This window comes from Oncorhynchus masou, chromosome 24 (assembly GCF_036934945.1).
Source record: "Oncorhynchus masou masou isolate Uvic2021 chromosome 24, UVic_Omas_1.1, whole genome shotgun sequence".
Lineage (NCBI taxonomy): Eukaryota > Metazoa > Chordata > Actinopteri > Salmoniformes > Salmonidae > Oncorhynchus > Oncorhynchus masou.
In genome coordinates this window covers 64,305,197-64,377,285 of record NC_088235.1, presented here as the reverse complement: position 1 = coordinate 64,377,285, position 72,089 = coordinate 64,305,197, and the positions used below count along the sequence as shown (strand labels likewise).

Sequence of the window (72,089 nt, the reverse complement as noted above, 5' to 3'; positions counted from 1 at the left end):
GCTTTATCGGTAAAGAGCCCACCCAATTTTACCTACTTCATCCCCATACTGTTTTTATTTATTTACTTTTCTGCTCTTTGGCACACCAATATCTCTACCTGTACAAGACCATCTGGTCATTTATCACTCCAGTGTTAATCTGCAAAATTTTAATTATTTGCCTACCTCCTCATGCCTTTTGCACACAATGTATATAGACTCTCTTTTTTTCTACTGTGTTATTGACTTGTTTATTGTTTACTCCATGTGTAACTCTGTGTTGTCTGTTCACACTGCTATGCTTTATCTTGGCCAGGTCACAGTTGCAAATGAGAACTTGTTCTCAACTAGCCTACCTGGTTAAATAAAGGTTAAATAAAAAAAATATAGGCCTACTGCAGCTCTGATTGTTTGTCACACCAGTCTGTGTATATGGGCTGAGTAGTGCATGGGAATGCAATAGAATCCTACGCCGATGCGTTCTGCCTACAACAAAATATCTTCCATAGTTTATTTTGTTTTGGTGGAATTCTGTTTTTGTTTTCGAGTATCTCTTGAGGCTTTTTGTGCTATTCCTAACCTTTTGGATTTCACATTTTTTGTATTGAAGGACTTCTCACGTTGTATAATGGCAGGAGAAAGGTGCAGGAATATAGTTTTTTATATTTCTCTACCCTGAAATAGAGTAAGTCATGAACATGATGGGGACGAAGCCCAAAACAAACACATATAAATATAACACAGGGCTGTAACCCAAACAAAGCATGAGGTGGAAACCTCTAATAAATACACGGGACGAGACCCGTAATAACAAGTGCATACTAACACAGTAAAACAAAAAAAACGATACAACAGAGCACAGGTACTCACAAGACCAACAGACATGGAACAATAATCAACAAGGACAATGGGGAACAGAGGGCACAAATATACAAATACTAATCAGGAGGAATGGGACCCAGGTGTGCGCAATGAGACAAGACAGTCAGGGGTTGGTGGTAATGATTCAGTTCGGTGACGCCTAGAGGGCAGGGGCCATAGACCTCAAGCGGCTGAACGGAATGAGCAGCAGTACCAGGGGAATCTGTGACAGGTATGTTGCATTGAAAGTAGATAATATTGCTTTGATTCATTCACAATTGCCACAGTAAAGAGTTTAAACATTAAAGTGGCTGTTCCACTGGATGTTAATTCAGGGAAAAATCTTAAATGTAATGATGTAAATGTAAAGAGAAACATTAAGAGTGTTAACAGGGAAAAATCGAGAACAGTGGTAAGCAACTTGCCTAGTTAAATAAAGGCTAAATTTAAATGTAAAGTTTTCTGAGTCAAGATCACTTTGAGCAGTGATCTACCGCTTTTTACATGACTTAAAAAAAGCCTATGCAACATTAACCAATTAAAAACACTACTGTTGCAATGAGGTTTGTGCAGTAAGCTATAGGCCCAATACATTATCACCACATATTGGATTTGCTTGAATTGCCCTGCCAATGCGTTGTTGTTCAGGCCATTTAAAAAAATATATATTTCAAAATTTGAGGTATGTCATGTCTACTCCCGCTCCCCCTCTCTGGCGCGAGTTTATTCATTATTATGCACACCTGCCACCATCATTACGTGCACCTGCGCTTCATGAGACTGACCTGGTCTCCATCACCATCCTGATTACCTCCCCTATATCTGTCACTCCCTTTGGTTCTTTCCCCAGGCGTTGACTCTGTTTCTGTGTTTCATGTCTGTACGCTACTCGTGTTTCTAGTTTTTTTCCGTGTTCTGTTTTTTATTAAATTCACTCCCTGTACTTGCTTCCCAATTCTTAGCATACAGGTAGGCTATATGATATACAAAATGAAGCCGGATTCAAAACTGAGTTATTTCCAATTGTATGCAACCAATAGAATGTTAATTATATGTGGATACCACCTTCCCAGCTCTGCAGATTTAGCTGCGAACAGACAATTATTAGATAATTTGTTATGGTACTATCCATATGTAGCTTGTTTTGGTCAGCTTGTTAATGACAGGTTTTTAGAAAATTGTCAGGTATGCGTAAATGACTGTAAGGGAGTCTGGTGTAGGAGAGCAGATATTGGGTAGCCAACGGAGCCTTTTATTTAGGCGAACCAAAAGCATACGGCAAAGTGAACACGAAATAACAATACGGGTTAACATAACCCAGAGCAACAGACTAACGTGTGCATAACATGAAACAGAATAAACAATACCACACAAAGACATGAGGCTAACAGAGGGTTAAATACACAACACATAATGAGGGAAAATGAGAACCAGGTGTGTGGGAAAACAAGACAAGACAAATGGAAAATGAAAAATGGATCGGCGATGGCTAGAAGACCGGCGACGTCGACCGCTGAGCACCACCCGAACAAGGAGAGCCATCGACTTCTGGTGACAGTACCCCCCCCCCCGACGGGCGGCTCCTGCTGCGCGTCGATTCCGGCCTCAGGGATGACCCGGAGGACGAGTAGCAGGGCGATCCGGACGGAGAAATCTCGCAGCAGGGAAGGATCCAACATGTCCTCCACCGGAACCCAGCATCTCTCCTCCGGACCGTACCCCTCCCAATCCACGAGGTACTGAAGGCCTCTCGCCCAACGTCTCGAATCCAGTATGGAACGAACGGAGTACGCTGGGGCCCCCTCGATTTCCAGAGGGGGTGGAGGAACCTCCCGCACCTTAGACTCCTGGAGCGGGCCAACCACCACCGGCCTGAGGAGAGACACATGGAACGAGGGGTTAATGTGGTAATTGGGGGGAAGCTGTAACCTGTAACAAACCTTGTTCACTCTCCTCAGGACTTTAAATGGCCCCACAAACCGCGGACCCAACTTCCGGCAGGGTAGGCAGAGGGGCAGGTTTCGGGTTGAGAGCCAGACCCGGTCCCCCGGTGCGAACACCGGGTCCTCACTATGGTGACAGTCTGCGCCAACTTTCTGGCGCAGCACGGCGCGCTGAAGGTGAACATGGGTGGTGTCCCATGTTTCCTTCGCACGCCGGAACCAGTCATCCACCGCAGGAGTTTCGGTCTGACTCTGATGCCAAGGAGCCAAACCGGCTGATAGCCCAATACACATTGAAAGGGGGAGAGGTTAGTGGAGGAGTGGCGGAGCGAGTTCTGGGCCATCTCTGCCCACATTTTGGTTCACTCTCTCCACCTGCCCGTTACTCTCGGTTTGAAAACCTGAGGTAAGACTGACCGAGACCCCCAGACGTTCCACGAATGCCTTCCAGACCCTTGAAGTGAACTGGGGACCTCGATCAGACACTATATCCTCAGGCACCCCGTAGTGCCGGAATACGTATGTAAACAAGGCCTCTGCAGTCTGTAGGGCCGTTGGGAGACCGGGCAGAGGGAGGAGATGCCAGGACTTAGAGAAACAATCCACAACGACCAGGATCGTGGTGTTTCACTGTGATGGGGTAAGATCAGTCAGGAAATCGATCGACAGGTGTGACCATGGCCGCTGTGGAACGGGTAAGGGGTGTAACTTACCTCTCAGCAGGTGCCTAGGACCCTTACACTAGGCACATACTGAACAGGAGAAAACATAAACCCTCACATCTTTAGCCAAAGTGGGCCACCAGTACTTCCCGCTCAGACAGCGCACCGTCCGACCGATGCCTGGATGACCAGAGGAGGGTGACGTGTGGGCCCAATAGATCAGCCGGTCACGGACAGCAGACGGAACGTACAGACGCCCTGCGGGACAGCGGGCTCTGTACGCAACGCCCACTCAATGTTCGCATCCAGCTCCCACACTACTGGCACCACCAGGCAGGAGGTCGGGAGTATGGGAGTGGGATCCATGGGCCGCTCCTCTGTCTCATACAGCCGGGACAGTGCGTCTGCCTTCACGTTCTGGGAACCTGGTCTGTAAGAAAGGGTGAAAACAAAACGGGTGAAAAACAAGGCCCACTTTGCTTGGCGAGGGTTCAGTCACCTCGCTGCACAGATGTACTCCAGTTTGCGGTGGTCAGTCCAGATGAGAAAAGGGTGTTTAGCCCCCTCAAGCCAATGTCTCCACGCCTTCAAAGCCTTGACGACAGCCAACAACTCCCGGTCCCCCACGTCATAGTTTCGCTCCGCCGGGCTGAGCTTCCTCGAGAAGAAAGCACAGGGGCGGAGCTTTGGTGGTGTACCCGAGCACTGAGAGATCACAGCTCCTATCTCAGCCTTGGACGCGTCCACCTCCACTATGAATGCCAAAGAAGGATCCGGATGAGCCAGCATGGGAGCCAATGTAAACAGAGCCCTCAGGTGACTAAAAGCCCTGTCCGCCTCAGCTGTCCACTGCAAGCGCACTAGGCCCCCCTTCAGCAGTGAGGTAATGGGAGCCGCTACCTGACCAAAACCTCAGATAAACCTCCGGTAGTAGCTGGCAAACCCTAAGAACCGCTGCACATCCTTTACCGTGGTGGGAGTTGGCCAATTACGCACGGCTGCAATGCAGTCACTCTCCATCTCCACCCCTGAGGTGGAAATGTGATACCCTAGGAAGGAGACAGACTGTTGAAAGAACAAGCATTTCTTGGCTTACAGGTCATGCTCCAACAGTCGACCAAGCACCCTGCGCACCATGGACACATGCTCGGCGCATGTAGTGGAGTATATCAGAATGTCATCAATATACACAACTACACCCTGCCCATGCAGGTCCCTGAAAATGTTGTCTACAAAGGCTTGGAAGACTGATGGAGCATTCATCAACCCATAGGGCATGACGACGTACCCATAGTGCCCAGAGGTGGTACTGAAAGCCATCTTCCACTCATCTCCCTCCCGGATACGTACCAGGTTATAAGCGCTCCTGAGATCTAGTTTTGTGAAGAAGCGCGCCCCGTGCATTGACTCTACCGCTGTGGCTTTGAGCGGTAGCGGGTAACTATACCTCTCAGTGATCTGATTCAGACCTAGATAGTCAATACACGGGTGCAGACCTCCCTCTTTCTTCTTCACAAAAATAAACTTGAGGAGGTGGGTGAAGTGGAGGACCAAATGTACCCCTGACGCAGGGATTCGGAGACATATGTTTCCATAGCCTCCGTCTCCGCCTGTGAGAGGGGATACACGTGTCTCCTGGGAAGTGCAGCACCTACCAGGAGATCAATCGCCCAGTCGATGAAGTGGTAGTTGAGTCGCCTTCTTTTTAGAGAATGCGAGAGACAAATCGGCATATTCAGGGGGAATGCGCATGGTGGTGACCTCGTCTGGACTCTCCACCGTAGTGGCACCAACGGAAACCCCTAAATACTTACCTGAGCCCTCTCGCAACCACCCTGTGAGAGCCCTCTGTAGCCAAGAAACAGTGGGGTTATGACAAGTTAACCAGGGTAGGACCAGCACCACGGGAAACACATGAGAGTCAATATTAAAGAGACTAATTCTCTCCGTATGACCCCCCCTACGTCACCATGCCCAAATGAGCGGTAACCTCCCTAATCAACCCTGACCCTAATGGTTGACTATCGAAGGCATGAACGGGGAAGGGTACATCCACGGGAATGATGGGGATCCCTTAACTATGGGCAAATGATCTGTCAATGAAATTCCCAGCCGCACCTGAATCAATGAGTGCCTTATGCTGGGAAATCGGGGAAAACTCAGGAAAAGTAACAAACAAAAACATGTGTGCAACAGAGGGCTCTGTTGAGAATGGTGCCTTCTCACCTGAGGTGACACCAGAGTGCCCTGCCTGCTGCCTCGAACCCGAGAGGAGCCAACATGGCACCGACCAGCAGTGTGACCTCTGCGGCCACAGATGGTACACGTGAAAGCCCCTCCTCCAGTCTCTCTGTGCTCAGCACCTCCCAGCTCCATAGGCACCAGAGCGGTGGTGCTGGGAAATGGAATCAACAGAGCCCTCTCTGGACGTCTGCGGATGACCAGCAGGTTATCCAGCCGAATGGACATGTCCACCAGCTGGTCAAAGGTAAGAGTGGCATCCCTGCAGGCCAACTCCCGACGGACATCCTCGTGCAGGCTGCAACGGTAGTGGTCGATGAAGGCCCTGTCGCTCCATCCCTCTCCGGCGGCCAAGGTCCGAAATACCAGTGCGAACTCCTGGGTGCTCCTCGTCTCCTGCCTCAGGTGGAACAGACGTTCACTCGCCTCTCTACCCTCGGATGGGTGGTTGAAGACTGCCCGGAAGCAGTGGGTGAATTCCGTGAAGTCATCCGCATCTCCTTCTCCCCACACGGCGTTGGCCCACTCCAGAGCTCTCCCTGAGAGGCACGACACGAGGGCGGACACCCTCTCCCTTCCCGAAGGAGCTGGATAAACGGTGCCCAGGTCGAGGTCCAGCTGTAGTAGAAAGCCTTGGCACCATGCCGCCGTCCCATCATACTCTTCGGGAAGGGCGAGACACATCCCACTGGAACCCGGTACAGGAGGGATGGGTAGTGAGGACCCCTGTTGTGCTGGAGGAGGTACTGGAGGACCTCTCTGTCTCTCCCAGCGATCCATTGTCTGACAGATGCAGTCCATGGCGGTGCCGAGATGGTGAATCAACGCCGTGTGCTCCTGGATGTGCTCCTCGACTCCGCTACCATAGGTACCTACTCCTGCTGACTCCATAATGGGTGTGGTATTCTGTCAGGTATCTGTAAATGACTGTAAGGGAGTCAGGTGCAGGAGAGCAGATATTGGGTAGCCAACGGAGCCTTTTATTTAGGCGAACCAAAAGCACACGGCAAAGTGAACACGAAATAACAATACGGGTTAACATAACCCAGCACAACAGACTAACGTGCGCATGACATGAAACAGAATAAACAATATCACACAATGACATGGGGGAAACAGAGGGTTAAATACACAACACATAATGAGGGAAATGATAACCAGGTGTGTGGAAAAACAATGAAAATGAAAAATGGATCGGCGATGGCTAGAAGACCGGCGACGTCGACGTTGACCGCCGAGCACCGCCCGAACAAGGAGAGGCATCGACTTCGGCAGAAGTCATGACAAAAATGTTGCACATTTATGAAAAAAAAACTGGAAATATCAGTTTACATAAGTATTCAGACCCTTCACTCAGTACTTTGTTGAAGCACCTTTGGCAGCGATTACAGCCTTGAGTCTTCTTGGGTATGATGGGAAGTGTTGCTGCACAGTGTTGTTGTCCTGTTGTTATTTGAACCTTCGCCCCAGTCTGAGGTCATGAGTGCTCTGGAGCAGATATTCATCAATGATTTCTCTGTACTTTGCTCCGTACATCTTTGCCTCGATCCTGACTAGTCTCACAGTCCCTTACGCTGACAAATATCCACACAGAATGATGCTGCCACCACCATCCTTCACCGCAGGGATGGTGCTAGGTTTCCTCCCGAAGTGACGTTTGGCATTCAGGTCAAAGAGTTCAATTTTGACTTAATCAGACCAGAGAATCTTGTTTCTCTTTAGGTGACTTCTGGCAAACTCCAAGAGGGCTGTCATGTGCTGTTTAATGAGGAGTGGCTTCCATCTGGTCACTCTACCATAAAGGCCTGATTGGTGGAATGCTGCAGCAATGGTTATCTTTCTGGAAGGTTCTCCAATCTCCACAGAGGAACTCTAGAGCTCTGTCAGAGGTTTCTTGGTCACCTCTCTGACCAAAGCCCTTCTCCCCTGATTGCTCAGTTTGGCTGGGCGGCCAGCTCTAGGAAGAGTCTTGGTGGTTCCAAACTTCAATGCTGCAGAAATGTTTTGCTACCCCTCCCCAGATCTCTGCCTCCACACAATCCTGTCTCGGTGCCATACGGACAATTCCTTCGACCACATGGCTTGGTTTTTGCTCTGACATGCACAGTCAACTGTGGGACCTTATATAGAGAGGTGTGTGCCTTTCCAAATCATGTCCAATCAATTGAATTTACTATAGGTGGACTCCAATCAAGTTGTAGAAACACCTCAAGGATGATCAGTGAAACAGGATGCACCTGAGCTCAATTTCGAGTCTCATTTACTTATGTAAATAAAGTTGTTTTTTTTCTCCCACATGTTATACATTTGAAAAAATTGCTAGAGACCTGTTTTCGCTTCATCATTATGAGGTATTGTTTGTAGATTACTGAGTTTCTAAAAACGTATTTAATCAATTTTAGAATAACACTAACATAACAATTTGTGGAAAAAGTGAAGCGGTCTGAATACTTTCCGAAGGCACTGTATATGTCCTCAAATGTTATGGAATATAAAAAAACTCATTATCTGGTAGAACTGGCAAATTGAAATTAAATATAGAGGTCTTACAACTTACTCCATTCTACAAGTACCTTTTTTTGGCTCATGTTTTTTTATAGACATATTGCCTAGGGGTTATGCATGTTTGGAGTTGTGTGGCTCTGTTATTCAGACACTTGCATTTTTCTTTACAATTGAGTTGCCCTGGTCATGTCATTAGTTAGTTTTAAAGTTACTGTATACTGACATGTTGCACCTCTAACTTGTTATCTTGCTACCTAGCAGATGAGCCAAGGAGGAGGACAGATGAGAACAACAAGCCAGTGGAGCACTTACAGCAGCAACAGCCAGGGGCAACTGATAGGGAAAATGATAATTTAGGTGACCCAGACACAGGCCCAAAACAATTTGAGCTACCCTATTATCCCCTTGACCATTTTGGATTGCAAAACTAAAGAGACACACCAGACAAGACACCGAGACAGCAACAGAAGAGTAGGATATGACGGGGAGAGTCACCGGACAAGACATAGAGACAGCTACAGAAGAGTAGGATTTGGAAGGAAAATGGAGACACTAAAATATGTCTGGACCAGTGTAGGCTCCGAGGAGGAGGAAGGGGAGAACCATCTTCCTCTGTGTATTTTATAAAAAATAAAGTTGTAAAACATTGAAAAAGTTATTCTTTTTGATAAAACTGTGCTAAATATATTCACGTCACCAAAAAATGTATCAAAACACACTGTTTTGCAATAAAGGTCTACAGTAGCCTCAACAGCACTCTGTAGGATAGCACCATGGTGTAGCCAGAGGATAGCTAGCCTCTGTCCTCCTCTTGGTTCATTGACTTCAATACAAAACCTAGGAGGCTCTTGGTTAGACTTAGACTTACACAGTAATCATGACAACTTCCGTAGGACATCCTCCAACCTATCAGAGCTCTTGCAGGATGAACTGACATGTTGTCCACCCAATCAAAGGATCAGATAATTAATTTAGTACTGAAAGAGTAAGCTACAGCTAGCTAGCACTGCAGTGCATAAAATGTGGTGAGTAGTTGATTCAAAGAGAGAGAAAGACAATAGTTGAACAGTTTTCAACAAATTAATTTATTCAAATATGAAGGAGAAGCAAGAGAGAGAGATTTCATTTTATTTAGCTTCCAGTTTCACTTAGTTTGTAAATGGGGAAAGAGGGATACCTAGTCAGTTGTACAACTGGATGCATTTAACTGAAACGCTCAAACCACTAGGCTACCTACCAGATGGCTAATTTAGTTACTCAAACACCCGGCTCAAACAGAGGGATGCTATGTTAGCTAGCTGGCTATGACTATCCAACACAACACTGGAACTCTTCCAAGTTAAGGTAAGCTTTTGGTTTTATTAATTTATTGCCACCGGGGACCGCTGGTGTAACTGCTTACTGACTATACACTGTAAAGTTACTGCACGATTGTAGTGGGTTTACTAACGCATTAGTTCTATTAGCTATTTTGACTAGGACGTTACTTTAGATAATATAGGGACAACTATGTAGGCTATGTGTAGCGGCTATGACAATGTTTTGCTTGGAAAGGTTTTTTCGCCTGGTCACATGAAGCTGATGTGTTGTTCATTGAAGTCCACACATGAAGGGAAAATGTGAGAGGGAATGCAACATTGCTGCTATGAAAGTGAACTGTGTTTATGCATGATCAAGGGTGTATTCATTCCACCGATTCTGTTAAAAACTTTTGTTAAACGGAAACAAACGAAACGGGGATAAAAGTACCTGAATTTGTCCAATATAAACTCTCGTTTGCAACTGTTGGACTAATGATTACACCCTAGGTAAGCTAGATGCAGGCAAGAGTGTGCAAGGTGGTATTGAATGAATGTGCAACTGTCTGTTATCTCATATTTTTCAGGTGACCTGTGTGCACCTACGTTGTAAACGTTCATTCATAGGCTAGGTTGTAGCAACCTCATGTGAAAAGTGAACATTTAAGTATCATGTAGCAGCCTAAACCTATTTATGTTACATTGAACTGGGTGAATGGAATATGAATGACAGTTATCCAACATGCACTGACCACCATTGGTCTGGACAGCACTTAATACACTGGGCTATTTATCTATTTATTCATGTGCATGTTCTTATGTGCATGACGTATAAAGATTCTTGTGACAAAAGTTTGTGAGCTAATTCGATATATTTCTGAGAGAGCTGCTGAGTAGTTATTAGTGTGCCATGTCTGCAATGGGGTCTCAAGTGAAAGGTAGATCTTATGCAGATCTTCAATACCCCTCCTAAGACGTGGATTTTTTTGCCCTCTTCAAGGAGCAGGAGTCTTTGGAGTCTTTGATACTGAGTACATGTTTTAGAGGAGTGTGCCCCCCTTCCCCACCCTCAATAAATAGCTTCAAATGTAAAGCATCCGGATCAGCTCTTGGAAGTGAAGAAAGCATTGCAAGAGCATGAGATCAGCCCAATTTTACTCTGACCCTGTATTGAAAGGAAATAACTTCCTCTCCAGCTCTTGCCCTCACGTACAATACCGATTGGCTACGACAAGGAACACCATTCGGATTAAGTAGTGGCCCTTTCACATGTGTGCAACAAGTGACAAAAGAGGAGATTGGGCGACTAACCTACTGTTTAGATAAATAAAGCTACTCTATCAGCTCACATAATTGCTAACCCCCTCTCCCCTTGCCCCATTGTCCACTGGCAAGTGCTGCTTGGCCCCCTCAGATCCTTCTAATTGCTGACAGATTTGATTTCTCAGTGACGGCAGGTGCTCTGTTCGTGGCCTTTACATCAAGTAATTGCTTTCTCCCCCTAACTTCACCTCCCCCCACCCCTTTCCTCATTCCTCAACATCGTCTTCTGCTCCTAAATCGGAATTTCCCTCACCCCGCTTTATTGGTTTCCTTCTATGTTAATACATCTTTACCATGTAAATCACATTTAGAGATGTTTTGAATAACTGATTCTAATTATCCGGTGCCCAGGCTCTGAGTGGTTGGTCTACAGGCAGAGCAGGCCAGCTCTGGCCAAAACTTTTGGGATCGAGCTTGGGGGAGACATGGGGGTGGGGTGTGTGAAAAACATGAGAAAAACTCTGCAGACCTTTGGCGGTATCCACCTCTGCTCATGGGAACTAATAATATAGTGGTAATCTAAATGGCAAATGTGCAAAGTACTTTTCAAACACGTGAATCATTTTAAGAAGGCTACAAGTGTCTATTTTTTATTTGTTTATGAATGGTCATATAATGACATCCAAATGACACTGACTCTAACAACAGATGATTTCCATTGATGATGGGTAGACTTTATAGAAAATGTATCTAAATACTATACAACTAGTAGTTACAATCAATGAGCATACCCTGAGTTTGTGTGAGCTCACATTATTCACTTTGGGAGCATGAACCATAGTCTGCACCTTCAAAACATTTTGATGAGAAAATCAGAATATAATTTATGAATTTGAATCAACACATTTTCTCAAAACAATACCTCCATAATATTGACTATAATGCTTAACGATGTCACCCCATGGGAGAGCTGAGGGCTCACTCCTAAAGCACTAGAGCCAAGTGCACCTTCACAATCACTCTTGCTACATTTAAAAATGCTCATTATCCCAAGAACAAAAGTGCACTTTATTTTCACTTAACACAATTAGTCGTAAACTGCATTTGAGTTCTAAATCTAACCGGGCTGCCATTCTCGGACAATTATTCATAGTGTCATAATCATATCATATTCAGAGTTTCAAAGCAAACATATCTCCAGTGCTGCTGTCTGTTTTAATCACCCCACCCACATGTCATGGATTAGACATTCCCATTGCATGCAATATGAACCCCAATGTAGCTCTGCCAACTGTGTTTATCATTCACAGTAATATTTATATTTCATACTTTGTCAGGTTTAGGTACAGTAATATTAAAAGAAAAATAACTAATCTATGTTGTCTAATCCACTCAACATGTGGGTGAAATAATTAAGCATTTCATAAATAATTAGCAAAATGCTAATTTTGTTGCATTGACTTTCTTTGAACTGCTCGAGGTATCATATCACAAGGGCAAATGATCAGCATCAAATGGGCCTTTCTAATGTATGACAAAGGGATTCTTTTGGGGTGACTTCTCAGTGTCAGGCTGGGATTTAAATATTTTATAATTGAAAACGTTTCTAGCACTGACTAAAATGTGTTCCAATAGAAAATATTGAATTATAATCCTATTTGAGTTATTTACAAGCATACTGACATCAAAGCTTAGAGTTCATAGCCCTATAGCTGGATCAAAGATGGAATTAAAAAACAATAGACTAAATTAAAGGAATAGTGGGTCGGTAAGCCATTGAATGCTGTGGGCTGGGCTTTTTATGTTACTGGGATGGTCTGCACAATAACTAAATATTGTAGACACATGTATGTCCACAACGTCATTGTTTTCGTCCAAGGGCATACCATTTTTCCTATGAAAAAACATCTGCAATAAATTATTGAGTCAATTCTTTGTTCTTCTTTAGTTCAGTCTGTTTGTAGTTTCAGCTTGACAACTGTTGTTTTAATAGCTGGTCATTTAAATTGATGAGACATGTAAATACAATATATAATTATCTCTCTGTGTGTGTGTGTGTGTGTGTGTGTGTGTGTGTGTGTGTGTGTGTGTGTGTGTGTGTGTGTGTGTGTGTGTGTGTGTGTGTGTGTGTGTGTGTGTGTGTGTGTGTGTGTGTGTGTGTGTGTGTGTGTGTGTGTGTGTGTGTCAAAGAGCATGTGCAACACGAAAGGTCATATGCCTCAAATTGTCCATCAGAGACATATGCCATGCATAATGTCATCTGGGTAACCTTTTGTGGTGGATAACATTTTTGAATCAGACAATACTCCATCATTTCCTCATAATCATGCTACTCTGATAGGGCATGCCCTTTGTACTGAAAGGATACAAGAAAACAACACTATTTTTTAGAATAATTTCGTTAGTAACTGCATTATATAAATGTTTTGTCATCTCTCAGCTGGCATGCAGTAGGAACTCCCCCCACCTTGTTATTGGTATCCAATATAATGGGACATAATGGGACATGCAAGTTGAGTTTGATAATAAAACCATTTAAATATACTTTTTTAAAGTTTCTCTAAATAACACTGAGTGGGAGAAACAATGTGTGAACATTCTGCATGAATTTGTTATTATCCGGCATATTCACAAGATCAACATGGTGTCATTAGAACGTGTCAAAATAGTTACACATATAGTAACCATCGTACTGACAGTTGAAGCAGGAAGTTTACATACAATTAGGTTGGAGTCATTAAAACTGGCTTTTCAACCACTCCACAAATTTCATGTTAACAAACTATAGTTTTGGCAAATTGGTTAGGACATCTACTTTGTGCATGACACAAGTCATTTTTCCAACAACTGTTTACAGACAGACTATTTCACTTATAATTCACTGTGTCACAATTCCAGTGGGTCAGAAGTTAACATACAGTAAGTTAACAGTGCCTTTAAACAGCTTGGAAAATTCCAGAAAATTATGTCATGGATTTAGAAGCTTCTATTAGGCCAATTGACATCATTAGTGTCAATTGGAGGTGTACCTGTGGACGTATTTCAAGGCCTACCTTCAAACTCAGTGCCTCTTTGCTTGACATCATGGGAAAATCAGAAGAAATCAGCCAAGACCTCAGAAACAACCCAGACCTCTACAAGTCTGGTTCATCCTAGGGAGAAATTTCCAAACGCCCGAAGGTACTACGTCCATCTGTACAAACAATAGTACGCAAGGTATAAACACCATGGGACCACGCAGCCGTCATACCGCTCAGGAAGGAGACACGTTCTGTCTCTTAGAGATGAACGTACTTTGGTGCAAAAGTGCAAATCAATCCCAGAACAACAGCAAAGGACCTTGTGAAGATGCTGGAGGAAACAGGTACAAAAGTATCTATATCCACAGTAAAACAAGTCCTATTTTCAACATAACCTAAAAGGCCACTCAGCAAGAAGACTGCTCCAAAACTGTCATTAAAAAAGCCACGCTACGGTTTGCAACTGCACAGATTGTACTTTTTGGAGAAATGTCCTCTCGTCTGATGAAACAAAAATAGAACTGTTTGGCCAGAATGACCATCGTTATGTTTGAAGGAAAAGGGGGGCTTGCAAGCCGAAGAACACCAACCCAACCGTGAAGCATGGGGGTGGCAGCATCATGTTGTAGGGGTGTTTTGCTGCAGGAGGGACTGGTGCACTTCACAAAATAGATGGCATCATGAGGTAGGAAAATTATGTGGATATATTGAAGCAACATCTCAAGACATCAGTCAGGAAGTTAAAGCATGGTCACAAATGGGTCTTCCAAATGGTCAATGACCCCAAGCATACTTCCAAAGTTGTGGCAAAATGGCTTAACGACAACAAAGTCAAGGTATTGGAGTGGCCATCACAAAGTCCTGACCTCAATCCTATAGAAAATGTGTGGGCAGAACTGAAAAAGTGTGTGCGAGCAAGGAGGCCTACAAACCTGACTCAGTTACACCAGCTCTGTCAGGAGGAATGGGCCAAATTCACTCAACTTATTGTGGGAAGCTTGTGGAAGGCTACCCAGAAAGTTTGACCCAAGTTAAACAATTAAAAGGCAATGCTACCAAATACTAATTGAGTGTATGTGAACTTCTGACACACTGGAAATGTGATGAAAGAAATGAAAGCTGAAATAAATCATTCTCTTTACTAGGATTAAATGTCAGGAATTGTGAAAAACTGAGTTTAAATGTATTTGGCTAAGGTATATGTAAACGTTCGACTTCAACTGTATAGCCCTCTGGGCACACACTGGTTGTTTCAACTTAATTTCAAGTTTTTATTGTGCACTAGTACAGTGAAATGCCTTTCTTGCATGCTCTTTCCCAGCAATGCAGTAATCAATATCAGTCATACTTTAAAAATGCATTAAACTTTTTCAGGATTGGTGGGTCCCCTGCGGGACGGTTTAGCTGATTTAGGCTAATGCGATTAGCATGAGGTTATAAGTAACAAGAACATTTCCCAGGATATAGACATATCTGATATTGTCAGAAAATTATTGTTAATCTAACTGCACTGTTCAATTTACAGTATCTATTACAGTGAAATAATACCATGCTGTTGTTTGAGGAGTGTGCACATTTTTTAACATGAAAAGTTATTCATAAACAAATTAGGCACATTTGGGCAGTCTTGATACAACATTTTCAACAGAATTGCAATGGTTAATTGGATCAGTCTAAAACTTTGCACTCTACACTGCACATACACAAAATCTAAATTGCACCTGGGCTGGAATAATACATTTTTCTTGCATTTCAAAGATGGTACAAAAAATATAAATATATTTTCTTTGTATTATCTTTTACCAGATCTAATGTGTTATATTCTCCTACATTCCTTTCACATTTCCACAAAGTTCAAAGTGTTTTCTTTCAAATGGTACCAAGAATATGCATATCGTTGCTTCAGGGCCTGAGCTACAAGCGTTAGATTTGGGTATGTAATTTTAGGCGAAAATTGAAAAACCAGACACACAACATAGAATGCCCATCCAGCTCACGTCCTGACCAACACTATAACAAGGAAAACACACACGAATGATGGTCAGAACGTGACAGTACTACCCCCCCCCCCAAGGTGCGGACTCCGAACGCACAACCTAAACCTATAGGGGAGGGTCTGGGTGGGCATCTGTCCGCGGTGGCGGCTCTGGCGCTGGACGTGGACCCCACTCCATAATTGTCTTAGTCCCCCTCCTTAGCGTCCCTTGAGTGGCGACCCTCGCCGCTAACCTTGGCCTAGGAACCCTAACAACGGGCCCCACTGGACTGAGGGGCAGCTCCGAACTGAGGGGCAGCTCAGGACTGAGAGGAAGCTCAGGACTGAGAGGAAGCTCAGGCAGGTTGATGAATCTAGCAGATCCTGGCTGGCTGGTGGTTCCGGCAGATCCTGGCTGACTGGTGGTTCCGGCAAATCCTGGCTGACTGGCGGTTCTGGCAGATCCTGGCTGAATGGCAGTTCTGGCAGATCCTGGCTGACTGGTGGTTCCGGCAGATCCTGGCTGACTGGCAGCTCTGGCAGATCCTGGTTGACTGGCGGATCCTGGCTGAATGGCGGATCCTGGCTGAATGGCGGATCCTGGCAGACTGGCGGCTCTTGGCTGACTGGCGGCACTGGCGGCTCATGGCTGACTGGTGGCACTGGCGGCTCCTGGCAGACTGGCGGCACTGGCGGCTCCTGGCAGACTGGCGGCACTGGCGGCTCCTGGCAGACTGGCGGCACTGGCGGCTCCTGGTAGACTGGCGGCACTGGCGGCACTGGGCAGACTGGCGGCACTGGCGGCGCTGGGCAGACTGGCGGCACTGGTGGCGCTGGGCAGACGGGCTGCACTGGCGGCGCTGGGCAGACGGGCGGCACTGGCGGTGCTGGGCAGACGGGCGGCACTGGTGGCGCTGGGCAGACGGGTAGCTCAGGCAGCGCTGGAGAGGAAGGCTCTAGCAGTGCTGGACCGAGGAGCTCTGGCGCCTCTGGAATGAGGGGCTCTGGCACCTCTGGAATGAGGGGCTCTGGCACCTCTGGAATGAGGGGCGGGAGCTCTGGCAGCGCCGGACAGGCGGGAGACTCCGGCTGCGCTGGAGAGGAGGAAGGCTCCGGCCTCGCTGAACAGAGAAGCTCTGGCGCCTCTGGACTGAGGGGCTCTGGCGCCTCTGTTCTGAGGGGCTCTGGCGCCTCTGGATTGAGGGGCGGGAGCTCTGGCAGCGCCGGACAGGCGGGAGACTCTGGCAGCGCTGGACTGAGGGGCTCTGGCGCCTCTGGACTGAGGGGCGGAAACTCTGGTAGCGCTGGACAGGCGGGAGCACCTGTGTTGATGGGACGGAGAGACAGCCTGGTGCGGGGTGCCGGCACTGGTGGTACCGGGTTGGGGACACACACCTCAGGGCGAATGCCTTGCATACTACGCCAAATCAACTGCTCTCTCTCTTCACACTCCCCCAATTCTATTAACACCTCCCCGAGTGTCTCCTCATCTCCCATCCGTTCACTCTCCTCCATTCTGTCCAATAACTCCTTGACCCTCTCAGACTCAGCCCTCAGCTTCGCCGATAGCTCCGATAACATCCATGGCTCCTTACGGTAAACAGGGGGAGTTGGCTCAGGTCTGGCTCCTGACTCACTCAGGTCTGGCTCCTGCCACACTCTCCCTGTGCCACCCCCCAATACATTTTTGGGGGTGCCTCTAGCTCCTCATAATGCCGCCTCTCTGCTTTCGCTGCCTCCAGCTCGGCTTTGGGGCGGCAATATTCCCCTGGCTCTGCCCAGGGTCCTTTCCTGTCAAGGATCTCCTCCCAAGTCCATTCTTCCAAATAGTGCAGCCTCTCCCACTGCTGCTGCTGCTGCTGCTGCTGTTGCTCCTGCTGCTGCTGCTGCTTTTGCTGCTGCTTCTGTTGCTTCTCCTGCTGCTGCTTTTGCTGCTGTTGCTGTTGCTCCTGCTGCACCTGTCACTTCTCCTGCTGCTGCTGTTGCTGCTGCCTCTGTTTACCACACCACTTGGTCCTTGGTTGGTGGGTGATTCTGTAACGGATTTCTTCTGGGGAAAGAGAGGCGGACCAAAACGCAGCGTGGTTACTTGTAAACTACTTTAATAAAGATAAACAATGAACAATCTACAAAACAAGAAAAAAAAAACGAAACAGCCCTATCTGAGACAGGAACAATCACCCACAAAACCCAACAACAAAACAGGCTACCTAAATATGGTTCCCAATCAGAGACAATGACTAACACCTGCCTCTGATTGAGAACCATATCAGGCCAAACATAGAAACAGACAAACCAGACACGCAACATAGAATGCCCACCCAGCTCACGTCCTGACCAACACTAAAACAAGGTTAAACACACACGAATGATGGTCAGAAAGTGACAACTATGTATACTGTCCATTTCAATTGAGTTGAATATTCCAATTAACCATGGATGAATGAATGGTAGTATACCTAGCTAAAACATTGAAATGATGGTTACCTTTGTTGGGCACCTCAACAACAGCCCCTTCACATTACACTCCATGCAGTTTGGCTTCAGAGCGAAACACTCCACAGAAACGGCCAACTGCTTTCTTCTGGAAAATGTGAAGTCCAAGATGGACAAAGGGGGTGCTGTTGGGGCTGTGTTTCTGGACCTAAGGAAGGCTTTTGATACTGTTAACCATGAGATTCTCATCACAAAATTGTCCAAGTTCAACTTTTCCCCTGATGCCTTGAGATGGATGAAATCATACCTTGAAGGCAGAATTCAGTGTGACAAAGTGAGCAATGAGCTGTCGCCCACTCGTAGCTATGATGTGGGCGTGCCCCAAGGGTCAATACTGGGGCCCTTCCTGTTCAGCCTGTACATTAATGATCTGCCTTCTGTCTGTACTGGGTCTGAAGTTCAAATGTATGCAGATGATACAGTGATATATGTGCATGCAAAGAGCAAACAACAAGCTGCACAAGAACTCACTACTGTAATGGTCCAGGTTACAAAGTGGCTCAGTGACTCATCTTTGCATCTCAATGTGAAAAAAACTCTTTGCATGTTCTTCACAAAGAGGGCAACAGATGCTACTGAGCCAGATGTCTATGTGTCAGGGGAGAAGCTCCAGGTGGTATCCGATTTTAAGTGCCTTGGCATCATGCTTGATTCCAACCTCTCTTTTAAAAAGCATGTGAAAAAGGTAATTCAAATAACTAAATTCAACCTAGCTAATTTCCGATTTATACGAAATTGTTTGACTACAGAGGTAGCAAAACTGTACTTCAACTCTATGATACTCCCCCACTTAACATACTGCTTGACTAGTTGGGCCCAAGCTTGCTGTACAACATCAAAACCTATTCAGTCTGTCTACAAACAGGCTCTCAAAGTGCTTGATAGGAAGCCCAATAGCCATCATCATTGTCACATCCTTAGAAAGCATGAGCTCTTGAGTTGGGAAAATCTTGTGCAATACACCGACGCATGTCTTGTATTCAAGATCCTTAATGGCCTGGCTCCCCCTCCACTCAATATTTTTGTTAAACAGAAAACCCAGACATATGGCAGCAGATCCACAAGGTCTGCCATGAGAGGTGACTGTATAGTTCCCCTAAGGAAAAGCACCTTTAGTAAATCTGCATTCTCTGTGAGAGCTTCCCATGTCTGGAATACACTGCCATCAGACATACATAACTGCACCACATATCACACTTTCACAAAATGCTTGAAGACATGGCTAAAGGTCAATCAGATTTGTGAACATGGTACCTAGTTGTGTGTTGCCGCTTTCCATGTTGTCTGTTGTCTGTAGCTTGTGAGGTGTGGAAACACTTTGTTGCTTTTATGAATTTTGTCTTGTTGCTTTTATGAATTTTGTCTTGCTGCTTTTTGTTCTATGTTGCTCTGTCTGTATACTACGTCTTGCTTGTGCTATGTTGCTCTGTCTGTATACTATGTCTTGCTTGTCCTATGTTGCTATGTCTTGCTTGTTCTATGTTGCTATTGTCTATATTGTAATTGTTTTTAATAACCTGCCCAGGGACTGCAGTTGAAAATTAGCCGGCTGGCTAAAATCGGCACTTTTACTGAAACGTTGATTAATGTGCACTGTCCCTGTAAAAATAAAAAATAAACTCAACTCAAAACTCAACTCAAATGAGACATTAATGTAGCCTACATAAATCAAACCTCATGCAGCAGTAAGAAAAGTTACAGGAGTTACTTTCAACTATTCAATGTTATTTAGGTAGTCTACGCAAATTAGTATGGAAGCTGATCAGTGTCTAATTATGTTGACATGACAGGTCAGATGAATTGTACACAGCGTGTTTCCAAAGCCAAGCAGGGTATGTAGAGGTCGGCATCTGGATGGTAGACTAGATACCACTAGGAGCCACTGATCAGGCAGAAATCGTTGGACTGTGACTTCAAATTTAATTTCCATATACCTCTTTTTTTAGGTTGATAGCATGACATTGAAACAATGACATTGATTAAAACATACCATTTTACTATCAACATTGAAACAAAGTAAAATAAAATGTGTCTAATTAAATCAAAATTTCAACCAACTAAAATTAAATTCCACAACAATTTCAACATTTACATAAACTGAAACGTCTCTTTTTCAGGACCCTGTCTTTCAAAGATCATACGTAAAAATCCATAACTTCACAGATCTTCATTGTTAAGGGTTTAAACACTGTTTCCCATGCTTGTTCAATGAACCATAAACAATTAATGAACATGCACCAGTGGAACGGTCGTTAAGACACTAACAGCTTACAAACGGTAGGCAATTAAGGTCACAGTTATGAAAACTTAGGACACTAAAGAGGCCTTTCTACTGACTCTGAAAAACACCAAAAGAAAGATGCCCAGGGTCCCTGCTTATCTGCGTGAACATGCCTTAAGCAAGCTACAAGGAGGCATGAGGACTGCAGATGTGGCCAGGGCAATAAATTGCAATGTCCGTACTGTGAGACTCCTAAGCCAGCGCTACAGGGAGACAGGATGGACAGCTGATTGTCCTGGCAATGGCAGACCACATGTAACAACACCTGCACAGGATCAGTACATCCGAACATCACACCTGCGAGACAGGTACAGGATGGCAACAACAATTGCCCGAGTTACACCAGGAACGCACAATCCCTCCATCAGTGCTCAGACTGTCCGCAATAGGCTGAGAGAGGCTGGACTGAGGGCTTGTAGGTCTGTTGTAAGGCAGGTCCTCACTAGACATCACCGGCAACAACGTCGCCTATGGGCACAAACCCATCGTCGCTGGACCAGACAGGACTGGAAAAAAGTGCTCTTCACTGACGAGTCGCGGTTTTGTCTCACCAGGGGGGATAGTCGGATTCGCCTTCATCGTCAAAGGAATGAGCATTACACCAAGGCCTGTACTCTACAGCGGGATTGATTTGGAGGTGGAGGGTCTGTCATGGTCTGGGGAGGTGTGGTGTAGGCTCATCGGACTTAGCTTGTTGTCATTGCAGGCAATCTCAATGCTCTGCGTTACAGGGAAGGTACCCTTCCTGCAGGCTCATCCTGACATGACCCTCCAGCATGGCAATGTCACCAGCCACACTGCTCGTTCTGTGTGTGATTTCCTGCAAGACAGGAATGTCAGTGTTCTGCCATGGTCAGCGAGGAGCCCAGATCTCAATCCCATTCAGCACGTCTGGGACCTGTTGGATCGGAGGGTGAGTGCTAGGGCCATTCCCCCCAGAAATGTCTGGGAACTTGCAGGTGCCTTGGTGGAAGAGTGGGGTAACATCTCACAGCAAGAACTGGCAAATCTGGTGCAGTCCATGAGGAGGAGATGCACTGCAGTACTTAATGCAGCTGGTGGCCACACCAGATACTGACTGTTACTTTTGATTTTGACCCCCCCCCCACCTTTGTTCAGGGACATATTCCATTTTCCATTTCTGTTAGTCACATGTTTATGTCTCTCTTGTTATGTTCATACAAATATTTACACATGTTGAGTTTGCTGAAAATAAATGCAGTTGACAGTGAGAGGACGTTTCCTTTTTTGATGAGTTTAGTTCTGGTGATTATGTTGAAATTAGATTAACATAACAACCTGTTTGTCTAGTTAAGTCAATTGTATTTAAGTTGAAGTTTGGTTGAAATGAGATGAAAACAGTACTGGTTGATGACTTCTTCCAAATCCAATCTATTTTTCACATTGATTCCACATCACAATAAGGTTACAAATTACTTAGAAACAACATTGATTCCACCTGCGTGTACCCAGTGGGATGTCACTAAAATGAAAACTTCTTTGTGCTTCTGACACCATCTAAACTATGATGTAACACTGGAGGTGAAATCCACCCTGACATCTGTCCTGTACAGTGCACATCAAGTCATCTATGGTGCTCTGTCAAACATATCATTCAAGGTTATGAACACATGTGCTTGGCCTTTAGCGTAAGAGTGCATACAAAGGTCATCAATTTGCTAATCTCTCTCTTGGCCCGATTTTCATTAGCTAGCTAACGCGAGACATAGAGTATGGCTCAAGACTATCAATTTGGTAAAGTGTTAGCAATAGGAGGAGAATTATTATCTTTTCTCATGTGACCTTACTGACATTACTCTACAGTAGATAGTGTTTTATGGCCAAATATCAACCTTGTTGCATCCAATTGCTCTATCGAGGGACAGTAAACGCATGCTGTTGAATATTATCAAATGCAATGCATAATGTAAGCAAATTGCTACATGAACAGACTGAGCTGCTGAGTGGGACGTTTATCCCTATAGTGATGGGTAATACATTTATTCAATTCTGCTTTACCGCTTTGAAGCTGACGAGAATTAATGATACCTCCCACTCTTTGGATTTTCATGCCAAGGTAATATTATGATTTTTACATGATCACCTTAAATTTATACTTGCTTTCGTATAAATAGATTCTCTCTTGCATGTATCACAGGGTAAATATGTCAATAGTATGCAAATGTAGTGCCTACCTTTTTATTTTTCCAATGGTAATTTGGACAGACCTATTCAATGTGTTACATATTCCACTTGAGGCTATGTAGAGTCAAATTGAATAACTTTGAACATTTAAATAATTATAGGGAAATTATTTTTTCAAAAAAATTGCATTCCCATTTTTTCTGGTTGTAAGGCTATAAAGAACAAATAGGAAACATGTTTGTTCTAACCACGGGGTGTATCGAATTAAAGTTATTATCGTAGAATGCAATTAGCTATTTATTACAACAAATATACTAGTGCTTAAGAGCTAGTCTCTTGACATAAATATGTAGCCTTTATCCAATATCCACCAGAGGGGTCTACTACAAAGCAGGATCAATGACTGAGCCAGATAACTTCGATAAACCTGATTCAACCTGATTCAATAACAAAGCTAAACATATATGTGTTTTTGGTTGTTGAGTCAATTAGACCATGCCAATTTCTAGGATGGCTTTGTAGTATACCCCTCTGAAGTGTAGAGACGCACAACAACCGACAGGGGACAACATCCATGCTGTCGTCTTCGAGACATAGGCTATTTCGAACAATCTCATCAGGTTATTTTACAAGCGCCCCCTAACAGTACAGCAATTTTTGGGGGTCTAATGACATGACCTCCCTTGACCGCCTTCCTCAATTGATTCAAAGCTGGCAGTTCTTCTTCTCTCTCCCAACATGTACTTGTCATTACCATGCTTCTGAACTCTACACCTCAAATACCTCCTCAGCAGTGTACTGAAGGATCATTTCATCCTGTAAGAGGCTGGGATGGACCGCGGGGCACACACATGTGGGCCTAGCTGCTAGCTTCCTTTAGGCCTTGGTCTATTTTCTTTTTTAAACTGGAGCAGGAAGGACACCTGTTCCTATGCCTCCACAAGACATGACCTCAGAGCTCTAATGTCAATCTCTAAGCTTCGTGACTGCTTAACACATGGCTGCCTATAGAAGTACAGCCATTCTGATCTTGGCCAACTCAAATATGCAATGGTACAGTACAGCAGATCACCATTTCCATACTGACTGCGTAGGGTATCCCACAATATGACAGGAAGTAATGTTGTCAGCAAGGTGACAAGAGAACAAAAGGCACATTAGATGAATTGTTCTATTCAGGTTTGATGCTTTTGCATGCTTTGTGTCAAAGATCTTGAGCAGCCGTTTCACTATAAACTCAAGAACATTAAGCAATCATCTAGATCTCCAGTCCAGGGACATGTCAGTGATATTCTCTTTCAACCAGCTTTGTAATCTTGACCATATGTGTGTGAATACATGAATGACCATATGTTCAGCAACCTGTTCTGTTACAAATGACTCAGATGTTGACATTGAGATTGAGAATAAAATAAGTAACTCATGTTTAGCTTGTTGACACATTAATCCTTCATCTCGCATATCTTTACATATATCTATTTACAAGTATCCTAAATGGATGCAAAAATATTTACTGTATGTAGAAGTGAAATACAGTTATTACTTAATAACCGATTACACATTCAAATCTGCACACAAGGATGTTGAAAACACCTGCAACAATGAAGATGAAGCAAATTAATTCAAGACACACAATGTGCAACATACAATTCATTCAGAAAGCATTCAATTTACTTTTTTTCAATTCACAATTCACATTCACTTTTTCCACATTTTGTTACGTTACAGCGTTATTCTAAAATAGATTATTAAAAATGTTTAATTCATCAATCTACACACAATACCCCATAATGACAAAGCAAAACAGGTTTAAAGACATTTTTGCAAATGTATTAATAATACAAATCTGACATATCGCATTTACATAAGAATTCAGACCATTTATTCAGTACTTTGTTGAAGCACCTTTGGCAGTGATTACAGCCTCAAGTCTTCTTGGGTATGACGCTACAAGTTTGGCACACCTGTATTTGGGGAGCTTCTCCCATTCTTCTCTGCAGATCCTCTCAAGCTCTGTCAGGTTGGATGGGGAGCGTCACTGCACAGTTATTTTCAGGTCTCTCCAGAGCTGTTCAATCGGGTTCAAGTCCGGTCTCTGGCTGGGCCACTCAAGGACATTCAGAGACCTGTCCCGAAGCCACTTCAGTGATGTCTTGGGTGTGTGCTTAGGGTCGTTGTCCTGTTAGAAGGTGAACCAGTCTGAGGTCCTGAGTGTTCTGAAACAGGTTTTCATCAAGGATCTCTCTGTACTTTGCTCCTTCTATCTTTCCCTAGTCTCCCAGTCCCTGATGCTGAAAAATATCCCGCAGCATGATGCTGCCACCACCATGCTTCACCGTAAGGATGGTACTGGCCAGGTGATGAGCGGTGCCTGGTGTCCTCCAGACGTGACACTTGGCATTCAGGCCAAGGAGTTGCACCTTGGTTTCATCAGACCAGAGAATCTTTTTTCTCATAGTCTGAGAGTCCTTTAGGTGCCTTTTAGCTAACTCCAAGTGGGCTGTCATGTGCCTTTTTACTGAGGAGTGCCTTCCGTCTGGCCACTCTACCATAAAGGCCTGATTGGTCGAGTGCTGCAGAGATGTTTATCCTTCTGGAAGGTTCTCCAATCTCCACAGAGGAACTCCAGAGAGAGCTCTGTCAGATTGACCATCGGGTTCTTGCTGGCTTTCTTGGCAAAAGACATGTCTCAGGCTGGTAAATAAAAATTTAAGCTTACGATAGGGTAAAAGAACACAAACACTGGACCTAGGAACTCTACCGAGAAGGCCAGCATCCCAGAGTCGCCTCTTCACTGTTAACGTTGAGACTGGTGTTTGCAGGTACTATTTAATGAAGCTGCCAGTTGAGGTGTCTGTTTCTCTAAATAGACAAATGCTGATGCTCCAGATACTCAACTAGTCTTAAGAAGGCCAGTTTTATTGCTTCTTTAATCAGGACTACAGTTTTCAGCTGTGCTAACATAATTGCAAAAGGGTTTTCTAATGATCAATTAGCCTTTTAAAATGATAAACTTGGATTAGCTAACACAACATGCCATTGGAACACAGGAGTGATGGTTGCTGATAATGGGCCTCTGTATGCCTATGTAGATATTCCATAAAAAATCTGCAGTTTCCAGCTACAATAGTCATTTACAACATTAACAATGTCTACACTGTATTTCTGATCAATTTGATGTTATTTTAATGGACAAAAAAATGAATAACCAGTCCATGGAATAAAAAGGAAAGTAATTTCCCTACATTCCATTCATGTATTAATAGTCCTTATACAAATTTCAGTATACAATGTAGTACTCAGATTTCATGAATAGAACTTTATTTGTGTTGGATTTCTTGTCCAACTTTCTGTGCCTACCGTTGAGTGGCTGTTTTTGTTCCGGAGAAATTCCCATGCCTTCCCAGGAAAAAACGAGTGGCGTAGTGAGACAATTGTGAGTGGCAAGGTTGCTCGTTAAACCTCCCCTCTAATTTGCTTATGTGTACAAGAATTGTGTGTGAAATAATTCAGAACAAGCAACACTTGTGTTGTTTACCACCTGGTGCTTTTATGTGCAGGTTTCGTTCCACCTTTCCAAATAACAAGTTAAAACATGACCCCTCTTCTGTCACCCCGGCCAGCACCCAAAGACAGTAGGACTACATCCCAGCTCTCAAACAGCTGTCAGGTTAAAACCAAAGACTAAAGCTTAGTCTGTTCAATAGAGCTGTTCACGCTCAATAGAACTAAGAACAAGAGGCAGATAAAGGACCCTATTCAATCAAAAACTTGTTACCAGGTTTTTAGGGTAAAACATTTTATAGAATTCTCCTTGCACTCCGTGAATACATGTTTTGATTATGGTATTCAATAAAAATGTTTATTTTGTAATAAACAAAGATAAAATCGTTAGCATTCTTTGTTTCTGGCCATTTTGAGCCTGTAATCGAACCCACAAATGCTGATGATCCAGATACTTAACTAGTCTAAAGAAGGCCAGTTTTATTGCTTCTTTAATCAGTGCAACAGTTTTCAGCTGTGCTAACATAATTGCAAAAGGGTTTTCTAATGATCAATTAACCTTTTAAAATGATAAACTTGGATTAGATAACTCAACGTGCCATTGGAACAGATGAGTGATGTTTGCTGATAATGGGCCTCTGTACGCCTATGTAGATATTCAATAAAAAATTGTCCGTTTCCAGCTAGAGTAGTCATTTACAACATTAACGATGTCTACACTGTATTTCTGATCAATTTGATGTCATTTTAATGGACAAAAAAACAAGGACATTTCTAAGTGACCCCAAACTTTTGAATGGTAGTGTGTATTCAGCCTTTCATGGAATTATTGAACAAAATTATTATTTTCTGTGCATCAGCCTTCATTGCACCCATTTCTGCCATTATACCAAAAGGGAATTATAAGGTGAGTAAGTAGGGATGCCTTCTTGATAAACACTAGTGAATCATGGGTTATTAAGAAAATACCTTTTTGGGAGTCACCAAGCTGACCCTGATTTAGCAACATTTTTTTTTAGCTTTCTTAGTCATGCGCCAGTCGCACATCTGCACCACTATATATCAAACCTGTGCACAAAAACATTCCAGAGAGTAATGCTAGATGTGATTTGTGTTCCTTTCTCCTTCTTTTTTTATTACATTTTCATCTGTGATCTAAATGTTTTCTCAGCTAAAAGCCCACCTTTTTAAATCACTCATCCATCCCGAATTTAGATGCAGATTATCGTTTTTCGTCATGAATCTTGTTCTGGAGGCGGCTCTGCAGAGTGGTCACTAGCTGGCACAGCCACAAAGTCATTAAATCTATAATTTAAGTCATAAGTCATTAAATGTTTATCCTAACCTTAACCACACTGCTAACCCTAATGTCTAAACCTAATCTTAAATTAAGACCAAAAAAGCTATTTTTTCATGAAATTGTACCATTTTGAGTTTGTAGCTGGTGGAAATCACTCAGTTCTGCCTCAAGGACAAGGCTGATTCCAATAAACATCAACCTGCAACTTAGACATGTACCAAATTTAGAGCAGCACTGACAATTTCACCTCTCCCCACCGGGTTTCATACTTTCTACATAGTATATTGTGTTGCCTCCAACAGATGGAAAATCTTGCAGCCAGAGACTTTTTTAAAGTGTATAATAAATGTAATACAACCTATATAGTGTTGAAGAAAGGAGGCTAAACCAAAACCATCTGCCTGACCGTGGCGAGACCCTTGGTAGATTGTAGACATTAAAGGGGATGCCTAATATTGCTCAACATGTGGACCTGGCTGCTATGCAATAGAGGTATTCTTTACATGTTGGACAGTTTATGTGGCCTCAGTGTTGTTCACCTGGAACGCATAGACTGAGGCCATACGTTACTGTTCTTTAACTTGTGACTTGATGTTTTTATATACGCCGGTGTATAAAATCAAATCTAATTTTATCTGTCACATGCGCTGAATAAAACAGGTGTAGACCTTACCGTGAAATGCTTACTTTACAAGCCCTTAAACAAACATTGCAGTTCAAGAAATAGAGTTAAGAAAATATTTACTAAATAAACTCAATTAAATGAAAATGTATTAAATGGAAAAGTAACATAAGAAAATTACATAACAATAACGAGGCTATGTACAGTGGGTACCGGTACCAAGTCAATGTGCGGGGGATACAGGTTAGTTGAGGTAATTTGTAAAGTGGCTATGCATAGATAATAAACAGCGAGTAGCAGCAGTATAAAAACAAAGGGGGGTGGCCATTTGATTAGCTGTTCAGCAGTCTTATGACTTGGGGATAGAAGCTGTTAAGGAGCCTTTTGGTCCTAGACTTGGCACTCCGATATCGCTTGCCGTGCGGTATCAGAGAGAACAGTCTATGACTTGAGTGACTTGAGTACCTCTGACACCGCCTGGTATATAGGTCCTGGATGTCATGAAGCTTGGCCCCAGTGATGTACTGGGCCATACGCATACTCTGTAGCCACTTATGGTCAGATGCCGAGCAGTTGCCATACCAGGTGGTGAGGCAACCGGTCAGAATGCTCTCGATGGTGCAGCTGTAGAACTTTTTGAGGATCTGGGGACCCATGCCAAATCTTTTCAGTCTCCTGAGGGGGAAAAGGTGTTGACGTGTTATCTTCACAAATGTCTTGGTGTGTTTGGACCATGATAGTTCGTTGATGATGTGGACACCAAGGAACTTGAAACTCTCGACCCGCTCCACTACAGCCCCATCGATGTTAAATGGGGGCCTGTTTGGACCTCCTTTTTATATACTCCACGATCAGTTCCTTTGTCTTACTCACATTGAGGGAGAGGTTGTTATCCTGGCACCACACTGCCAGGTCTCTGACCTCCTCCCTATAGACTGTCTCAACATTGTAGATGATCAGGTCTACCATTATACATTGTTGTGTCATCAGCAAACTTAATGGTGGTGTTGGGTCATGCTGGCCAAGCAGTCGTGGGTGAACAGGGAGTACAGGAGGGGACTAAGCACGCACCCCTGAGGGGCCCCAGTGTTGAGGATCAGCGTGGCAGATGTGTTGTTGCCTACCTTTACCATCTGGGGGGCGGCCCGTCAAAAAGTCCAGGATCCTGTTGAAGAGAGAGTTGTTGAGTCCCAGGGTCCTTTGCTTAGTGATGAGCTTTGTGGGTACTATGGTGTTGAATGCTGAGCTGTTGTCAATGAACAGCATTCTCACATAGGTGTTTCTTTTGTCCAGGTGGGAAAGGGCAGTGTGGAGTGCGATTTGAGATTGCATCATCTGTGGATCTGTAGGGGCGGAATGGTTTTCAGCATGATGGTGTTGATGTGAGCCATGACCAGCCTTTCAAAGCTACCGACGTGAGTGCTATGGTGCAGTAATCATTCAGGCAGGTTACCCTCACTTTCTTGGGCACATGGACTATAGTGGTCTGTTTGAAACATGTAAGTATTACGGACTTGGTCAGGGAGAGATTGAAAATGTCAGTGAAGACACTTGGTCAGTTGGTCAGCGCATGCTTTGAGTATACGTCCTGGTAATCTGTCTGGCCCCATGGCTTTGTGATTGTTGACCTGTTTAAAGGTATTGCTCGCATCGGCTATGGAGAGCGTGATCACACAGTCATCCAGAACAGCTGGTGCTCTCATCCATGCATCCTCAAAGCCAGCATTAAAGGCATTTAGCTCATGTGGTTGGCTCGCATCACTCGACAGCTTGTGGCTTGGTTTCCCTTTGTAGTCCATAATAATTTTCAAGCCCTATCACATACAACGAGCGTCAGAGCCGGTGTAGTAGGATTCAATCTTAGTGCTATATTGATGCTTTGCCTGTTTGATGGTTCGTCTGAGGACATAGTGACATTTCTTATAAGTGTCCGGATTAATGTCCCACTCCTTCAAAGCGGTAGCCCTAGCCTTTAGCTCGGTGAGGATGTTTCCTTATTATTTATTTAGAGGAAAACAATAAAAGGATATAGGTGATGTTGGATTACAATGCCTTTCATGTTTATATTTCAGGATGTCATGTATCCCTGGAAATAATCTGAATTCATGTAAGACACACAACAGAAAACAGAAAACAATCACCCACGGAACACAATAGAAAACAGGCTACCTAAATATGGTTCTCAATCAGGAACAACGATTGACAGCTGCCTCTGATTGAGAACCCTACCAGGCCAAACACAGAAATTGCAAATCATAGAAAAACTAACATAGACAAACCACCCAACTCACGCCCTGACCATACTAAAACAAAGACATAACAAAAGTACTATGTGTCAGAACGTGACACATAGCTTGTCCATAAAAAGGGGTCTCTTGGCACAACTTACTTCGGGTATGGGGTAAGTTGAGTATAGGGACAGGGTAAGTTGAGCCGCCTTGGGGTAAGTGGGTGACGGGATTTCTTATAAGTATCCAGATTAGTGTCCTGCTCCTTGAGAGCGGCATCTCTAACCTTTAGCTGAGTGAGGATGTTTCCTTATTATTTATTTAGAGGAAAACAATAAAAGGACATAGGTGATGTTGGAATACAATGCCTTTCATGTTTATATCCCACACAAGACGGAGAGATTGAGGTACTGTTTTCCAATAGGATAATACGTTAAAGTATTTGACAAATTATCAAATTAAAGGTACAATGCAGCCATTTTTATCTCAATATCAAATAATTTCAGAGTAACAATTAAGTACCCTATTATTATTGTTTTTAATTAAAATGGTTAAAAAGAAACAACAGTCGCTTCTTAGCAAACTGCAATTTCTCAAGCAAGAATTTTGCTATGACTGTCTGGGAGTGACCCAAGTGGGGAGGGGAAAACTGAAAACTACCGTAATTTCCGGACTATAAGCCGCTACTTTTCCCCCACGCTTTGAACCTGGCGGTTTATACAATGACGCGGCTAATTTATGGATTTTTCCCGCTTTCACAAGATTCATGCCGCCAAAAATCTGAGCACCGTCACACAATGTGACATAAATCGAGTGCGCTCAAACTTCCCATCATTCTGATTACGGTAGTCATTTTGTCACCCTCATCATGGCAAAGACACGGAGAAATGCATATGATGCAGCTTTCAAGTTCGATCGATCTGGCTGTTGGAAAAGGAAATAGAGCTGCTGACAGCGTGGAGCATTGTCAAACAATGCACTATCATCAACGGGTTTCAAAAGGCAGGACTGCTGCGTGTTGAAGAGGGCAGCGATCCAACATCGGATGAAGCAATTCTGAGGCTATTCAACTCCAACACCGACGGAGATGACTTCAGTGGTTTCAGTGCACAGGAGGAGGAAGATAGTGACCAATGACTTTCTTGCTAGGCTACTGTTTACTGCTATTTTTTAAATTTTTGTTACAAGCCGTGTTTCGTTTAAAAGCCTATTTATTTTTGTTACAAGCCATGTTTCGTTTAAAAGCCCATTTATTTTTGTTACAAGCCGTGTTTCGTTTAAAGGCAGTGTAAAGTTAATTTGTTTCAATGTACCGGTAGGCACCTGCGGCTTATAGACATGTGCGGTTTATTTATGTACAAAATACATATATTTTTTAAATTCAGTGGGTGTGGTTTATAGTCAGGTGTGCTTAATAGTCCAGAAATTACGGTAGCTGTTTTTGACAGGGGGTTGGAACTCTCTTTCTTATTGGTCTCACCAAAACAGGCTGACATTTCAGGCGGTCATTTCAAACAGCTCTTACATTAAAATGGCATTATCATCATTTTCATAATTTCACAGTATTATTCCAACCACATTGTCTGGAAAAGCATAAAAACCAGAGGACAATCTAGTTTTGGAGTGCACTGGGCCTTTAATTAAGGATCTGTGTCATGACTGTGGCAGTGTATACTCATGGATGCAAAATCATGCTATTTCACTATATACATCCTGACAACACGATATATAAAAATACACTTGAAGCAACCATGAACATAGAACAGAATCGAACATATAGGCTGAAGAGAAGAAGGAAAGCAGCTGGTTGGTAATTCAAGTATCTTATTGGTCCCAGAAACATTTATTTCTTATACTGGGTGTAACATTATATCTTTATATTGTATGGTCTTCTGCTAGCTTTTTTTTACACAATAAGTAGCCTACTTCAAACAATTCCTCACCCTGTCATTCTTACATTTTACTCAAATGGTTCCCCTTGGAAGAGGAATACGATCATGTGGATTGGGAGATGTTCCGCATTGCGTCCAACAACAACATTAACGAATACACTGATTCGGTGAGCGAGTTCATTAGAAAGAGCATCGGCGATGTTATACCCACAGCAATGATTAAAACATTCCCAAACCATAAAACGTGGATTGATGGCAGCATTCGTGCAAAACTGAAAGCCGAACCACTGCTTTTAACCAGGGCAAGGTGACCGGAAACATGACCGAATACAAACAGTGTAGCTATTCCCTGTCCAAGGCAATCAAACAAGCTAAGCGTCAGTATAGAGACAAAGTAGAGTTGCAATTCAATGGCTCAGACACAAGAGTGATGTGGCAGGGTCTACAGTCAATCACGGATTACAAAAAGAAAACCAGCCCCGTCGCGGACCAGGATGTCTTGCTCCCAGGCAGACTAAATAACTTCTTTGCTCGCTTTGAGGTCAATACAGTGCCACTGACACGGCCCGCTACCAAAACCTGCAGACTCTCCTTCACTGCAGCCGAAGTGAGTAAAACATTTAAACGTGTTAACCCTCGCAAGGCTGCAGGCCCAGACGGCATCCCCAGCCGCGTCCTCAGAGCTTGGCAGACCAGCTGGCTGGTGTGTTTACGGACATATTCAACCAATCCTTATCCCAGTCTGCTGTTCCCACATGCTTCAAGAAGTGAGTGCAACAGGGCAATAGACATTTAGTTCACTTAGGGACAGATCAATATTTACTGTGGGGATTGATGGTCCAAAATTGGAGAGGGTTCCAGCTGACTCCGACAATTGAACTTGAGGTGAGGAAGACTGTTTCAGGCCTACCAGAGTTACTCCTGTAATCTAACAAAAATAATGCTTATCTTTCAACAAAATATTTGGATCGAGAATGAACGAATTACCCTCATTCTATATGTCTACATCTGTATAGCAGACGTAATAGCCATCTGACATAAATAAATACATGTCGGTGTCATAGCATCCCACCGACACATTTCTATCTCTCTGGGTTTAGGCCTAAGCTGCTTTTCCTTTTTTTAAATCAAGTAAAACATTTTATAAAGTAACACAATAAAACAACAATAATGAGGCTATATACAGGGGTACATGTTAGCTGAGGTAAAAAATTGTGCAACTAACATATTCAAATATGAATATTATACAGTGAACAACAATTCCTACAGGCATTTGCATGCAACTCCCTGATATATTAAGTGCTCAAATCTCTGACAGCTGAACCGTGAGGTGGACAAATTTTTGTTTAGGAAAGTAGCCTAAAAATAGGCTATAAACATTTGCATATGCTTCACATCGAAATACAAGGAGTAGTGTTTTTGTATATTCTTATAGGCTGCTTAAGGACAAGTAAATGTGGCTCATATTGCTAACATCCCTCGTTTATTGATGGTGCCGGCTGCACCAGGTTGAATCTAAATTCATGTGAATGTCCATTAAAGTTCTCAAATGTACGATAGATTAAAATCGTCACTGTCATGTTGTCCGGCGGAAAATTTTCCTAAAGGAAATGTCATATTGTTTTTATGAAGAATTTTGAATATTCACAAATCTGTCACCAATTGGATGGACACCTAGTTATAGACACCCTAAAGACTGGCAAGTGTGCTAGTCCAGTGTCATTTGATTATGCCTGCACATCATGGTTCACCAGCAGCCCCAAATATCTAAAGAATAAGCCACCAGCCAAACAAGCTTGAAAGAAATGTACTTGAACTCCCCCCTCATACTCATCTGGAGGTTGATTGTTTTTTCCATCTCTGTCTCTGTAATGTGTCTGTATCTACACTATATATACAAAAGTATGTGGACACGCCTTCAAATGAGTGGATTTGGCTATTTCAGCCACACCCATTGCTGACAGGTGTATAAAATCGAGCACACAGCCATGCAATCTCCATAGACAAACATTGGCAGTAAAATGGCATTACTGAAGAGCTCAGAGACTTTCAATGTGGCAGCATCATAGGATACCACCTTTCCAACAAGTCAGTTAGTAAAATTTCTGCCCTGATAGATCTGCCGCTGTCAACTGTAAGCGCTGTTATTGTGTAGTGGAAACATCTAGGAGCAACAATGACTCAGCCACAAAGTGATAAGCCACACAAGCACACAGAACGGAACTGCCGAGTGCTGAAATGTGTAGCACATAAAAATCATCTGTCCTTGGTTGAAGTTCCAAACTGTCTCTGGAAGCAACGTCAGCAGAAGAACTGTTCATTGGGCGCTTCATGAAATGGGTTTCCATGGTCAAGCAATGCACACACTGTCACGACTTCCGCCGAAGTTAGCTCCCCTGCCTGTTCGGGCGGTGCTCGGCGGTCGTCGTCACCGTCCTACTAGCCGCTACCGATCCCTTTTTTGTTTGTCTGTTGGTTTTGTCTTAATAGCTTCACCTGTGTGTATTTTAGTTTAATTAGCTTCCCTATATGTAGTAGTTTGTCCCGCCCTTGTTTTGTGCGGGATTGTTTTTTGTTACTCTGTTGGATGTGGTTTTCATGTGTGTATTCTCCGGACTGTTTGGTCCTGTGTTTGGGCTGGTCTGTTCTATGCGCCCTGTATGTTGGCGTGACCGTTTTTTTGGCCGGAGAATAAATCACGATATACTGAACCCTGCTCTCTGCGCCTGACTCCAACCCACCACTCCTAATATCCCGTGACAGAATCCCGCACCCATTACACTTGGAATCAGCAGGAGCTGCCGCATCTCCTCTCCCATCGATGGAGGAGAGGGTCCTCCATCATACCAGCGTTCTTCATAGGATTGGTTCAGCCATGGACCAAATGATGGAGAGGATGGATTGATGGGAGAGGAGTGGCCTTCCCACCTCATCTCCAGCACCCCATCCTCCAGCACCTCCTGTTCTTGCTACCACATCTGGCTCCGGGGCTCTTCGGCTGACGCTCCCACGGGAGTATGATGGAACGGCGGCTGGGTGCCAGGGTTTCCTTCTACAACTGGAACTGTACCTGGCTACCGTGCATCCTGCTCCCTCCGGAGAGGAGAGTGTGAGCGCCCTCGTCTCCTGTTTGACTGGGCCAACGCAGTGTGGAATGGGCAGGACTCGGCGAGGGATAATTACCCCGAGTTCACCCGCCGATTCCGAGCTGAGTTTGACCATCCACCAGAGGGTCGGGCGGCGGGTGAACGGCGGTTCCACCTGCGTCAGGAGACGAGGAGCGTGCATGACTTTGCCGCAGGAGCAGGGTGGAACGACAGGGCCCTGATAGATCATTTCCGATGCAGTCTCAGGGAGGACGTCCGCAGGGAGCTGGCATGTTGGGACACCACCCTCACACTGGATGAACTCATTGACTTGGCTATCCGTCTCGACAACCTGCTGGCTGCCCGCGGGCATTCGGATCAGGTCCTGTTGTTTCCACTTCCCAGCCCTCCTCCCTATGGAGTTAGGAGGGGCGGCTTCCACCCAGAACTTCCTGTCGGCCATATATATGTGTTAACTTCTTTCCTTGGGTTTCTTCCCTCTCTACAGCATAAGGTGCTAGTCGATTCATGCGCAGCTGGGAATATCATGGATCGTGGGCTCGCGTTAAGGCTAGGGATTCCCCTGGTGTCGTTAGACCTACCTTTCCCCGTGCACTCCTTAGATAGCCGACCATTAGGGTCAGGAGTAGTTAGGGAGGCTACGGTGCCGCTGGACATGGTAACGCAGTGGGATCATAAGGAGCAGATTAGTCTGGTCCTTATAGTTTCACCTGCGTTTCCAGTGGTGTCGGGAATTCCCTGGCTAGCTCAACACAACCCGGTGATTTCCTGGGGCTCTTAAGGGGTGGTCAGAGGAGTGTTCAGGTAGGTGTATAGGAGTTGGCGTTGTTGCGACTACGGTGGAGAGTCCAGACCAGGTTTCCACCGTGCGCATTCCCTCTGAATATGACGATTTGACTATCGCCTTCAGTAAAAAGAGGGCGACCCAATTACCACCCCATCGTTGAGAGGACTGCGCGATAAACCTTCTGGAGAATGCTGCACTTCCTAGGAGTCATGTGTATCCATTGTCCCAGGAGGAGACAGTAGCGATGGAAACATATGTTGCTGAATCACTGGGACAGGGGTACATTCGGCCCTCCGCATCACCCGTCTCCTCAAGCTTCTTTTTTTGTGAAGAAGAAGGATGGAGGTCTGCGTCCGTGCATTGATTATAGAGGTCTAAATTCCATCACAGTGGGGTTTAGTTACCCACTACCTCTCATCGCTATGGCGGTGGAATCATTTCACGGGGTGCGCTTCTTCACAAAACTGGACCTGAGGAGTGCGTATAATCTGGTACGTATCCCGGGGAGGAGATGAGTGGAAAACCGCATTTAGTACTACATCTGGTCATTATGAGTACCGCGTCATGCCATATGGGTTGAAGAATGCTCCAGCTGTCTTCCAATCCTTCGTAGATGAGATTCTCCGAGACCTGCTCGGGCAGGGAGTGGTAGTGTACATCGATGAAATTTTGATCTATTCTGCCACACGCGCGGCGCATGTGTCTCTGATGCGTAAGGTAAATGTAAGGTACTTGGGCGACTGCTGGAGCATGACCTGTATTGCAAGGCGGAGAAATGTGAGTTTTTCAAACAGTCCGTTTCCTTCCTGGGTTATCGTATTTCCACCTCCGGGGTGGTGATGGAGAATGACCGCGTTACAGCCGTGCGTAATTGGCCGACTCCGACCACGGTGGAAGAAGTGCAGCGGTTTTTAGGGTTTGCCAATTACCACCGGAGGTTTATCCGGGGTTTTGGTCAGGTGGCTGCTCCCATCACCTCACTGCTGAAGGGAGGACCGGTGCGCTTGCATTGGTCAGCAGAGGTGCGCAGAGCTTTCAGTCGTTTGAAGGAGCTGTTCACCAATGCGCCCGTGTTGGCGTATCCGGACCCCTCTTTATCGTTCATAGTGGAGGTGGACGCGTCCGAGGCGGGGGTCGGGGCCGTGCTGTCCCAGCGCTCGGGCGTGCCACCCAAGCTCCGCCCTTGTGCCTTCTTTTCGAGAAAGCTTTGTCCAGCCGAACGAAACTATGACGTGGGGGACCGGGAGTTGTTAGCTGTAGTCAAGGCTCTGAAGGTGTGGAGACATTGGCTTGAGGGGGCGAAACACCCTTTTCTCATCTGGACTAAACATCGTAATCTCGAGTATATCCGGGCAGCGAGGAGACTAAATCCACGTCAAGCTAGATGGGCCATGTTTTTCACCAGGTTTCGGTTTACCATCTCATACCGGCCAGGCTCCCAAAACACCAAAGACTGTCCCTCCTCTATGATACCGAGGAGCGGTCCGTTGAGCCAACTCCCATCATTCCACCTTCATGTCTCGTGGCACCGGTGGTATGGGAGGTGGACGCGGAGATAGAGAGGGCCTCACGGTTAGAGCCGGCCCCCCCTAACTGTCCAGCTGGGAGGGGGGTCCGGGATAAGCTGATCCGGTGGGCTCATACTCTCCCCTCCTCGGGTCATCCTGGCATCGAGAGGACAGTGCGGAGTCTTAGAGGGAGATACTGGTGGCCAACGCTGGCTAAGGACGTGAGATCTTATGTCTCCTCCTGCTCAGTGTGCGCTCAGAGCAAGGCTCCTCGGCACCTGCCTAGAGGGAAGTTACAACCCCTCCCCGTTCCACAACGGCCGTGGACACACTTATCGGTGGACTTTCTTACCGACCTTCCCCCGTCCCAGGGAAGTACTACGATCCTGGTTGTTGTGGATCGGTTTTCTAAGTCCTGTCGTCTCATCCCGTTGCCCGGTCTCCCTACGGCCCTGCAGACTGCGGAGGCCTTGTTTACCCATGTCTTCCGGCACTATGGGGTGCCTGAGGACATTGTTTCTGATCGGGGTCCCCAATTCACCTCCAGAGTGTGGAGGGCATTTATGGAGAGACTGGGGGTCTCGGTCAGCTTAACCTCAGGTTTTCACCCCGAGAGAAATGGGCAGGTGGAGCACGTAAACCAGGATGAGGGCAGGTTTCTGCGGTCCTATTGCCAGGACCGGCCTGGTGAGTGAGCACGGTATGCTCCTTGGGCTGAACTCGCTCAGAACTCCCTACGCCACTCCTCAACTAACTTGTCCCCTTTTGAGTGTGTGTTAGGTTACCAGCTGGTCCTGGCACCATGGCATCAGAGCCAGACCGAGGCTCCTGCGGTTGAGGAATGGGTACTGCGCTCCAAGGACACATGGAAAGCCGTCCAGGACTCGCTAAGGTTAGCGGGAGAATGGCAGAAGAGGAGCGCTGACCAGCACCGCAGTGAGGCCCCCATGTTTGCATCGGGGGACAGGGTCTGGCTCTCGACCCTCCACCTGCCCCTCCACCTGCCCTGTCGGAAGCTGGGGCCGCAGTGTGTGGGGCCGTTCAAAGTCCCGAGGAGAATAAACGAGGTGTGTTACAGGTTACAACTTCCTAGGTATTACCGTATTAACCCCTCGTTTCATGTGTCTCTCCTCAGGCCGGTGGTGGCTGGTCCCCTGCAAGAAGGTGAGGTGCCTGAGGTCCCTCCACCCCCTCTGGACATCGAGGGTCCCCGGCTTACACGGTTCGTGGCATTCTGGATTCGAGACGGGGTGGGGGACCTACAGTACCTCGTGGACTGTGAGGGGTACGGTCCGGAGGAGAGATGCTGGGTTCCGGGGGGGGGGGGACATTTTGGACCCTGCTCTCCTGAGAGATTTCCACCGCCTCCACCCGGATCGCCCGGCGCCTCGTCCTCCTGGTCGTCCTCGAGGCCGGTGGTGGCGCGCTGCCGGAGGGGAGGGGGGGGGTACTGTCACAACTTCTGCCGAAGTTTGCTCCCCTGCCTGTTCGGGCGGTGCTCGGCGGTCGTCGTCACCGTCCTACTAGCCGCTACCGATCCCTTTTTTGTTTGTCTGTTGGTTTTGTCTTAATAGTTTCACCAGTGTGTATTTTAGTTTAATTAGCTTCCCTATATGTAGTAGTTTGTCCCGCCCTTGTTTTGTGCGGGATTGTTTTTTGTTACTCTGTTGGATGTGGATTTCATGTGTGTATTCTCCGGACTGTTTGGTCCTGTGTTTGGGCTGGTCTGTTCTATGCGCCCTGTATGTTGGCATGACCGTTTTTTTGTCCGGAGAATAAATCACGATATACTGAACCCTGCTCTCTGCGCCTGATTCCAACCCACCACTCCTAGTATCCCATGACACACAAGCCTAAGATCACCATGCACAGTTCCAAGCATCTGCTGGAGTGGTGTAAAGTTCCCTGCCCCAGTGCATAGCGCCAACTGTAAAGTTTGGTTGGAGGATGAATAATGGTCTGGGGCTGATTTCCCAGTGAAGGGAAATCTTATTGCTACAGCATACAATGTCATTCTAGACGATTCTGTGCTTCCGACTTTGTAGTAACAGTTTGGGTAAGGCCCTTTCCTGTTTCAGCATGACAATATCCCCACGGCCAAAGCGAGGTCCATACAGAAATGATTGGTTGAGATCGGTGTGGAAGACCTTGACTGGCCTGCATAGAGACCTGACCTCAACCCCATCGAAAACTTTTGGGATGAATTGGAACGCCGACTGCTCGACCTCACTATTGCTCTTGTGGCTGATTGGAAGCAAATGGAAGCAAATCCCACCACAGTGTTCCAACATCTAGTAGAAAGCCTTCCCAGAAGTGTGGAGGCTGTTATAGCAGCAGAGGAAGCAAATCCCACCACAGTGTTCCAACATCTAGTAGAAAGCCTTCCCAGAAATGTGGAGGCTGTTATAGCAGCAGATCTAATAATGCTACAGCATACAATGTCATTCTAGACGATTCTGCGCTTCCGACTTTGTAGTAACAGTTTGGGTAAGGCCCTTTCCTGTTTCAGCATGACAATATCCCCACGGTCAAAGCGAGGTCCATACAGAAATGGTTTGTTGAGATCGGTGTGGAAGACCTTGACTGGCCTGCATAGAGACCTGACCTCAACCCCATCCAAAAACTTTTGGGATGAATTGGAACGCCGACTGCTCGACCTCACTATTGCTCTTGTGGCTGAATGGAAGCAAATCCTACCACAGTGTTCCAACATCTAGTAGAAAGCCTTCCCAGAAGTGTGGAGGCTGTTATAGCAGCAGAGGGGGGACCAATTCCATATTAATGCCCATGATTTTGGAATGAGATGTCCACATACCTTTGGAAATGTGGTGTATGTATATGTATTTTTTTTACTGACACATAAAATCAATCAATCAATCCAAACTGTGCCGTTGTCAATTGATGAATGGAAAGAGACATCTGTTACAAAACACCAAAAAGTTTAATGACATTTGGAGATTGTCAAGCCACGCCTTCAAGGTAGAGAGGGATGTATTTTCTGTTTGTCGAGATTGACATAGTCTATTTATTGTGGTGTTGAAAACGCAAACCATGATATTGATTTATTTGGTTTATTAGTTTTGTGTTGCATTGGCACAGAAACCTGTTGGTGGAACATTTGTTGCATATATTTTACATAATTATAAATTTGACGTCAAAATATTGAAAATCTGATTATTCCCCTTGTTGATCATTGTCTGCAGATGGCTCTGATTGTAGTGCTATGAAACAGACTGAGAGAGGGACTTTGTCTGTGTTGGTCAGCAAACTCTCAACCTTATGGCCCGTAGTCCTGCGTGGCATCAACTGTGCCACAACATCATGCAGAAGTTACAAAGTCTATATCCATGTTTATAAACACAGGGTCGCTACTCTTATTGTTATTTGTGGTCGTCAACAACCACACATTGTAGAGATTTGGGTCGTCACAACCACAGCCACAAAGTCATAAACCCTGCTTTCTAAAATGTATCTGATTTTAAACCTTAATCCTAACCTTAACCTTAATTTAATTTTAGGATTAGAAATACATTCAGCCGTGTGGTTAAGGTTAGGGTAAAGTTCATCATCTGAGAAATTGTAGAAGGCAGGGTTTATGACTTTGTGGCTATGATAACTAGTGGAAACCAGATATTTGGTGCTGTAAATCATAGACACATACTTTGCATTGTTTCATTATTACTTCCTTGTTTTAATTAATTACTGTTAGTTACGATATGATTGTATTCACCACACTAATTAAATACTTTTTCATGCATTTTCTATTTTCGGCATGCACCAACTCTCCAAATCGAGAAAACTGTATCACCCACATTAGAACCACATGGACATATGTTTCCTGCTTTTTCGAAAAGGCACATTCCTCTTCCACAGTCTTGGCTCCTTTCTGTACCTAGTGGCTATGTACCTTGTGGCATCACATCCGGCCGTGAGTCCCATAGGGCTGCGCAAAATTGGCATCGCGTTGTCTGTTTTTTCCCGGCAGTCATAGTAAATAATAATGTATTTTTAACTGACTCGCCTAATTAATTAAATATAAATAAAAATAAACCTAGGGCATGTACAAATATGAACATGTTCCTGTAACCCCGTTTGTTTCTACGGCAACAGAGGAGGAGCTTGAACTTTCACCTGTGACTGTTGCGGATGTAGTTGGCTAACAAGGAAATTAGAGTTTTTGGTTGGTACAACTAGCAGGCTGTAAAATCACGAAATCTACCTCCAATAAATAATTTTGAAGTTTATTTGTGAAATATGTTAAACAATCGAATGGATTTACATGATGGCAAAATGTTGCAAGTTTGGAGAAAATGACGAGGTACAGTATTGAGCAAGCTTGTTTAGTTAGCTAACATAATCAGCTGTCCAATCTACTGTACGGCTAGTAATCAATGCTACTACTTTGCAACACGTTATTATTGTATAAGAATAACGATTGGTCTGTCACAATATGACAAAGGCAACATTACTGAAAAACACGCTATTTTTGCTGTATAGCTAAATAGCTAGCTAATCCTTCAGGCAAACTAGCAAGGGTTATTGGTGTCAGCTGTTTAGCTTGTTCGTTAGTTGGCCTGCTGAACTTGAATCATAGATAGCACATCTGTATTACATACGTTAGGTAACCTGCACAACTGCTTACAATGTACTCTTCTCTCCCGTGTTGCTTTCAGGTGACTTGCTTAACAACAGTGGCTTGGACATTTGTGATATGATAATCACAAAAGACAAGTGTGTAAAATGGACTGAAGTAATTAGTTAGTTGCTAACTATTGAGATGTGCTACTAGCTGTACATATAAAAAATATATGACCAATAAGCACTTTAAGTTGTCTTTGCCTACAAATCACCAATCTACATGAACATCATGTACTAAGAAATAAGTTGTTACTGTTTGCATGCTCTGTCATCACTTTAAGGTCAATTCACCTCCACATACATTTGTTTTGCTAACCACACATAAACAGAGCTGATCATGTCACTAGTAGAGCAGTCCCAAAAGTGGTTCCCGACTCATGTCCAAGCCACTGTTCTTCAAGCAACTGACCTACAAGCTAAGAGTAAGAATGGCACCAACGATGCCTACACTATCATTCAGCTGGGAAAGGAGAAGTACTCGACATCTGTGGCAGAGAAAACACTTAGCCCAGTGTGGAGAGAAGAAGCCTCCTTTGAGCTGCCAGGTCTGCTTCTGGAGGGCAACCCAGAAATCTACGAACTATGCCTCATCGTGATGCACAGGTCCCTGGTGGGAATGGATAAATTCCTGGGCCAGAGTACCATCAATCTCAATGAGATTTTTGATAACAAGGAGAGAAGGAAAACTGAGTAAGTATCACCAAACTAATCTAACTAAATAATGTTTTTGCTGCCTTTCAAGGAAGTTTCAGAACATTAAGCCAAATACAATATAACTTTTTGTCCAACTGTTAAATAGGAAATTTGCCTTCTCTGCTCTCAAACCCACATGTATAAACACATAGGATGTAAAGCATCCCTAGTCACAACGGACAATGCTAAGTCTTTGGTTTTCTAGTTCTGAGTTTGATGTTTAAGGAACTGCGAACAGGAAGAAGTAGGTTGGATTTGCGGAACTGTCTTGTTCAATGTCACAGGACTAACCTGCAGAAATAATTTGGAACATGATTCAGAGGGTTGGGTCGACTAGCCTAAATAATTTGGTTTGGAAAAACTGTCCCTAATCACCAATGATGTGTCTCTGTGGTCAGCATTGCAAACGTTTTCATGTGGCAGTCAATTGGAAAACATTCTAACAGTATTATTGATTTGTATTCTCAATTCACAATCATATACTTTTAATGTGGGGCTATGACAGTCAATTTCAAATTAGTCTGACATTGCTTGTCTTATCTCACCGCCACTAATGCGATGGGTGTGCTTGATGCATGTCGCGACGTATCTTCTCAAAGTCAGGGTGCGAGGTTGACAGTGCGCACCTCATCTCTCCTGTCACATCCAACCTGCTTTGATATTTTTTTTTAATGTGGTCAAGAGCACTGAATAAGCGTACCATGAGTTTTAATGGTCTTTTTACTTTTTTTTAACTACCATTTCTTCAGTGGTAGTTAGTCTTGTCCTATCGCTGCAACTCCTGTACGGACTCGGGAGAGGTGACGGTCGAGAGCCATGCACTCTCCAAAACACGACCCTGCCAAGTCACACTGCTCGCTTAACCCGGAAGCCAGCCGCAGCAATGTGTCGGAGGCAGCACCATACAACTGGTGATCGTGTCAGCGTGCATGCGCCCGGCCCGCCACAGGTGTCGCTTGAGCGCGGAAGGACAAGGACATCCCGGCCAAACCCTCCCTTAACCCAGACGACACTTGGTCAATTGTGTGCCGCCTCATGGGTCTCCCGGTCGCGGCCGGATTGAACCCTGGTCTGTTGTGACGCCTCGAGCACTGCGATGCAGTGTCTTAGACCACTGCACCACTCGGGAGGCCCTCTCTAAAATATTTTGTACAAATGGATTTACATTCCTGTTAGTGAGCATTTTGTCTTTTGCCAACATGATCCATCCACCTAACACGTGTGGTATATGAAGAAGCAGATTATATATATCATTCAACCTACCAGGGTGTTTACAAACACTACAGGAACAAGATAATCCACATGTATCAATCACATTTTTACTAATACTGTAGAACTTTGTTCTACAGCTGTATCCAGATGCAGTGATCACAATTTCTTATTTTTAAATTTTTTATTTCACCTTTATTTAACCAGGTAGGCCAGTTGAGAACAAGTTCTCATTTAAACTGCGACCGTGCCAAGATAAAGCAAAGCAGTGAAACAAAAACAACAACAGAGTTACACATAAACAAACGTACAGTCAATATCACAATATAAAAATCTATGTACAGTGTGTGCAAATGTAGAAGAGTAGGGAGGTAAGGCAATAGATAGGCCATGGAGACAAAATAATTACAATTTAGCATTAACACTGGAGTGATACATGTGCAGATGATGATGTGCAAGTTTGTTCACCCTGGGGTGCAAAGGAGCAAGAGGTTAAATAACAATATGCGGATGAGGTAGTTGCGTGTGCTATTTACAGATTGGCTGTGTACAGGTACAGTGATAGGTAAGCTGCTCTGACAGCTGATGCTTGAAGTTAGAGAGGAGATTTAAGACTCCAGCTTCAGTGATTTTTTTTTTGCAATGGCAGCAGAGAACTGGAAGGAAAGGCAGCGAAAGGAAGTGTTGGCTTTGGGGGTGACCAGTGAAATATACCTGCTGGAGCGTGTGTTACGGGTGGGTGTTGCTATGGTGACCAGTGAGCTAAGGTGGGGCTTTACGTAGCATAGATTTATAGATTACCTGGAGCAAGTGGGTTTGGCCACATATGTAGCGAGGGCCAGCCGACAAGGGCATACAGGTCGCAGTAGTATATGGGGCTTTGGTGACAAAACGGATTGCACTGTGATAGACTACATCCAATTTGCTGAGTAGAGTGTCGGAGGCTATTTTGTAAATGACATCGTCGAGGATCGGTAGGATAGTCAGTTTTACAAGGGTATGTTTGGCAGCATTTGTGAAGGAGGCTTTGTTGCGAAATAGGAAGACAATTCTAGATTTAATTTTGTATTGGAGATGCTTAATGTGAGTCTGGAAGAAGAGTTCACAGTCTAACCAGACACCTTGGTATTTGTAGTTGTCCACATATTCTAAGTCAGAACCGTCCAGAGTAGTGATGCTAGTCGGGCGGGAGTGTGCGATCAGCAATCGGTTGAAGAGCATGCACTTAGTTTTACTTGCATTTAAAAGCAGTTGGAGGACTCGGAAGGAGTGTTATATGGCATTGAAGTTCATTTTGGAGGTATGTTAGCACAGTGTCCAAAGACGGGCCAGATGTATACAGAATGAATGGTGTCGTCTGCGTAGAGGTGGATCAGAGATTCACCAGCAGCAAGAGCGACATCATTGAGATATATATATATATAAAATATATACTGAGAAAAGAGTGGGCCTGAGAATTGAACCCTTTGGCACCCCCATAGAGACTGACAGAGATCCGTACAACAGGCCCTCCGATTTGACACACTGAACTCTGTCTGAGAAGTAGTTGGTGAACCAGGCGAGGCAGTCATTTGAGAAGCCGAGGCTATCGAGTCTGCCGATAATAATGCGGTGATTGACAGTCGAAAGACTTGGCCAGGTCGATGAAGACGGCTGCACAGTACTCTCTTTTATTGATGGCGGTTATGATATCGTTTAGGACCTTGAGCGTGGCTGAGGTGCACCCATGACCAGCTCGGAAACCAGATTGCATAGTGAGAAGGTACGGTGGGATTCGAAATGGTTGGTGATCTGTTTGTTAACTTGGCTTTCGAAGATTTTAGAAAGGCAGGGCAGGATGGAATATAGGTCTAACAGTTTGGGTCTCTAGTGTCTCCCCCTTTGAAGACGGGGATGACCGCAACAGCAGAGGTGTATTTAGAGGGCAAGTTGGTCAGGATGATATCTATGAGGGTGCCCATGGTTACGGATTTAGGGTTTTACCTGGTAGGTTCCTTGATAATTTGTGTGAGATTGAAGGCATCTTGCTTAGATTGTAGGACAGTTGGTGTGTTAAGCAGTTTAAGTCACCTAACTGTATTAACTCTGAAGATTGACAGGGGGGCAATCAATTCACAAATGGTGTCCAGGGCACAGCTGGGGGCTGAAGGGGGTCTATAACAAGCGGCAAAGGTGAGAGACTTGTTTCTGGAAAGGTGGATTTTTAAGAGTAGAAGCTCTAATTGTTTGGGCACAGACTTGGCTAGTATGACAGAACTCTGCAGGGTATCTCTCCGCCCCCTTTGGCAGTTCTACCTTGTCGGAAAATGTTGGGGATGAAAATTTCCGGATTCAGACACTGCTAGGACATCCGGGTTGGCGGAGTGTGCTAAAGCAGTGAATAAAAAAAACTTCGGGAGGAGGCTTCTCATGTTAACATGCATGAAACCAAGGCTTTTACGGTTATAGAAGTCAAGAAATGAGAGCGCCTGGGGATTGGGATTGAAGCTAGGAGCTGCAGGGCCTGGGTTAGCCTCTACATTACGAGAGTAGTAGGATAACGGTACGGCTAAAGGCTATAAGAACTGGTCGTCTAGTGTGCTCAGATCAGAGAGTGAAAGGAGCAGGTTTTTGGACGTGGAAGAATAGATTCAAGGCACAATGTACAGGCGAGGGTATATGGTAGGATGTGAATACAGTGGAGGTAAACCTAGGCATAGAGTGATGAGAGAGGTTTTTTCTCTTTCGGCACCATTGAAGCTGGTCACCCCTCATAGCCTGGTTCCTCTCTAGGTTTCTTCCTAGGTTCTGGCCTTTCTAGAGGGATTTTCCTAGCCACCCTGCTTCTACACCTGCATTGCTTGCTGTTTGAGGTTTTAGGCTGGGTTTCTGTACAGCAATTTGTGACATCAGCTGATGTAAGAAGGGGTTTATAAATAAATACATTTAATTGATTAAGCCAGGTGGGGTAACCACATGTGTGGGGGTTGGAACAAAAGGGCTAGCTAAGGAATATTTTGCAGGGCTGGAGGCTCTACAGTGAAATAGGTCAATAATCACTAACCAAAACAGCAATAGACAAGGCATATTGACATTAGGTAGAGGCATGTGTAGCCGAGTGATCATATGGTCCAGTGAGTAGCTAGGCGAGCTGGAGACACGGCGATTCGGCCAGCTAGCGGGCCGGGGCTAGCAGATGGGCCTTCGGGGGACGTAGCAATGGGAGAGCCTGTTGAAACCCCCTCGGATGGTTACGTCGGCAGACCTGTCGTGATGGATTGGCGGGGCTCTGTGTCTGCAGTAAAAGGGTCCAGGCAAAATGGGTATTGTAGCCCAAGAATTGTCTCATGGACCTCTTCGGCTAGCCGGGAGATGGGCCTAGCCTGGAGCATGCCTGGAGCTAACTGATGCTTGCTTCGGGACAGAGACGTTAGCCAGGAGTAGCCACTTGGATAGCTGCTAGCTTGCTGCGATGATCCGGTGTAAAGGATCAGAGCTTGTGGTAGGAATCTGGAGATGTGGTAGAGAAAAAGCAGTCCAATATGCTCTGGGTTGATATCACGCTGTGCAGACTGGCAGGAATTGACCGGGCTGAGGCTGGCTGATGTCTGTGTTAACGGTGATCACCGCAAGCAGTGGCTAACTGACTACCAGCTAATTAGCTGGCTCGCCACTGATGGGGTTCCGGTTATAAAAAGTGTTCTAAAAAGTGTAAAAAATTGCAGATCCGTACCACATTGGGCGAGGTGGGTTGCATGAGAGTATGTTCCGTCCGTAGATGTAAATTGAGATTGTATATATTTCGTATATACACTGCTCAAAAAAATAAAGGGAACACTTAAACAACACAATGTAACTCCAAGTCAATCACACTTCTGTGAAATCAAACTGTCCACTTAGGAAGCAACACTGACAATAATTTCACATGCTGTTGTACAAATGGAATAGACAACAGGTGGAAATTATAGGCAATTAGCAAGACACCCCCAATAAAGGAGTGGTTCTTCAGGTGGTGACCACAGACCACTTCTCAGTTCCTATGCTTCCTGGCTGATGTTTTGGTCACTTTTGAATGCTGGCGGTGCTTTCACTCTAGTGGTAGCATGAGACGGAGTCTACAACCCACACAAGTGGTTCAGGTAGTGCAGCTCATCCAGGATGGTACATCAATGCGAGCTGTGGCAAGAAGGTTTGCTGTATCGGTCAGCGTAGTGTCCAGAGCATGGAGGCGCTACCAGGAGACAGGCCAGTACATCAGGAGACGTGGAGGAGGCCGTAGGAGGTCAACAACCCAGCAGCAGGACCGCTACCTCCGCCTTTGTGCAAGGAGGAGCAGGAGGAGCACTGCCAGAGCCCTGCAAAATAACCTCCAGCAGGCCACAAATGTGCATGTGTCTGCTCAAACGGTCAGAAACAGATTCCATGAGGGCGGTATGAGGGCCCGACGTCCACAGGTGGGGGTTGTTCTTACAGCCCAACACCATGCAGGACGTTGGCATTTGCCAGAGACCACCAAGATTGGCAAATTCGCCACTGGCGCCCTGTGCTCTTCACAGATGAAAGCAGGTTCACACTGAGCACATGACAGACGTGACAGAGTCTGGAGACGCGGTAGAGAACGTTCTGCTGCCTGCAACATCCTCCAGCATGACCGGTTTGGCAGTGAGTCCGTCATGGTGTGGGGTGGCATTTCTTTGGGGGGCCGCACAGCCCTCCATGTGCTCGCCAGAGGTAGCCTGACTGCCATTAGGTACCGAGATGAGATCCTCAGACCCCTGTGAGACCATATGCTGGTGCGGTTGGCCCTGGGTTCCTCCTAATGCAAGACAATGCTAGATCTCATGTGGCTGGAGTGTGTCAGCAGTTCCTGCAAGAGGAAGGCATTGATGCTATGGACTGGCCCGCCCGTTCCCCAGACCTGAATCCAATTGAGCACATCTGGGACATAATGTCTCGCTCCATCCACCACCGCCACGTTGCACCACAGACTGTCCAGGAGTTGGCGGATGCTTTAGTCCAGGTCTGGGAGGAGATCCCTCAGGAGACCATCCGCCACCTCATCAAGAGCATGCCCAGGCATTGTAGGGAGGTCATACAGGCACGTGGAGGACACACACGACTGAGCCTCATTTTGACTTGTTTTAAGGACATTACATCAAAGTTGGATCAGCCTGTAGTGTGGTTTTCCACTTTGTGTGACTCCAAATCCAGACCTCCATGGGTTGATACATTTGATTTCCATTGATAATTTTGTGTGATTTTGTTGTCAGCACATTCAACTATGTAAAGACAAAAGTATTTAATATGAATATTCCATTCATTCAGATCTCGGATGTGTTATTTTCGTGTTCCCTTTATTTTTTGAGAAGTGTATATATTTTTTAAGAAAAAGATATATACACGGGACAAGACAAACAAGACGTCCGACTGCTATGCCATCTTGGAAAAAAGTATAGTGACTATATCCAGGAAAGCCAAAGTTCCAAAAGCCAGGCCTAAAAAGTGTATTAGAGATCATGCAAAAGATTTTGCTGTGACTCTTATGTGGATGATGTAAAACATATTTGTTGATCTGATGTGATTAATATGGAGTCTCCAGATGCTGCACTTAATGAATTTATGAAATTGCTTCTTCCAATTATTAATAAACATGCACCTATTAAGAAACTGACTTTTGGAACTGTTAAGGTAACATGGATTGATGAGGAATTGAAAAACCTTATGGTTGAAAGATGGGGCAAAAGGTGTTTACTAATAAGTCTGGCTGCACATCTGACTGGCTGACGTATTGCAAATGTAGATATTATGTGACTAAACTCAACAAAAAGAAGACACTGTATTATGAAGCTAAGATCACTTTACATGTAATTTACATTCAATTATGGGCAGAAAGACATTCAACTCCATCTTTCATTGAATCAGATGGCTTATTCATCACAAAACCATTTGATGTTGCCAATTTATTTTAATGATGACTTATTTGGCAAAGTGGGCAAACTTAGGCAGGTAATGCAAACAATGAACAGTGAGCTATCGTATTCATGCACAAAAAAACTAATAATAAAAGTAAAGCATTTGAAGTTAGAATTTTATAAAGTTAGTGTGGGAGAAGTGAAAAATTATTGTTATCAACTTAGATGCAAAGCTACTGAGGATGGTAACTGACTCTATAGCCACTCCTATCTGTCATATATTTAATCTGAGTCTACAGGAAAGTCTTTGTCCACAGGCCTGGAGGGAAGCCAAAGTCATTCCGCTACCCAAGAGTGGTAAATCAGCCTTTACTGGTTGGCCTATCAGCTTGCTGCCAGCTCAACACAAATTAACAACAGAGTTTCAGTGTGTTAATTTAAGACAAAATTGATTTAACCTTTTTTATTGAACTAGGCAAGTCAATTAAGAACAAATTCTTATTTACAATTACGGCCTAACCCCGGCCAAACCCTAACCTGGAAGACGCTGGGCAAATTGTGCACTGCCCTATGGGACTCCCAATCACGGCCGGTTGTGATCCAGCCTGGAATCGAACCAGGGTCAGTAGTGACGCCTCTAGCACTGAGATGCAGTGCCTTAGACCGCTGCACCACTCGGGAGCCCAAATAGAGATGGGCACTCAACATGTACTGTACTGACACAAATTACTGATGATTGGTTGAAAGAAATTGATAACAAAAAGATTGTGGGAGCTGTACTGTTAGATTTCAGTGCAGCCTTTTGATATTATTGAAAAAAAAAACTTGTTATGGCTTTTCAATCTCTTCAATATTGTGGATTCAGAGCTATCTATCTAATAGAACTCAAAGGTTTTAGCTTCTCTAATTTCAAACATGTAAAGTGTGGTGTACCGTAGAGCAGGTCTCTGGCATCTAACAAGGCATGTGTGTCCATGTATGCTGATTCAACCATATACTGTACGCATCAGCAACCACAGCTAATGAAGTCACTGAAACCCTTAACAAAGAGTTACAATCTGTTTTGGAATGGTGGCCAGTAATAAACTGGTCATGAACATGTTTAAAACTAAGGGCGTTGTATGTGGTACAAATATCCCTAAGTTCTAGACATCTGAATCTGGTAAAGAATGGTGTGGCTGTTGAACAGGTTAAGTAGACTAAGTTACTTGGCGTCACATTATATTGTAAACTGTCATTGTCAAGACGTATAAACTCAGCAAAAAAGGAAAGTCCCTTTTTCAGAACCCTGTCTTTCAAAGATAATTTGTAAAAATCCATAACTTCACAGATCTTCGTTGTAAAGGGTTTAAACACTGTTTCCCATGCTTGTTCAATAAAAACACCAACAGAAATATGCCCAGGGTCCTGCTCATCTGCGTGAACATGCTTTAGGCATGCTGCAATGAGGCATGAGGACTGCAGTTGTGACCAGGGCAATAAATTGCAATGTCCGTACTGTGAGATGCCTAAGCCAGCGCTACAGGACGGACAGCTGATTGTCCTCGCAGTGGCAGACCACGTGTAACAACACCTGCACAGGATCGGTACATCCGAACAGCACATCTGGGGGATGGGTACAGGATGGCAACAACAACTTCCCCAGTTACACCAGGAATGCACAATCCCTCCATCAGTGCTCAGACTGTCCTCAATAGGCTGAGAGAGGCTGGACTGAGGGCTTGTAGGCCTGTTGTAAGGCAGGCATGACAGACAACAACGTGGCCTTTGGGCACAAACCCACTGTCGCTGTACCAGACAGGACTGGCAAAAAGTGCTCTTCATTGACGAGTCGCGGTTTTGTCTCACCAGGGGTGATGATTGGATTTGCATTTATCGTTGAAGGAATGAGCGTTACACTGAGGCCTGTACTCTGGAGCGGGATCAAGGTGGAGGGTCCGTCATGGTCTGGGGTGGTGTGTCACAGCATCATCGGACTGAGCTTGTTGTGATTGCAGGCAATCTAAACGATGTGCGTTACAGGGAAGACACCCTCTTCCCTCATGTGGTAGCCTTCCTGCAGGCTCATCCTGATATGACCCTCCAGCATGACAATGCCACCACGCACAGAAAGAGCAGTATGGCTGAGTTCCTGCCAGCGAAGAGCCTGAATCTCAATCCCAGTCAGCACGTCTGGGACCTGTTGGATCGGAGGGTGAGGGCTAGGGCCATTCCCCCAGAAATGTTTGGGAACTGGTACAAGAGGGGGAAGGGCACCTGCCCAGTCATGTGAAATCCATAGATGAGGGCCTAATGATTTCATCTGAATTGACTGATTTCCTTATATGAACCGTAACTCAGTCAAATCTTTATAGTTTTTGCATGTTGAGTTTATATATTGTTCAGTATATAATATTTCATTTATAAAACCGCATTTAAAAAAAAAAAAATATCCCGCAAACCCATTTTCATATTAGGTTGTGACCCCTAGTTTGCGAACCGCTGGGGTAAGAATTAGAATACCCTACCTCAATATTTGTAGCCATAGGTGATAATAGCTCTCTAAGAGCTGATTCGTCGCCACTATTGTGGAATAATTATAATGTTATGGTAAGATTGGAAAGGGAGAACGCTGATCAGAGAGCAGTGCTGAATTTATTTTGATCCTATCCGTATTGACACAGGCCACAACGACTGGGAAACGCATGTCTGCCGTTGTAGGAACAATGTGAAAACACTCGTAAGCCTACTATCCATCGCCATCGGGAAACCGGGCCCTGTAAGGATGGGATCGATAAACCAGGAAAATTCTCCGTCGTTTAAATCTCCAGTTTGGGAACATTTTGGCTTCCCAGTAGATTACAACAGCGATGGACAAAGAGTTACCAGTACTATGTCGCCACTGCTCAACGAAAATAGCCTATGCAGCTGCCAACACCTCAAACATGTTGGCAAATTTATGTCGACATCACCATAGTGTTCCCACCACCTGAGCAAGACGGAAACGCAAAAAAACATCAACTCTTTCTTCCCTCCGCATTCAAGCAGCCCTTCACAGCTGATTCTGATCGTGCCAAATAAATTACAAGAGCGATAGGCATGTTTATAGCCGCGGATATGCGCCCATTACTAACTTTGCCCTATCGCACCAATTTTCAGCAAACGGGTAGGACCCGCTCTATATAAGCAATGGTGCATTGTGTTTCGCTTACTACAGATGGATGGGCCTCCAGTGCTACGTAAAGGTACTCAATGACAGCCCATCACATTACCCCAGAGTGGGAGATGAGAGATACTGTGCTGCAGACACGCCCCCTTTATGAGTCACACACAAGTGCACATATTTTCATCTTTGTAAGAAAACATCATACCATAGGCCTATACGATGTCTGAGCCATGATTATACATTGATTTCACACGCATATTGCGTGTTTACATACCCTACATTATTCATCTCATATGTATACGTATATACTGTACTCTATATCATCTACTACATTTTTATGTAATACATGTATCACTAGCCACTTTAACTATGCCACTTTGTTTACATACTCATCTCATATGTATATACTGTACTCGATACCATCTACTGTATCTTGCCTATGCTGCTCTGTACCATCACTCATTCATATATCTTTATGTACATATTATTTATCCCCTTACACTTGTGTATAAGACAGTAGTTTTGGAATTGTTAGTTAGATTACTTGTTGGTTATTACTGCATTGTCGGAACTAGAAGCACAAGCATTTTGCTACACTCGCATTAACATCTGCTAACCATGTGTGTGTAACAAATAAAATTTGATTTGATTTATTTTAGTGTTGCTGAGTAATCGTGTGTTTTCATTTAAGAAAATACAAAGTGTTGGTATTCTGATTGTGCTCTCACCAGTCATTATATGACTCATGATCATTTATGGAATCGGGAATACTAACGTTTTCTATTTTCTCAAATTAACCAAAATTAACTACAGTAACGGTTGGTGTTTATTTTTCCTGCTGTACCGAAACCCCAAAAAAGCAATACGTACTAAACTGGGTTTGGTGACCTGTTTCACCCCTAGTTACCTGTACAGCTGTCTTGTTGTGACACAGGCTACGCCATTGTGCTAGTTAAAAAATGTGCTTTGTTGACACCGAACAATGAATCAAGAGGTTAGTCTTTTGAGAATAGACTGCCATTCATGTTGTAATTGAGTTGACTGGGTGCAGCCTTTGTAGGTGGTGAACTAGTCCAGCGAGAACAGCAGTCAGCAGGCCATCAGATTATCTTTCCTGTCTAATAGCAGCAAACTGTTCCACCCCAATTCCAGCAACCACACAATCAACAAATGGCAATACTGTCCTTGCTTATTCTTGCCTTATACTGGAATTAAGATGGTAAACTATAATTTATGGACATGGCATAGGCTAAACATTATGTTGTGCTCTTTTGGGTATTAGCCTATGCTAACTGAATGTGGTGGAACTGGCCAAACATGTCTTGTTACTAATTCTGACTCAAATGATATATATTTTTCCAGTGGTGTGGATGTATGGAAAAAACACTACACCAGCTCCACCCAATCCAGTTGCGCTATTCAAAGTTATTTTTGGCTGTGTAGAATAATTATGGCACAATGTGTTGTAGTTAGCTAGGCCAAGGCTACATGATGAGTAAGCCTCCATTCTGCTCAGAGAAACAGGAACATAAGAGGATCTGGTGTCAATTAGCCATTGGTACATTTCATCATGCAAACATTAGCACACTTCCTCTTCACCCATTAGTTGGGGAGAATTGCGATGTGTCATAAGCAACCGTTGATGGTAGTATTTATTTAAGGTGCCGGAGCTGATGCACCTCCAGGGTTTGCAGTCATTCAAGTACAGAGCTGTTGTGGAGATGTCAATGTACCAGTATTTAGTCATCCCACACAACTGACTCAACTAGAATGAGCCCAAGGCCCACTCTTGTGCTGCCATATCCAAATACTGGAGCAGTCCCAATTTGCTAACTAGCTGTGTCCGTCAACTGTATTTTCAAGCTGACACAGACTCTCCTCCCCATCTAGACATTGAGGTAGGCAGCCCCTAATTATCGCACACCTGTGTTGATTGTGAGGAGTTTCTCAGAGGTCTTGGTAGAGTGGGAGTATTGTGGTTCCAGGCAGAGGGAGGTTTATCTTGGCCTTGACACCCATGTGAAGTACAGGGCTGGCCCCCTCAGCAGCATGCTGTGGCTCCTAGATCGTGCTCCGAAGGACAGAGCACACTATGTGAATAAGACTAGCTTGACCAAGAGGCCCTTGCCTTGGAGGTTCTTTAGCCACAGTTTAGGGCAAAAAAACATCACGGCTGTCCACATTTCCAATGACAGAAGTAGCCTATAGCTTGAACAGACAGAGGTTGTGCTCATTGAGGAATTGTAGAATTTATCAGAGCACCTGCTGTTTGAGAGGTGGTTTAAATGTTGACTTTGTATTTTGAGTGAGCTTTGTTCCCAGTTCTACATTGTTGCAGTCGACAAACCATTGGTTTAAAAAGGCCAGACCAGTGGTCACAAACCGGTCGATAGCGGTCTACTGGTCGATCTCCAAAGCATTCCTAGTCGATCGCCAACCATTTCTATAAAAAAAACAATAATAAACCACAGAGTTTCTAAACCCAGAAGCGCAACTTCGTGAGACTTCTGGGAACGCTTGTGAAACAGACCAAATAGACCAGGCCGGAGCTTGAGAAGTGCAAAATTCTTCCTTAGATTTTGGAGAAATTAAAAACTAAAGGCACAACCTAGATTCGAGCTTATTTCTTAAGTAGTTTAGCATGTTATTACTCCAACCTTGTGATCGTGACAAACTGACACATTTTAATCTTTGTCTTAAACAACTTTATATTGAAGGAGTGCCTTTTGGATTTGACATCCTACACATGCGCAGTTCGGCGGGAAACGGTCTTTTGGATCCGATGACATGTTTAGCTAGCCAACGTCTCCATGACGTCGCCTCAAGTGTGATCGGGGATTTCTATTGGAGAAGCAGTTTTTGCCTGTCTTTGATAAAGCCTGTTTCACGCTGTTTGTAGTAGGTGCACTTGATTCAGCTGGCCTGTGCGGGGTAGTCGAAGTGTCTCCATTTTGAACCATTTCATGTGTCTGAAGGTACAAACTCCGCCATCAGCTGGAAGACAGTGTCTTCTTTTTGGTCAGTCTCCCTCCGCTGAGACTGACCATCAGATGCAGGCACCATCAGTAAAATAAAAAAGCTAATTATTTCAATTCATGCTCACTCAGCTATGCCTCACAAGTAATACAGCAAATTATCTAGTACCAAGTGTGATCATCTACTTCAAGTTTTAAAATATAATGATAAAATTGTCTGAGAAGAACAACATTGCAATGCCATTGGCCGGGAAATTCAAGCATAGCCAATATGCATTGATAATGTATTGGGCCTATTGCCTATTGCACACACATCATTGCTACAGAGCTGTTTTTAATTGGTTAATGTTGCATAGGCTTATGTTTTTTAAGTCATGATTTTTTATTTTTTTTATCTGAGCGCTTAGACCTCAGGCTGCATTTTGACTTAAAAAGTGATCTCACCACAATGGTTAGTGACCACTGGGCTAGACCTAGGCTATGGAGAAGCCAGCATTCTCATTAGCATGTATGAGTTGCATGGTTATCCTGCACCATTGCCTTTGTAATTTCCCAATTGCTTGTCGTAGCAGTTCTGAACAAAGGCCAGATTTGTGCAAATGTCACCCCTTTTTCTCACAGCGAAGGCATCAATCGTATTACTTCCAGCAGAAAAGGCAGAGGTTAAATAAACAGGAGCAGAGTAGCAGAATGGCCTTGATGAACCATATTATTCAACATTCTTTTCACGATTCAGACCATCACGGTTAGCAGGGAATTATGTTTATCCCTCGTATAATATGTATTCACAGGGAGACGAAAAGCTTCAAGTGACGTCGCCTGTGGATTTATATGAGGTGAAATTGGGGACTTCCACCACAGACATTTTACCCTAATAATTTATTGAATACTCAAGTTGTTACTCTTCCTCAGGGAAATGTCAGACTCAAACAGTTTTTTGATCCCCACTTTTCTAATAATTTCTTCAAAATGAAATGGCTCAACTCACTTAGGTAGTACTCTCAGATTTCTGTGTTGTACGTTTACTGATAGTTTTTACCTCAGTCGATAGAGCATATCACTTTAGCCCATTTTTGAGTTAACATTTCATAAACAAAGCCTAGAATTAAGATGAATTCATTAATATGCCTATATTTTCCACTGATTTAAAAAAAATACTTACACCAATATTTCCATGTGGAAAAAGGTCTGAGCATGTTCATAATTCATACATTTTTAAAAGGATGAATATGTAACCACCCCTGTTGCTATAACAAACCTAAATGATCTCAGAACAAAAACATAGCTTGAATTTGTGACGTTTTATCACCCATTAAGACACCTGATGTTTTCTTTGATGTTTTCATCTTATATTCCTGTAATTATTTTAATGTGCCACTAACAATAATTACCTGTCTAGTAATTATCCCTATGTCCTTCTTTCAGCTGGTACTCTTTGGACTCCAGGCCAGGGAAGAAGAGGAAGGAGAGAGGGAAGATTCAGGTCAGCATCCAGTTCATGAGGAACAACATGACGGCCAGCATGTTCGACCTTTCCGTAAAGGACAAGCCCCGCTCGCCCTTCACTAAACTCAAGGACAAGCTGAAGGGTCGCAAGCACGATGGTGGCTTCTCCGACACCTCTTCAGCCATCCTGCCCCGCTCCGCCATGTGTGACTCGGAGACCCTTCGCCAGCCCAGTGCTCCGGACCATCAGCACCAGCCAGAGCCCAAGATCAAGAGACCCTTACTGGCCGGCTCCCATAAGCTTTCCGCTGCCCACTCCATGTCCGACCTCATTGGCACCCACTTCCGCCCCAAGCTGGACTCTATGAACTCAATCGAGGAGCTGGGTAAGGACAGCAGCTTCTTCTAGTGTTTGGCCTATTTTGTTACGTTACAACCTTATTATAAAATGAATTCAATATTTTGTTTCCCCTCATCAATCTACTACATACAATACTCCATAATGACAAAGCAAAAACTGTTTTTAAAATACATTTTTGCAAATGTAGCATTTTATTTTTATGATATCACATACACATAAGTATTCACACACTTGACTCAGTACTTTGTTGAAGCACCTTCGGCAGTGATTACAACCTCAAGTCTTCTTGGTAATGACGCTACAAGCTTGCAGATCCTCTCAAGCTCTGTCAGGTTGGATTGGGAGTGTCACTGCACAGCTATTTTCAGGTCTCTCCAGATATGTTTGATCGGTTTCAAGTCCGGGCTCTGGCTGGGCCACTCAAGGACATTCAGAGACTTGTCCCAAAGACACTCCTGTGTTGTTTTGGCTGTGTGCTTAGGGTCGTTGTCCTGTTGGAAGGTGAACCTTCACCCCAGTCTGAGGTCCTGAGCACTCTGGTGAAGGTTTTCATTAAGGTTCTTTGTACTGCTCCGTTAATTTTTCCCTTTATCCTGACAAGTCTCTCAGTCTCTTCCACTGAAAAACATCCCCACATCATGATGCTGCCACCACCATGCTTCACGGTAGGGATGGTGCCTGGTTTCTTCCAGACGTGATGCTTGGTATTCAGGCCAAAGAGTTCAATCTTGGTTTCATCAGACCAGATAATCTTGTTTCTCATGGTCTGAGAGTCCTTTAGGTGCCTTTGGAAAAACTCCATGCGGGCTGTCATGTGCCTTTTACTGATGAGTGGCTTCCTTCTGGCTGCTCTTCCATAAAGGCCTGATTGGTGGAGTGCTGCAGAGATGGTGGTCCTTCTGTAAGGATCTCCCATCTCCACAGAGGAACTCTAGAGCTCTGTCAGACCAAGAGTTTGCAAAGCTGTCATCAAGGCAAAGGATGGCTACTTTGAACAATCTCTAATATCAAATATATTTAGATTAGTTTAATACCTTTTTTGGTTACTACATGATTCCATATGTGTTATTTAGTAGTTTTCATGTTTTCATTATTATTCTACAAATGTGTAAAAATAAAGAAAAACACTTGATTGAGTAGGTGTGTCCAAACTTTTGACTGCTAGTGTGTGTGTATGTATATGTGCATACATACATACATACATACATACATACATACATACATACATACATACATACATACATACATATACGCATACATGTGTGCATACATGCATGCATACAGTGGGGCAAAAAAGTATTTAGTCAGCCACCAATTGTGCAAGTTCTCCCACTTAAAAAGATGAGAGGCCTGTAATTTTCATCATAGGTACACTTCAACTATGACAGACAAAATTAGAAAAATAATCCAGAAAATCACATTGTAGGATTTTGTATGAATTTATTTGCAAATGACACACACATACATTTTATTTATTTATATATTTATTTATTTAAAGTCGGAAGTTTACAATTTAGTTTACACATACAACTTAGCCAAGTACATTTTTTACTCAGTTTCTCACAATTCCTGACATTTAATCCTAGTAAAAATTCCCCGTTTTAGGTCAGTTAGGATCACCACTTTATTTTTAAAATGTGAAATGTCAGAATATTAGTAGAGTGATTTTTTTTTCAGCTTTTATTTCTTTCATCACATTCCCAGTGGGTCAGAAGCACTTTTCGCACCAAAGTACGTTCAACTCTAGGAGACAATGCATCTCTTTCCTTAGCGGTATGACCGCTGCGTGTTCCCATGGCTTTCTTTTTATACTTGCGTACTATTGTTTGTACAGATGAACTTAGTACATTCAGGCATTTGGAAATTGCTTCCAAGGATGAACCAGACTTGTGGAGGTATACATATATTTTTTTACAGTGAATTATAAGTGAAATAATCTGTCTGTAAACCATTTTTGGAATAATTACTTGTGTCATGCACAAAGTAGATGTCCTAACTGAATTACCGAAACTATAGTTTTGTTAACAAGAAATTTGTGGAGTGATTAAAAACAAGTTTTAATGACTCTAACCTAAGTGTATGTAAACTTCTGAATTCAACTGTGTGTGTGTGTGTTAGTACCCCTAAGGAGACATAATTTTTTTGTGTGATTAGTATTATTTCTATAAAAATATCAGTTACTTTGTTTGTTGTGTTTCTTAGAGAAAGGGAGTGGTGCCGCCCCTCACAGGCGCTCCCAGAGTGAGGTGCAAGGCTACCAGAACACAGAGGAACACTGTGACCCTTTTACTGATATCAGCGATGGCCTGCCGCAGAAGTACGCCACCCTTCCTCGCAACCGCAACCCATTTGAGGTGGAGCAGGGCCAGCTGTGGGACCAAGGGGAGAAGAAGGAGAAGAAGGAGAAGGTCAGCCTACTTGAACGTGTGACCGGGAAGAAGGAGGGACGCAAGACCGACGGGGGCCGTTCGGGCAGCTCTGGAGACCTACGCTCGCCCAATCCCTTCAACAGCGAGTCTCAGGGCGACATCCAACCAACCAACCCCTTCAGCTCACACTACAAAGCAAGGTAAAGCTTTCCACGTCCACACAACTATGTTTGGTGTCTAAGCCAGGGTCATGTTCATTAGGCATAAAACGGCAAAAAAACTTACGGAAACATGTGGGGACTACTTGGACTTAGCCAATAGGAAACTGATCTTTTCATTTTCCATTGAAAAACATTTTCCAACGCTTTCAATTGTGTGCTTTAATGAACACGACCCAGATGCACATGTATTGCACAGTATTCCAGATCCCTTAGAGTAGTTTCAAATATTAGAAGACTTACAAAACTGAATGGCTTTTGCGGTCCGTGTGCTTTCGTAAGGTCAGCTGGCTTATTCAGGACGAGTTAGGTAGCTAATACAACTAGAACTTCCACTACAAAACATTGCAACATGCTTATAGAAGTCAAACAAAGTAGGCTGTCATTGTAAATGAGAATTTGTTCTTAACTGACTTGCCTAGTTAAATAAAGGTTAAATACACTGCTCAAAAAAATAAAGGAAACACTTGAACCACACAATGTAACTCTAAGTCAATCACACTTCTGTGAAATCAAACTGTCCACTTAGGAAGCAACACTGATTGACAATAAATTTCACATGCTGTTGTGCAAATTTAATAGACAACAGGTGGAAATTATAGGCAATTAGCAAGACACCCCCAATAAAGGAGTGGTTCTGCAGGTGATAACCACAGACCACTTCTCAGTTCCTATGCTTCCTGGCTGATGTTTTGGTCACTTTTGAATGCTGGCGGTGCTTTCACTCGAGTGTTAGCATGAGACGGAGTCTACAACCCACACAAGTGGCTCAGGTAGTGCAGCTCATCCAGGATGGCACATCAATGCGAGCTGTGGCAAGAAGGTTTGCTGTATCTGTCAGCGTAGTGTCCAGAGCATGGAGGCGCTACCAGGAGTCCGGACAGTACATCAGGAGACGTGGAGGAGACCTTTGGATAGCAACAACCCAGCAGCAGGATCGCTACCTCCGCCTTTGTGCAAGGAGGAGCACTGCCAGAGCCTTGCAAAATGACCTCCAGCAGGCCACAAATGTGCATGTGTCTGCTCAAACGGTCAGAAACTAACTCCATGAGGGTGGTATGAGGGCCCGACGTCCACAGGTGGGGGTTGTGCTTACAGCCCAACACCGTGCAGGATGTTTGGCATTTGCCAGAGAACACCAAGATTGGCAAATTCGCCACTGGCGCCCTGTGCTCTTCACAGATGAAAGCAGGTTCACACTGAGCACATGACAGACGTGACAGAGTCTGGAGATGCCGTGGAGAACGTTCTGCTGCCTGCAACATCCTCCAGCATGACCGGTTTGGCGGTGGGTCAGTCATGGTGTGGGGTGGCATTTCTTTGGGGGGCCGCACAGCCCTCCATGTGCTCGCCAGAGGTAGCCTGACTGCCATTAGGTACCGAGATGAGCTCCTCAGACCCCTTGTGAGGCCATATGCTGGTGCGGTTGGCCCTGGGTTCCTCCTAATGCAAGACAATGCTAGACCTTATGTGGCTGGAGTGTGTCAGCAGTTCCTGCAAGAGGAAGGCTTTGATGCTATGGACTGGCCCACCCGTTCCCCAGACCTAAATCCAATTGAGCACATCTGGGACATCATGTCTCACTCCATCCACCAACGCCACGTTGCACCACAGACTGTCCAAGAGTTGGCGGATGCTTTAGTCCAGGTCTGGGAGGAGATCCCTCAGGAGACCAGCCGCCACCTCATCAGGAGCATGCCCAGGCATTGTAGGGAGGTCATACAGGCAAGTGGAGGCCACACACACTACTGAGCCTCATTTTGACTTGTTTTAAGGACATTACATCAGTTGGATGAGCCTGTAGTGTGGTTTTCCACTTTAATTTTGAGTGTGACTCCAAATCCAGACCTCCATGGGTTGATAAATTTGAATTCCATTGATCATTTTTGTGTGATTTTGTTGTTAGCACATTCAACTATGTAAAGAAAAAAGTATTTAATAAGAATATTTCATTCATTCAGATGATAGATCATAGGATGTGTTATTTTAGTGTTCCCTTTATTTCTTTGAGCAGTGTACATTGTTTTACTCTTAGCTGTTTAATAAAAATGTACCTTTTCTAAGCTGTTTCACTGAACCAATCATATCAGGTTCCTGTGTTACACTGATGTTGTGTCAAACATAATGTTTGCCCATATTGCTCGTTTATGCACTCACTAGTCAGTTTATTAGGTACACCCATCTAGTACCGGGTCGGACCCCCTTTGCCTTCAGAACATCCTTAATTCTTCAGGGCGTTGTACAAGGTGTCAGAAACATTCCACAGGGATGTTGGTCCCTATTGACGCAATGGTATCACGAAGTTGCTGCAGATTGGACGGTGGTACATTCATGCTGTGAACAGCCTGTTCCATTCATCCCGATGATGCTCTATTGGGTTGAGGTCTGGGGACTGTGCAGGCCACTCAAATAAAATGAACTCGCTGTCATGTTTCTTTTTCTTCACTCAATTGTCCAGTGTTGGTGATGGGGGCCCACTGGTGCCGCTTCTTATTGATTTTAGCTGATAGGAGTGGAACCTGGTGTGGTCGTCTGCTGCAACAGCCCATCCGTGACAGGGGATTATGCATTCTGAGATGCTGTTCTGCACACCACTGTTGTACTGCGCCGTTATTTGTATATTTGCTGACCCGCTGTTAGCTTGCACGATTCTTGCCATTCTCCTTTGACCTCACTCATCAACGAGCTGTTTTCGCCCACATGTCGCCCCCATTTTCCACAGGACTGCCACTGACTGGATGTTTTTTGTTTGTTGCACCATTCTCGGTAAACAGACACTGTTGTGCGTGAAAAGCCCAGGAGGGCAGCCGTTTCTGAGATACTGGATCCGGCACGCCGGGCACCCAACGATCATACTACGCTCACAAAGTCGCCTATGTCACTTGTTTAGCTCATTCTAATGTTCAATCAAACAATAACCGAATGTGTTGATGCCCGTCTGCCTGCTTTATAAAACAAGCCACGTCTGTAGGAGCAATACATTTCCGTGAACGCGGTGGTGTATCTAATGAAATGTCCGGTGAGTGTATATCAGCAGTAGCATATAGTTATCCATGTGTTGGCCAAGTTTTCTTTATCATACTATACAGGTGTCATTACTGGCTTTAAGGGGCCATCTGCAGTTGCTACTTCCATTTTTATACCTTAAAAATTCATTATGTAAACTAGGGCCGGGACAATGCCTGTATCGCGATACTCGTTAGTATCAAAAACAAAAGCGTATTTAGCCCTAATGTTGGAAACATTATGTTGTCATCCAGAGTCACATGTATTTGTTTTCCAAGCTATAGCACTATCAGGTACCAAGGTAAGACCCAAGTGCAGACTGTGTGAAGTAACAATGTTTATTGTAACAACGGGCAGGCAAACGACAGGTCAAGGCAGGCAGGGGTCGATAATCCAGAGTAGAGGCCAAGGTACAGGATGGCAGGCAGGCTCAGGGATAGGCGGAGTGGTCAGGTGGGCGGGTACAGTGTCAGGACAGGCAAGGGTCAAAATCCAGCGAGGACGGTTCTGATGGGGTACGACAGTTGACCGAAGCTCACATGGCATTTAGAAGTTATATTGTTCAAGAATCAATGGGGATATATATATATATATATATATATATATATATATATATCATTATTTATAAGTCAAAAATGGATGTAGCAACTAAGGATTCTAGCTTTAAAGGGGCAATCTGTAGTGCGAACAATAACAAAGTGGACACTCCACCACTGATTTGGTGGCGGAGCTGAGGGATGGCGCTGGAGAAATGTAACCACTCACAAACTCATTGACAGATTTATTCCAATGTTTGTAAACAAATGAAATGTAGAGACACTGTATAGCCACGTAATTTGTTAAAACTATAATTGTGATATCATGGGATGGTCAGTCTTTGTATCCATAACCATGTCTATAAATTTGAGTGGTTACGTTTCTTCACCCCGGTCCCTTAGCTTTTTTTGTGAAACAGGAGCGGTGAGAATGCTTTGTTATTGCTTCAGTTAAGTGTAGCTTTAAGAGAAGCTCGGCTTGATAACAGACCCCTCTTAGCCACACTGAGATCTGTCACACAATTAACCTCTTAGGCCTATCGCACTGTAGGCGCTTGTCCATCGTCTTTACAGCTACCATCGTACACTACCGTTTATGATCATTTAGGTTTAAGGCAAGATGATACAGGGTGGTTTAACCGTGTTGGTAAACATGATTTTAGTTGTTTGTTTTTTTTAATTGATTTTTGTAATTCCGTATTCTCGTATGTTTTGCAGTGATAAAAAGCCCACCAGCAATGAAGACATCCGGAAGGCGCGAGAGAAACATGGCAAGAAAAATGTAAGAGCTCACCGTACACACTTTTAGTTATTCATTCTCAAACAAGGTTTACATTGGTAGGAATAACCCTTTCATAAAGACCATGGGAAAAAATAAAGGGGGAGAGAGCGTCAAAAAGCATGAGCCTAGTTTCAGAACACCACCAACTTTTAGCTCTTCCTGATCTTACATGACATTGCAGTTTGTGAGGTTGATCTCTGAGCTGTTGTCTCTTCTGTCTTTAACACTTCACGATGAGTGTAATTTAACTAATTAACAGCTGAAAACAACGACCATCATCTCTGATTGGCTCATCATTTAAAACCGTGTGAAGTTTCGGTCTCTCTAAGGTCAGGTGAAGTTATATTATATCGTACTGGTACCATAATTGGAGCACTATGTAGGGATAAATATGTGTGAAATTGTCATTGGATTGATGAGGGGGTTTATTTGCCACCTTAGTTTTGTCACTCCCCCCACCGCCCCCCCAAAAAAAGCACAAAACATGCTCTGCTGGTGCATAATTCTAGTAGTTGCTGGCAATTACACTCCTGAATTAGTTTAACATGGTAAGAGAGCCATGTCCAAAGTGATGTTGAAATGAGAAACCGGGATTCTGATAATGGCTTTCCTCACCTCTCATTGTGGGTGTTGAGGAGTTATCTTAGCCACATGTGCCCTTCCATACACTCTATTGCAGAGCCTAGCAGAAATGAACTGGCAGTTCCATTTCCTCTGCTTTCAGGCCCTTGCTAATAAACCAGTGAGAGGAGGGGAAGGATAGTGAGAGAGTTCAAAGAACAGAGCTTTTAAATTCTCAAAGTAGACCTCATTAGATGTAGTAATGAGACAACTGGAGAATGCCAAGTGTGCTCGCCTTATCTACTTCTCACTACTGATCGCAGAAAAATTGTCTTCGCTTAACTAGTTCATGGTCATTTCTAGGCATCTGTCACCAGCCACTACAGCTTCTGGCTGTGTAGCTTTATATAATATCTGGGGCTCTTTGGTGTGTGAATTGGACGCCGTTGCTCATACAGTATAGTTAAACTGAGCTTGTAACTTGATTCATGGTAGGAAAATATCTGCTAAATTGGTTGTCCTGATGACTGGAAGTGCAAAAGGCCTATTTCTTAGTATATTTTCCCTGTTTTGTTTCTTAAAGCATATTCAGTTCCCGAGTAAGCAGTCGCTAAACCCCCAATCACATTTTTCTCTGACCGAAAACAAGAGGCATATTGCGGAGTTACTTTCGACTTTGGCCTGCCAGAACGCTGACAAAATAACTTGAAGCTTACCTACGATGGAGGAATGCAGGACACCTAGCATGTCCACACTATTGAAAATGATGGAAATAAAGGTGCAGCCTGCTTAGTGTGATCCCCACCATAGTCTTGAATTGTTTGGACATAGACTCTAGTGATAGGACCCTCACATTCTGGTTTATCTTTGTTTCTCATACTAGGAAGAGAAATATAGTATACAGGTAAATATAGTCTGGCACTTCTTCACATCGTAGACACCGCACAGCGATGGCAGCTTGATTTGGGAACGCGGAGGAGAGGAGACTGATAAGTGAAGTATTTTAAACAGGTTGATGGCTTTGCCTCTGTATCTGCCTGGGGGAGGATGTCCATTGTTGAAGCGATAACGTGGCACCTCATTAAAAATTATTGCAGCTCCTCTTGTCCCCCCTGTAATGAGAGAGGCACAGTCTACACAGACTGTTTTTCCTCTAAAGAAAAAAAACGAAACCAAAATAGTTTGGTTGCATCTTTGTTTTTTTGTGTTTATTGGCCTGATCCTTTGTTCCTGAAATATGCACTCTGCTGTTTCCCCTGGGAACGAAAAAGTCTCATTTCTAATCTTTATTGCTGTTTTCTAGGGAGTTTAATCTTAATGTGATGCTCTTGTCCACCAGCTGGTCAAGGTCTCAGTCGTTGCTGGTTTGTGGAGGAGGATACGTGGTTTAAGATTTAAATAGGGAACGAGAGTTGACACGTTTATTTCCCCAGAACTGACACTAAAAACGTCAAATCAGATTCCACGCCGCAGCATTACTGATTGTTCGAGCCATCTATCGTTTTCTGTTTTAAATACCATTGACTTGAACAGATCGAGCACCTGAAATGAAATGGCATTGACAGTGCCAACACACCTTTTGGAGTGACATCTTATCACAGGCCCTCAATTAGTCCTGATTGCCACCAGGGTAGAAGAGATAAACACGTGCATTATTGACATAGTTTGTGACATTATTCAAACACCTTTAATTAGGCAATTAGTCTATCTGCCATAACACGTGGGATTCCCTGGCCTGGCCTACCTTCAGTCTTGCTTTAGATACTCTTTAGCACCGATTTTTACCTTTTGCTTTGTCTATTTTTACCATCTGGCTATGATACCCATTTGAGAGCAAATGGGTATCATTTGGAGTAGTACACTTTTACTGAGGTATTTGTAAATGGTGCTATCATGGTTGAATTCATCACAATGGCTGTGGTTTGCCCCCCCTCCCCGCAGGAGACAGAGCAGCCGAGCGTGGCCTCCTATAGCAACTTGTCCTTTGACGAGGTGGTGCGCGAGCTCATCAAGCAGAAGGAGGTGGTGAAAAAGAAGGACGCCCATATCCGTGAACTGGAAGACTACATTGATAACCTGCTGGTCCGCGTTATGGAGGATTCGCCGAGCATCCTACGGACACCCTACGAGCCCAACAGGAAAGCGGGGAAAATCTCAAAAAAGAAGTAGAGTCAAGGTAGAGGAAGGTCAAAAATAGAGGCTTGTAGTAACAGTAATGTCCTGTCCTAGCCATTTAAAAAAAAAAATGTATTGTGGGTATGGAACAAAAAATGAAGAGACGGGGGGGATTGACCAATGCCAAATCAGTCGTTTTTGATTTCTTTACAGTAACTGCATTGATGCAGCTTATACTTTTTTTTAATAGGTTTTGTATGCTGTGATTTGAGTTTACACCAGTTTCCCCATCAGAATATTATTGTGGAGTGAAGTACATCCGACGACATAAATATTTGACTTGCATTATAACTAACCCCATGGCTGTTCCATTATGATAGGTCGACTAACCTCTGAATCAGTTGCTCTGTTGATCCACTCATCCATTTTAATTTTATACCTCCTGCTCTGTTGTTTGCATGGCATTCCTTTTGTTTTTCAAATTCTGGTGAATTGAAAGAATGGGAAATTACATAATTTATCTCACAAATTCATCAGAATACCTTAGCAGAAACCAGTGGGATTCAAATTAGCTATCACTGTGTTGACTATGTTTACCATTTATTACGAGATGTTGAAGAACAAACTAGTGGGGTTATACCATGCCTGACCGTTTTCCCAAGGCTTTTAATAGTGTATCCATGGAATACACTATTAAAGGCCTTGGGGAAACGGTCAGGCATGGTATAACCCCACTAGTGCACTTTCACACACGTAATATGAAAATCCCAGACAGCTTCTGGGGCGGTTGTTTGAACATAGAACCACCATCAAGCTAGATTTACGTTTTTAACACTAAGGCTATCTAGATTTAATTAAATATTTAAAGGATGCACGCCTTCACCTCTCACAAATCAGTTGTACTGAGAAATTGCACGATTAGATTTTTTTTAAATAATGTCCTCGAGCTTCTAGTAAAGAGAGAAACAACTTCTCTGATTTATGACTGAACTATGCCTCTTTTAGCCTCTCCATGAGGCTAAAATCTCTTGATTAGGTTGCCTTACTTTACTGACTTTATTGTCCCCATGGAGAAGTTTTGTTGCAGTGTCATGTACACGTTTAAAGTAGCGTTTAAATACAAAACAAATTGACAATACAACTTTCATAACAGTTGCATACCAATAAAAAGAGACTAGTCTACTGGCCTTACTGGGTCGATGGGAACATTAGCCCCAGCTATTTAGGAGGGATATCACACCTGGCACAAATGATTGTCTAGTTCTATTTTTCCTGCCGAGGGGTGCCCTATACCTGCGCCCAGAAGGGAGTAGTTCAAAGTCGCTAGGTGTAGAACTAAGGTTACCAAACCCCATTTATAATTGCTAACTGACTGGAGAAGTTTTGTTTAATGCCCCGATGCTCATTCTGAACGTATAAATGCATCGCTTGCGGTACGTTTTTTTGAAACAAACATATCTTTCATATCAGTGAGAATTTTTTTATTTTTATAAACTCAATGTTTATAGGGTTCCCACACAGCCTTATTTCCATGTTGCAGTGCTTTTTTTAAACGGAAAACAGAGGCGTACCTGTGCTAATTACATATCTACCTGTGAGTAAACGGAAGATGGACGCCACAAAAGAGTTGTGTGTTAAATGTGTTAAAACACTGTACAGTCAGTGTATATTTTGCATTTATAAAATTATTTTGATGTGATAAGGAAGAAGAGGGTTTTATGTTTCTAGAACCGTACCAAAATTGAAAATCGATTCCCGTTGAGAAGTATTTGGCTGTTTTGGCTACCAGAGCTAATTTGCTAGCAGAACATGTAAGGTCTTTGGACTACAAGGAGTAACATTAGTTCATTATTGGGCTACAGTTGCTATAGTATTTTAATAAAAGGGTCTACTTTTTCATTTGATTGCGTGCCTCACTTTTCAAACCAAAAACGTCTCCGTTAAACAGTTAATTAAATGTATATGGACTAAGTGTTGAAACGTATCCAAACAATTGTTAAAAAAACAAAAGGTCATGGTCTAGGGGTGTGGATGAGTGTGTCTGTGTGGGTGTGCACGTGAATAAGTGCGTGGTGCAGAGACTCCATGCAGGTGGTCAGTCCAAATCAAGTGTTCCGGATATTTAAAATGTAACTAGGCAAGTCCGTTAAAAACAAATTCTTATTTACAATGATGGCCAAACCCGGATGACGCTGGGACAATTGTGTGCCGCCCTATGGGACTCCCAATCACGGCCGGTTGTGATACAGCCTGGAATCAAACCAGGGTCTGTAGTGACGCCTCTAGCACTGAGATGCAGTGCCTTAGACCGCTGCGCCACATAGAACACAAAATAATGCCGCCCTATTTAGAAATTGTCTCTGAGCCTGTTGTTATCAGACCTCATGCTCCAATACCGCCTCCCCGACGGTGAAGGGGTGAACCACTCGTGTGTGGGGTCCTTGATGATGCTGCGGGCCTTCTTCAGGCACCGTTTCGAGTAGATGACCTGGATGAGCGGGAGCACGGTCCCAGGGATGTACTAATAAGCAGCTGAGCTAGCAAACAATGTAACAAAAGTAGTTTTTCAGAATCAAAAAAATATACCAACAGTCTCTGTGTTTCAGGAATCACAGAAGCAAGCTCTCCTGGTGCACTGTTCAATCATTTAGCCATTTCAACATTTTGTTTTGGGATAAACTCACTTTTTGCAATGCCCTCAATGGCTTCCATGCTTTAAAACGTGAGCTTGTCCGAGGGGTCGGTCTTGACAACACTTTCTATCCATTGGAGTGCTTTGATTGATTGCCCCATTCTGCGGTCGGGCTTAGTGAAGGGTCAATTGAATAGGGTTTGCAATTTTTAATAGGTCTGACATGAAAGCGTGAACCAACATATAGCCATAACAAATATGGCCGCTTGATGCGGTATTCAACCCAGATGCTCTTATAATGTGAATGTAGTCAAGTATATGTTTACCAGATGCTCCAGAGGCAGTCGTGTGCTGTTGGCAGTGGTTGAGTACTGCAGAGCATTTAATGACTGTGTTTACACTTCAGACCAAGACGCAGGATTATGACACAAACTATACACTCTGCCAATCAGCCCGGCACTGCGCTTACTGCAATACAAGATTGTGTTGATATACTGATATGCAGGTATGAACATGCTGTTGTTGCCTGTCTGTGACTGATGTGAGCTTTTTGGCATTAGAATGGTTTGGACCTACAGTATCTGTTGACATTTGCCATCTTAGTACAAAAATATATTATTTAAAGGTACTCTTATGAGGGTAGGTACTACTGATTTTTTTTTTTTTTTAGTCAAGACATGCATTTCCAAACACGCATCCGAAAATAATGTGACACTGCATTCAAATTTTGTGACGTTGCAGTGAAAACTAAAAAATATGTCAACACTGTATTCTTTGGTTAATTCTGATGATATGGAATGTCTGGGCATCGTGCAGGTGCAGAATGTAATTGAGTGGAGGTAAACTAAAGACACTGCTATTGAAGCCTCCCTAATATTTACACCAAAGTTAATTCATTCAAAGAGCTATCATTGTCCAGCATATCAACTCTGAAGTCATTGCTTTTGGGTTTGTTATTTTAGATCTTTCAGTGACTCTTGATGACTATCGTTTTGTTTTTAGGATCAAGCGCATTGTATGACCTTCATTTGCATTAAGTGTAGGCCCATACATTGTCATACAGAAATGTGTATAAACCATTGGTCAAGTTATTCTCACTTTACTCTACTTGTATGGCTTTACACAGACAGAAAGATGAAGTGCAATCATAATTTAGCAACATGTTTAATATTCTATTGGTGTCCACAAATTTGTTTACACTTTGAATCATTATATTGTGTACTCAAGTGGAAGACGTCTGAATGACATCCATTCTACTCTTGTGATCTGTCGTTGTTTGTCAACAGAGAGAAAATATGATTCCATTAGGTAGAAGTGGTTCAATTTTAGTTATATTTTAGATTGACTGATTCTTTCTTGAATTGTTTTTTGTTTTTTTACTATTTGAAGGAAATATAATCAAGGTACCTAGCTACATAGCAATGCATTTGCAGGCTGATTTTAATGTATTGATTTCATTCAAATGTTACACTGCCCATTGACAGATCAAAGTGCTCTTGACTAAATGCTCTCCACAAAGGCTATTGGTTATCTTTTACTAGTAATACACTGTGTACTAACTTAACACATCCAGAAAACCAAACTATCAGTACAGATTGTAACAAGGGCTCGAGTTAACCTGTTTATTACATGTTATTATGTTATCGTAAATAGTGCTATGACGACATAACAAACACTATCAGCTTGTCAAAAAACAAACCACCCTCAATTTATCATTTGTGTCACCATGGTATATCGCTTCATAACACATACAATGTCTGTTCTGCATAGCACACACATATTCTGCTGTTACCTTTACTGTCAAGTATCAATGTATGCTTTAAGCATGCAGTTGCCCCGCTCTGTATGGTGTCATATTTCTGAGTCTACTTTTCTTTAATAGTTACATACACTGTA

At 44.0% G+C, this 72,089-nt stretch overlaps 1 protein-coding gene across 1 annotated transcript; it reads left to right on the top strand.

Moving 5' to 3' along the window:
- Positions 1 to 41,769: 41,769 nt before the first annotated feature.
- On the top strand, positions 41,770 to 69,067 carry LOC135512473 (rab11 family-interacting protein 2). The gene is made up of 6 exons (XM_064934534.1): positions 41,770 to 41,935; positions 42,291 to 42,945; positions 57,594 to 58,000; positions 60,178 to 60,544; positions 64,822 to 64,885; positions 67,388 to 69,067. The coding sequence occupies exons 2-6, from the start codon at positions 42,593 to 42,595 to the stop codon at positions 67,613 to 67,615; spliced, it is 1,419 nt and encodes a 472-aa protein (XP_064790606.1). The 5' UTR covers positions 41,770 to 41,935; positions 42,291 to 42,592; the 3' UTR covers positions 67,616 to 69,067.
- Positions 69,068 to 72,089: the final 3,022 nt, after the last annotated feature.

Coding starts and splice junctions, on each gene's coding strand:
- LOC135512473 (XM_064934534.1), top strand. CDS start 42,593: ATGTCACTAGTAGAGCAGTCCCAAAAGTGGTTCCCGACTCATGTCCAA. Junction 58,001..60,177: donor GAACTCAATCGAGGAGCTGG/GTAAGGACAGCA, acceptor TGTGTTTCTTAG/AGAAAGGGAGTGGTGCCGCC. Junction 64,886..67,387: donor AGAAACATGGCAAGAAAAAT/GTAAGAGCTCAC, acceptor CCCTCCCCGCAG/GAGACAGAGCAGCCGAGCGT.